The 70,877-nt window shown below is 44.6% G+C and overlaps 3 protein-coding genes across 9 annotated transcripts in view; 1 reads left to right on the top strand and 2 right to left on the bottom strand.

Moving 5' to 3' along the window:
• Nucleotides 1-19,034: 19,034 nt before the first annotated feature.
• Nucleotides 19,035-39,806, bottom strand: LOC133381299 (uncharacterized). Of its 4 annotated transcripts, XM_061620250.1 has the most exons (6): nt 39,145-39,272; nt 38,403-38,447; nt 25,332-26,298; nt 23,034-23,169; nt 19,569-20,327; nt 19,035-19,438 (listed from the first exon to the last, which is right to left on the bottom strand). In XM_061620250.1, exons 3-6 carry the CDS (start codon nt 26,097-26,099, stop codon nt 19,050-19,052), a joined length of 2,052 nt encoding a protein of 683 aa, XP_061476234.1. In that variant the 5' UTR covers nt 26,100-26,298; nt 38,403-38,447; nt 39,145-39,272; the 3' UTR covers nt 19,035-19,049. The 4 variants fall into 4 exon arrangements, with proteins under 4 accessions (XP_061476234.1, XP_061476236.1, XP_061476233.1 ...); XM_061620252.1 differs by lacking the exons at nt 38,403-38,447; nt 39,145-39,272 and adding an exon at nt 39,738-39,806; XM_061620249.1 differs by lacking the exon at nt 38,403-38,447.
• A 5,833-nt stretch (nt 39,807-45,639) lies between these two features.
• Nucleotides 45,640-60,067, bottom strand: LOC133381301 (zinc finger protein 397-like). Of its 4 annotated transcripts, XR_009761656.1 has the most exons (6): nt 59,753-60,067; nt 54,230-55,186; nt 50,532-50,664; nt 48,464-49,420; nt 47,177-47,729; nt 45,799-45,885 (listed from the first exon to the last, which is right to left on the bottom strand). XR_009761656.1 is itself a non-coding variant. In XM_061620256.1 (5 exons), exons 2-5 carry the CDS (start codon nt 54,950-54,952, stop codon nt 45,719-45,721), a joined length of 1,980 nt encoding a protein of 659 aa, XP_061476240.1. In that variant the 5' UTR covers nt 54,953-55,186; nt 59,753-60,067; the 3' UTR covers nt 45,640-45,718. The 4 variants fall into 4 exon arrangements, 3 of the variants coding, with proteins under 3 accessions (XP_061476240.1, XP_061476241.1, XP_061476239.1); XM_061620256.1 differs by lacking the exon at nt 47,177-47,729 and having other exon boundaries at nt 45,640-45,885; XM_061620257.1 differs by lacking the exon at nt 45,799-45,885 and having other exon boundaries at nt 45,892-47,729.
• A 4,205-nt stretch (nt 60,068-64,272) lies between these two features.
• The window catches only part of LOC133381303 (zinc finger protein 883-like), a 16,558-nt gene continuing 9,953 nt past the window's right edge, over nt 64,273-70,877 (top strand). The window contains exons 1-3 of the mRNA XM_061620261.1: nt 64,273-64,289; nt 65,890-66,013; nt 70,376-70,502. Coding sequence (XP_061476245.1) covers nt 65,903-66,013; nt 70,376-70,502 — 238 coding nt within the window. The 5' untranslated portion in view covers nt 64,273-64,289; nt 65,890-65,902. The remainder of the gene's footprint in view (nt 64,290-65,889; nt 66,014-70,375; nt 70,503-70,877) is intronic.

Genomic DNA, 70,877 nt, shown 5'->3' on the forward strand with positions numbered 1-70,877 from the left:
TACGGAATTCCAATGGTAATACAGTAAAACACAAAACAACACTGATGCTCCAAGCACACAGCTGGAAAACCACCACAGATACACTCTCAGGATGAGAAAAAGGTACAAAAGCCCAGCAAAATGATGTGGTGTGACCACCACTATTAGAAATCACTCAAGAGACAAACAGGATGAAATGACGCCATATAAAACAACAAGGAGGAAGCACCACATGGGAAGCAAAATATGAGACAAGATTTACAGGACTCCGGTAAGGTCCCGTTTTGCTGTAAGAGCTCCTTCAGAGAGAAACTATTTCGTAAGTACAATCGCATCAGCTGAAAAACAACATAACCCCCCCCCGTAAAGTTACACATGTAAGCAAGTAATACAATAGGAATGCTTTGAACAAATATAACTTCACAGTTCTGCCAAACTAACTGCCAACTTACACAGCAAGTGAAGATAAAATGCACAGATATTCCTTTTACAGTGTCTCTCAAGCCAAAAACATCTTAGAGTTTTCCAGAGGAGCCAGCTGAGAAACAGATAAAACTTTCAGTACCATTGTTAAGATATCATATCAAAGTGATCAAATCATTCAGTGGTCCACAATGACCCTCAGCATTTTTCCAGTGGTCTGTGGGGTAAAAAAATTTGGGAACCACTACACCTACAACATTGCACAAGGTGGTGACCTGAAAATGGGCATTTTGCTTCTCCACTGTGGAATTCCTTTCTTTCTGCCATACATCATGATGTTGGGAGAAAAGCACCAACACAAGTTGTAAGTGACCTGAACCAGTGGGGGGTGACAGACAGAAAGGCAATCTATTCTTGTGATGCGTCCTTCCCTGGCTCTCCCTGTCAGGTTCCTACCTGCTCGTGGTTACTGCCTGTCTCTAGGCACCACCAGGGACTCCACCAGTCCGGACCGCTCTCTCTTATGATTTCTCTCCCCGCTCTAGCACAGATCTCAACAGATCCCCCTGCTAGGCAACCACCAGTAACGTCCCAATACTAGTATTCCCAGAGACTCTGAATACTGGTATTGTTATTCTCTTCACCGCTGCCACCATTTGTTACAGTTCCCCTTCAGCCTTGGTCATTACCTTACCCTCCCTTCTGGTCTGTGAAACCCCAGCCAAGGATCAGGCCTTTGGTAAACCAAATTAAGTATTTATTACAGATAACAAAGCTAACAAGATTAACAAGATTTCTTCTTAAGGCACATAAGCATATGGTTTTACTCAATACTAATCCGAACTCCACCTCCCTCCTTCTTCACTCTCTCCTGACAAACAACTCTCTCAAACCCCACCAAGCAATCCACTCTTTCTCTTCTTCCCCCCAGATTCCACAATTCACCACCTCACATTCACCCAGATTTATCTGTCATCCTTTCATTTATACTGTCAGCCATTTTAAACATTCAGCCAATCATCAAGCATTCTATTGCCCATTCACTCCCCCTCCTCTTTCACTACTTACCATGTATACTCTAAACAACCAGCACTTACCATATATACATTAATATAGGAACATCACAATTCTTCCCTCTGCTGATTCCTCCTCTAAAGTGTTTATTGTTTTTGCAGGCTTTGCTCCTCCCCTTCCTTCCTTCCTTCCTTCCTTCCTTCCTTCCTTCCTTCCTTCCTTCCTTCCTTTCTTCCTTCCTTTGTTCTCAGTTAGTAATGGCTCCCTGAGTGGAGGCCACATGGCTGCTTCAGCATGTATGACTTTACCTCTTTGCAGTAATAAACCTTAAGTTTCTTTATTCTTTCAACTTCCAGTCTTAACAGACCAGTTATTTCTGCATCTGCTCCTAACAGAAGCATCATCCATCAGTTGCTTCAGACATCCTTACATTTCTTTTTGCCCAGACTTTCCTTGATCTATGAGATCAGACATTATTTCTGAATTTCTGTTTTTACTTGTTCCTGTTTTTATAATACTGTTTTTATTTTGTATACTGCTTAGGTTTTTTTTAATTAAGTGGGTTACAACTGCTTTTAAATAAATTTAAATAAATTAAGATAAATTAAAATTCTTCTCATGACACTAGACCTCAAGGTTATCCTAATGAAACTGATTCAGGACAGACACAAGAGATTATTTCTTCATGCAGTGTGTTGACCCTGACACAAGACAGTTCTCCACCCCGCCACAGGATAAACCTTGGCTACAGATCATGGTGAAACAGGAGAAATCTTAACCACCATCTTGCGTTTGGATGACATGCTAAGCCCAATTTTGGCTTAACTGTGAGTGATGCTCCGCTGAGCTAAAAATAGAGCTGAATGAGAAAGTGTTATTTTTTGCTGTTTGTTATTATAATTAGGACCAAAATATTTCCTGATTTCTACAGAAGGTTTGTGCTAAGGCTCCTAAAAAGATATTAAACAATAAAAGCAAAAGAGGACAGCCCTGCTGAGTGCCTCTTCAACATCTGAAATTATTTGATGTTCTGCTGTTTGCTAGTATCTTTTGGCTGCAATCCAATTTATATTTACCTGGAAGTAAGTCCCATTGAACCCAGTGGAACTTACATCTCAGTAGACATGTATTGGACTGCAGCCTAAGCCTCTGGGTTGGTATATCCCGTTTTATCCAGTTAATTGTAGATTGAAACCAAAACCTAGAAAAGATATAAACGGATGAATTTAATTAATTTTTTAAAAAGAGCATAGCTATTGTGGCCAGTAACCACGGATAGCCTTATTTTACCTATAATGAAATATATTTAAGAAGGGAAAAATAAAACTTTAACCATTTTTGTGTTCTGCTATTTGTTAGTTGGATTTGTTTATTTATTTATGAGAGTTTTTATAAGCCACGCTTTCATAAATGTACATAAAGGCAGCTGACAACATACAAAAATATTACAAAATTAAAAGCCAATAAAAACATCATTAAAAACAATAATAAAAGCATCAACAAATATTGCATTGGTTGAAAGGGGGGGGAAAGGCCTGTCTAAAAATTTCAGTTTTCAAGAGGGATGGTTCCTGCTGAACCTCTATTGGTAGGGAGTTTCACAGGGCAGGGCCTGCCACACTAAAGGCTCAGTCCCTGGTGGAGTCCAACCAAACTTCAGAGGCTTAAGGAACCACCAAAAGTGCCCAGAAGATCTCAGTGATCAAGACAGAACACAGGGCGTTAGGTGGCCCTTAAGGTACTTTGGCTCAAGCTGTTTAGGGCTTTGTGAATTAACCTAAGCACCTTATTTATTATTTATTAATTAATTACATTTATATCCCACCCTTCCTCCTAGAAGGAGCCCAGGGCAGCAAACAAAAGCATTAAAACCACTCTAAAACAAATTTCTTTGTGGAGGTCACTGGGGTGCCCATACATAAAAGGCCCATATCTGAAAGTTGGGGCAGCTTAAGATAGGGCTCAACAGATTATCTCAATATATGGCCAGGCTCTTACAGGAGAAGCTGAGCTTTCTAAGACTGCACTTGGGAAGCAAGAACGCATATTAACAGGTGTAACCCGTGCTAGGGTTGCCAGGTGTCTGGTTTTCAGCCAGATACTCCAGCTCTTGGGGGTCCTCTCTGGGTGAGTCACCTTAATCTCTGGACTCTCAGCTTTATTTAAAAAAAAAGTTTCTAAGTGGTCTGGTTCACAAGATATACACCAAAAGGTCAGCCACCCCTCCAACTGTTAAGTCTGTTGAACAGATCTGTTAAATTAGCTTCAGGGGCGTCACTACCGGGGTGCAGAGGGTGTGGCCCGCACCTGGGTGTCACCATGAGGGGGGTGACACCCAGAGCCGCCCCACCCCGCCCATTGTCTGGCATCGTAGCCTCAAGTAGCCTCGGTGGCACGGAATGCGTTCTACCAACTTCGGTTGGTGGCCCAGCTACGTCCCTATCTGGACAGAGAAGATCTCACCTCAGTTGTTCATGCTCTGGTAACCTCTCAATTGGACTACTGCAAGGCTGCCTTTGAAGACGGTTCGGAAGCTACAGCTGGTGCAAAATGCGGCGGCCAGACTAATAACAAGGACCAGGCGGTCTGAACACATAACACCTGTTCTGGCCCGCTTGCACTGGTTACCTATACGCTTCCGGGCCAGATTCAAAGTGTTGGTTTTAACCTATAAAGCCTTATACGGTGCGGGACCACAATACCTTTCGGCACGCCTCTGCCGATATGAACCTGCCCGTACACTACGCTCAACATCGAAGGCCCTCCTCTGAGTTCCGACTCATAGAGAGGCTCGGAGGATGGTAACAAGAACTAGGGCCTTCTCAGTGGTGGCCCCCGAACTGTGGAATAGTCTTCCCGAAGAAGTGCGCTTGGCGCCGACATTGCTATCCTTTCAGCGCCAAGTCAAAACCTTCCTATTTTATCAGGCATTTTAGCTTTTCTTAAACATGTTTTAATTGGTTTTAGATTGTGGATTTGCATTTATATTTTTTGTATTGTTCTGTGTATTTATTTATTTTATTTTATTTTATTTTATTTTATTTCTATACCGCCCAAAGCCAAAAGGCTCTCTGGGCGGTGTACATAAGAGTAAAACAGCATAAAATACAAAAACATAGAAATAAATAGCAAACTCAACAGAACAAGTAATTAAATAGCATTAAAATACAATAAAATACAATAGCAGCAGTCCAGCAGGAAGGGTGGTGGTGGTGACCGCCAGGGGAAGCAGTACAGCAGCAACAGATGACAAGGGGCTCTCCCTCCCCGGCAGCGCAATGTTCCTCTTCCTGCAGGCAGAAGGTCTCCCAGGCCTCTCAGCCAGCCAGCCTATATATCCCTCCAAGGAGGGACAGGTGGAAAAGGTTAGCCACAGCTGGATGAGTACCTGGGGCCTGGTCCTGCAGGGCGTGGCAGCTGTTAATAGCAGCAGTCCAGCAGGAAGGGTGGTGGTGGTGACAGCCAGGGGAAGCAGCACAGCAGCAGCAGATGACAAGGGACTCTCCCTCCCTGGCAGCGCAATGTTCCTCTTCCTGCAGGCAGAAGGTCTGCCTGTGTGATTCTATTGTATTTATTGTAATGGTTGTACACCGCCCAGAGAGCTATGCTAGTGGGGTGGTATAAAAATTCAATAAATAAATAAATAAATAAAATAAATAAGGCTGCTCCAACTCCTCGGAGGCGGGCAAGCGGGTGGGCAAGACCGGGAGCACCGTCGGTGGGGCAAGGGAGGCGCACTGGCGTTCCCAGGCCTTCTCCGGCTGGGTGCCCCTCCGGCGTGCGCCCTCCCAGGGGCATGGACAGGGTGGGTGGGCTCGAGTGCACGCACACAACTCCAGTCACCTCGTCTATGCCCCTGGGAGGGCGCGCGCCAGAGGTCCGCACCCCTCCGCACTCCTGCTAGTGACGCCGCTGATTAGCTTGTAGCTCTAACCCCACCTTTTCAGGCTTGTAGCCAATAAGTGAAGTCAGGATTGTGATTTGTTGACTTCCAGGCAGTGCCTAGACCTCATTGCAACCCCAGAAAATGGTTGTTTTTTCCTGTTTATCTTAAAATCTCATAAATTGAGTAAGTATATAGCTTTCAGGGTTTTTTCTCTTGTGTGCAAGAATCAAACCCTGGGCTATTGAAGAGGGCAGTGTTTTGAAAACCTTCCGAGTGTGAAGCTTTAATCCAATACTCACTTTTCTGGGAGTAAAGCTGTAATACTAATCCCACGTACCTGGAGTAAACCCCATTGAATTCCATAGGACTTTTGAGTAGACATAGTTAGGCTTGTGCTGTAAATTAATGGGACTTTTGAGTGAACATGGCAAATAATTGTGGTTTTTTTGTTGTAAATCTTTCTTTCCTCTCCAATCCTATTTTTTAAAGCAATTAGGCAGGGTTTACTTAGGTATCACAGTTTTTATTATATAGCAAACTAATACTGATTTTTTAAAAATGTTCTGCAATGACCAACTGGTTTGACAATAAACTATTATATAGCGTGTCTGTATTTTTACATCTGCAGTGTGTGTGTATGTATGTAGTCTTTCCAACAACCCTGTGATGTAGGGGTTGGTGATTGGAAACCACGGCAGCTCACAATAAGAAATAAATCCCTTTAATACCCAATAACCATAAAACAAGTATTAACAGTTGCAAAACAGCTTAAAGTGGCATGATTCTGAATTTTGGGTTGGGTGAGTGACGTTTATTTATTTATTATTTGATTTATATCCCACCCTTCCTCCCAGTAGGAGCTCAGGGCAGCAAACAAAAGCACTAAAAACACTTTAAAACATCATAAAAACATTTTTCAAAGCTTTAAAAAACATCTTAAAAAAAAGAAAATGTTTAAAAACCTATTAAAAAGCCATTCCAACACAGATTTAGACTGGAATAAAATCTCAATTTAAAAGGCTTGTTGAAAGAACAAGTTCGTTATCACTTCAGGTTGCAGTTCTCTGCACACTTCCCTGTTTGAGTAAGCCCCATTGAATGCATTGGGATTTGCTTCTGAGTAAACAAACATAGGCTTGCACTATAAATATCTTTACAGGTTGTGTAAATGATAAACATATTTGACAGTCATGCTTATATAAATATTTCTTCATACTGAGTCCCAATAAGTATTTTATTTCACACTATGGTTGTAGAATATTTTTTCCTTTACATTTTAAGTGTGTCATTATTCGTTGGGTGGTCATGGTTCCCCTCTCTTGTTTTCACCCTGAGGGGCAGATAGGCTGAGAGATTATGAGTAACCCATGGTCATCCAGTACACTTTATAGCTCATTTCCATTTTGAAAAAATAATTAAAACGATTTAGATGCAGGCAAAGTTTATTACGTAGATCCACACAATACATTTAAAGCACATCCAACTCACACTTAAAGTGCATTACTTCCCTTAAAGAATCCTGGGAAGTGTAGTTTCTTCCTCACAGTTACAGTTCCCACCACCCTTAACAAACTACAGTTCATATGATTCTGTGGTGGGATTCATGTGCTTCAAATGGGTGTTGGATGTGCCTTAAATGAATGGTGTGGATTCAAGAGTGAATTGAAAAGAACAGTTTTAAAATATATATTTTTAAACAGAGGAAGGGTTGTAGCTCATTGGTAGGGTATATGCTTTGCATGCAAAGGTCCAAAATTCAATTTCTGAAAAAGACTATTGCCTGGAATCCTGGAGAGCCAATGCTAGTCCATGTCATCAATAATGTGCTAGATGGTATGAAATGGCCCGAGTCAGTATAAGGCAGATTCCTTTGATCCTAAACATATAAAGAAACCCAAGGGCCACAGTAACTCCAAAATTTATTTATGTATTTTATTTACAACATTTATATACTGCTTTATTGTAAAAAATCTCAAAGCGGTTTACAGAAGGAATTAAAACAATAAAAATATTGGCAAAAACAGTTAAAGACAGATATTTAAAAACATTCAAACAATAAAACCAACAATGAGTTAAAAACAGATTTAAAAACTTAATAGCTTCTACATGCCTGAATAGGCTTGCCTAAACAAAAATGATTTTAGCAGGTGCTGACAAGAGGTGTCTGTCTAATGTCAGTACTAGGCAAAGAGTTCCAAAGCATAACTGCTGCCACATTACAGGACTGATTTCTTATAAGAGCAGAACAAGTACTATGTGGCACCCATAACATGGAAAGCACACCTTGGACTTGGCCTGGTAGCAAATCAGCAACCAATGCACATTTGACATCACTAGGGCCCGCTCCTGAAATCTCAAGGTTTGGGATGCTTCTGACCTGGCAACCCTACTCGTGGCCCTCTAAATGTTGGTGGGCTCCAAACTCTCTTCAGCCCCAACTAGTACGTCCAATGATCGAGGATGCAGGGCTGTGGAGTCGGTACACCAAACCTTTGACTCCGACTCCTCTATTTTTCTACTGTCTTACTCCGACTCCACCCAAAATTGCTTCCAACTCCACAGCCCTGGAAAGGGCTGTAAATGTCTTTTTAAATTGGAAGCTCTCGTAGGAGCATTTTTATCGCTGCCTGAATATGCACTGATCTTGGCATCACAGCATTTGTCTTCATCTGGGTCCTGGGTCATACACTGACACACAAAATGTTTTCCATCTTGAGTTATAGTGAAATGCTCAACTACAGCTGACTTCATGGGAAGCTTCTTTGACATTTTATTTATTTATTTTATTTATTTTATTTAATTTATATACCGCCCTAAGCCCGAAGGCTTTTTTTATATTTTAAAAAAATTGTCAATCAAAATTTATTTTGAAGCCGGAGTCGGTACATTTCTACCGACTCTGACTCCACCCAAAATTACACCTGACTCCAACTCCACGACTCCGACTCCACAGCCCTGCAAGGATGATGGGAGCTGTAGTCCAACAACAGCTGGAGAGTCATAAGTTCCCCACCCCTGTTGGGTAATTTTATGGACCAGTTGGCACACACGAAAGCGTGGTGTGGTAGTTAGACTCCACGGTGTCAGACTAGGATTGAGGAAACCCAGGTTCAGATCCCCCCTCTGCCATGAAGCTCATTGGCAACCAAAGGCCACTCACCGTGCCTCAGGTAGCCTACCTCACAGAGTTGTTACGAGAATAAAATGAACCAGGTATGCCACATACGCTACTTGAAGAAGAGGTGGAATATAAATAAATAAAATTTCAGGTCCAGCACATGATGAACATGTGCACGGAGAAAAGGCCATCACAGATATAATGCTAGAGACGATAATTGCATATTGCCTAACATCACCTCAGCTGCAATGGCTTTTTAATGAAGTCTGTCAGATGTCAGTTATAAAGTGTACAGAAGGGAATTAGATTATATATGTGGATATGGGAATGAGGCCTAACTGTGTGGAGTTCTTTACACTCATATGTACTTTCAGTTATTGGAAAATGTGTATGATGAAGTTAATATTTCAAATTATCTGTCTGGTCAAGCAACTAGCCTTAATGTAAAGTTTTACCAGCAATTTCAAGCACATGGGGAACAGCAGAAAGCCTTGGTTTGGGGGGGGGGGTTATTTGTTTATTTTATGAAAGTATTTATGTACCACCAATTCATACAAGATAACTCACACTGAGGTAATAGGCTTCACCGCTTCAAACTACATGTGGGAAGAAAGGTGACCCTCCTGCGATTACCCATAACAACAACCAAATCTGTTCTGAAGGTTAAGGATTCCAAACCTACTTCTTCCTGATGGGCTAGCTTTTTATGTGCAGGGAGTGGAGGAGGACAATTAGGTCAACAATGGTGAGCCTGTAGCCCACCAGATATTGCTGGACTCCCACCTCCCATCATCCCCAACCATTAGACATCCACACAAGCTTTAAGAAAACCGTGTGTTCATCTCAAAGCCCTACCTGCGACCACATGAAAATGTCTCCACCTCTCTAGGTGTTAGTAATAGGAATTCTGTGGCCCTCCAGATGTTCCCGGACACCAAATCCCATAATCCTTAACCACTTGCTGTGATGACTGGGGCTGACGGGAGTCAGGAGTCCCACAGCAGCTAAAGAATAGCAAATGGGCAAAATTGGATTGGTATCTAGCTAATGCGTTGCGGATTGAAACCATTCTCTAATTGCTGCCAGAATAATGATTTGTCACAACTGGAAGAAAAATGAGCACACCCTTTCTGGAAGAATGGATTTTTAAGATAAGGGATGTTGTTTGCATGGGTAACGAATATGGCGAAGGTAAACAATCTGATCATATTTTTGTGGAGAAATTTCACCAATTATTTATTGGCGTGACAAGGTACCAGATAATGGAGACCAATATTCATTACCAGGAACATTACGGGGTTTGCCCTGTCAGATTATGTAACAGATGTTCAGTGTTTACTTTTACACCTGGTTATGTACACATGTATATCAGATTCATTGTAATCAGCATATTTACTTACAATAAAAGAAATAATAAATAATGAATTTAACTATTTAAAAATGAACATAGCCATTGATAGCCTTATCGTCTTTATAATGAAATTTATTGAACAAGAAAAAAGGAAAAATAAAACAATCTTTACACATAGAACACTAGCATGTCAGGAAAAACACTAGGCTAGAACTGTCCTCCCTGACATGCTCGTTTTCCATCGGCAGGGAATTTCTATGATGACCATTTAATCACGCACACCCAATTTGCAGCCTGAAGTAGAAGCATCCCAGATACAGGCATAATTCCTTATCTGTGAGTGAGGGAAGATTTAGGCTGCAATCCAAAACATGGCTACTCAGAAATAAGATCCACTGGGTTCAATGGGATTTAATCCCAGGTAAGTGTATATTAGATTGCAGCCTTAAGCACCATTATCTTCAATGGGTTTTGCTTTTTGGCGGTTTCCGCTTTTTGGCGGCAGTCCGGAACGAAATCTGCCGTATAAGCGGGGGGCCTGCCTGTAGGAGTCTCCTCTCAGCCCCCTTCACAAACTACACTTTCCAGGACTCTTTGGGGGAAGCCATGACTGTCTCAAGCGAAATCAAAATCTGGTGTGGGTGCAGCCCCCTGATTAGGCAAGCCCAGCAGCTGTGAGTCTGACTTTTAGAACACTGACAGTTGGTTCTTACTGAGCATGCCCAACACTATCATTGAGTTCAAGCCAAAATTTCTTAAATTAATTAAAAATCAGCCAATCATTTTTTTAACTTTTAAACTGACGCAGATGAAGGTCAGAGTATAAGGCAAGGTCAGTAATAGGATTACAGGTACTCTGTGAACATGGCTGATTTTAATGAATTTCAACAGATTATGAGAACTCTGATAGAAAAAAGTCCGTAAGGGCTCTGGGGTTTTTCTCTCTTTTTAGGCTTTGAACTCTTGATTCTCTCTCACTGTTTTGTGTATCACCATGAAAATTTAGAGGGTTGTTAAGCAAGCGTTTCTGAGCTCAGGGCTGTAAGTTTTGTAAGGTTTTGTTTTGAAATGAGCTTATGGGAAGCATCAGAATGGCATGGGGCTATTTTCAATTTAACATTGCGGGATGTGCAAAATCCATGCTGGCTATAATATACAGCCACTCTCGTGGCTGTATAATACTTGTCTTTGTACAGTTTTGCACAACACTTGTGTAGTATAACAATAGTATTATGAGTTATGTTTTTATATTTTGTTTTTCAAGAGGTGCGCGTTCAGACAGTCCACATCTGCAGTCTTAAGAGGTAGAATCTCAACACAGAGTTATTTATTATTTATTTAGTTCATTACTATCCCACCCTTTCTCTGTGAAGCTCAAGGGTCCCTCTTTCCCTCTCCTCTCCTTGGGGTTTATCCTCACAATGACCCTATGAAGAAGATTAGGTTGATATTTATTGATTATAGCATTTTGATCCTGCTCTTCAACCAAAAAAAAAGGCCCCCAGAGAGACTTACAAAGCAATAAGACAGTTTGTGCCTGCAGGCTTACAGGCTAAAAGCCACAACACAAAAGGAAGATGGACTGTCAGGGAGGAGGGAAAGCACAAACTCCAGTCTGATTATATCTTAGTGACAGAATTCTTGTAATGACCAGCTGGATCAGAAAGATTTCGGGGAGAGAAGGGGCCAAAAGTGTAGCCGTTGGTCCAATATAACTCAAGGAGTTCTGTGGCTGAGCAAGAATTTGAACCCAGGGCTGATTGTACCCTGCAATGGAAGAATTTTTGCAACCCCTCAAAGCATGCTGGGGTGCATCTCTTAAGGCGCATGCAGCCTAATAGTTTCAACACTGCATCATTCATACACACACAGTGCAATCCCATGCATATCTACTCAGAAGCAAGCGCCATTGAATTCAGTGGGAGTTCGTAGGTAAGTGACTACAGGATTTCAGCCCCCTCACACACACACTCTCTCTCTCTCTCTCTCTCTCTCTCTCTCTCTCTCTCTCTCTCTCTCTCACTCACACACACACACACACACACACGTACGTACATGTGGGAATTGAAACAAAACCTTGTAGGTTGCTCCTGTTTGGGCTCACCCCTTCCCAGATTACTCCATTCCATTAACCCTCTCCACAATTTTCCACCTTCCCTCATAGACATTCAGCATTTTGTGCACTATTTTGTGGGTGAGGCCCCCACTTTTTTGTTGCTGCAAACCTGTATCAACCATCTTGGGGCCTATGATCAGCAGGGGAAGCCCTGATGATGGTGTCTCTCCTCGGTGGGGACCCTGTCGGTGCTGACTCCTGACTGGACCTTCTTGGTGGTGGTTCCCCGTTTGTGGAATGCCCTCCTTGGGGAGATGTGTTTGTTTCCCTCATTCCTCATCAGGAGGAACTGAAAATATTCCTGAAAGAGACTGTTTCTGGCAACCTTGAAACTATTAGCTGTAAGTATATGTGATTTCGTTTAAATGTTTTTAGATGTTCTAAATTGTTTTTAAATGTTTTAAATATTTTTTATTTTATTTTTAATTGTATTGTTTTAACGTGTTGGTGTTTGCTGCCCTAAGCTCTTTTGGGAGGAAGGGCAGGATGATGATTATTATGATAATAGTAATACTTGCTGCTGTTGTTGTTACTGCTACTACTGTAATAATAATTCACACTTAGCATGCTTAGCAAATTACAGTTCCCAAGATTCTTTGGGGGAAGATGCATGGCTGTTCAAGTGGTATAAGAGTACTTTAAATGTGTTGTGTGGATATGATAGATATCACTGTCCGTGTATAGGCCTTACAATATTGAAAGGAGTGCTCATAGAATAGTAGAGTTGGAAGGGGCCTATAAGGCCATCAAGTCCAACCCCCTGCTCAATGCAGGTATCCAAATTAAAGCATTCCCGACAGATGGCTGTCCAGCTGCCTCCTGAATGCCTCCAGTGTCGGAGAGCCCACTACCACTCTAGGTCATTGGTTCCATTGTCATACTGCTGTAACAGTTAGGAAGTTTTTCCTGATGTTCAGTCGAAATCTGGCTTCCTGCAACTTGAGCCCATTATTCCGTGTCCTGCACTCTGGGATGTTTGAGAAGAGATCCTGGCCCTCCTCTGTGTGACAACCTTTCAAGTAGTTGAAGAGTACTATCATATATCCCCTCAGTCTTCTCTTCCCAATGCTAAACATGCCCAGTTCTTTCAGTGTCTCCTTCACAGGGCTTTGTTTCCAGTTGATCTTAAGATGGTTGATCTTAAATGGGACATGAAGGCCATTGGGAGGAGATGGTCTCTTCAGTAGGTCAAATAACAATGCAACAGCTGACTTGCTGAAATAGACACAGGGCCTATCTACTCCACCATCCTTTTTGTTTCTTCCAGTGTCTGACATTCAGAGGTATACTGCCCCAACCATGGATGTTCCATTGTTATCATATGGTAATTGGCCACTGATATGATACATGCTGAAAATTTAACCAATCCTTTATAAAAACTACTTTTCTGGGTGAGACCAAAGGTCCAATTTAACACCACCTGTGTACATACCATACATTTAAAACACACGGCTCCCATCTCCCAAAGAATCCTGAGAACTGTAGTTTGTTAAGGATGTAAACTACAGTTCCTAGGATTCTTGGGGGGGGGGATGTGCCCACAAACAGCACATGAAGGCAAAAGTGCTTCTCCTGCTGTTGCATTCAGGCAGAAACTGGTCCAAAATGTTTATAGCCAGCCCAACAAGTGTCTTGCCCATGGAGGTGACTGTGGAGCAAACATAAAAAGATTTGAGGGCTACACTGGGAGAGCTGCATTCAAACTGCATTTTCCCATAGGTTTGTGTTGCCTTGGGCGGGATTGGTCTCTTTTAGCCTCAGTTTTACCATTCTGTGAAATGGGGAAAACCATAGTTCCTGCCTCTCAGAGTTCTGGGGTTTTTTTTTTTGAGGGAAATGCGATAAAGGCAGCAGAAGACTTCAAAATAAATTAATAAAGGACAAGTGGGGCCTGCTGAAATTCGTGTGCGGGAGGTGTCGTTTTGGTTGCTTTTCGGCACCTGCAGAAGATCTTCTGATAGCAGGAGCAATGATTGCTGCCAGCAATGGCAGCTGGCCCATCAGAGAGAGTGGGGCACTGTTCCACCAACACTGGCAGCTGCTTTATGCTGAGTTAGACATCTAGCAGTATTGTCTACACTGACTGGCAGTGGCTGAACAGGATTTCAGACTGGGAGGTGTCTCCCAGCCCTGCCTAGAGATGCCAGGGACTTAACCTGGGGCCTTCTGCATGCTCACTCTACCAGTGAGCTACGGCCCTTCCAACCTCAGTCTGCCCTCCTCTAGCTCACACATGCTTTACAGTCAGCGCAGGAGGCGGCCCTGGCTGTCAGCTTCCTCCTCAGTCTGTGTTGCCCCTTGTAGAACTCAGCCAGGCAGAGGATAGAGATAAACCTAGAACTAGTAGTCTCTGCCTGTCATTGGCTCTGGCTCCACCTACTACCTTCTGCCCACCAATCCCAAATGAGCACCAGCCACCACTGTTTACTAATATGTACAAAAGGGACCTGCAACAAAATGTTGCAGCATGGCAGGCTGCTGCTCAGGATTCCAGTCACTCTTCCATTACCATTTTCTATCCCCCTCTCTGAGAAGAGGGGTTGTTTAAATCACTCTAGGAATTGTAGCTCTGTGAGAATAGGGGTCTCTCCTAACAACTCTCAGCACCCTTAACAAACTACAATTCCCAGGATCCTTTGGAGGGAAGCCATGCCTGTTGAAAGTGTCATGCTACTGGTTTTATATGTATCATGCAGATGAGGCTGGTGTTTGTGGGGAGGAGATGAGAGAAACGCTGGCTTGATATGAAAGTCATAATGTCTGCGTTGATCAAAAATTCATTGTTATTGTATAGTTTTAGAAGGGGGCAACACTTGCTGTAACCTGCCCTGGGACCTTATGATGAAGGGCAGGTAAGAAATCATCATCATCAGTTGGGGATGTTCTACCTCTGGGTTTCCTGCATTGGGCAATCGTTTGGCCTGTCAATGGCCTACAGAATCCCTCCAAGTCATATGGTTCTACACTTCTGAACATCTCACCCAAATTCCTCTCTAGACTTTGGCGTTCCAAATTGCCTGCACTCGTTTCCGAAGGGGAGCCATTGCATAATTGCAAATCTTCAATTTTTCTGTTTCCAGATCTCATTTGAGCCTGCTTAGCAAGAGGTACTAGTACACAGAAGGTGTTAACACCCCCTTCCAAAATCTGGTACAGAGTACTGGAGAGGCCTTTGGGCCAGTCACTGACTCTCAACCTGAGGAAGGCAATGGTAAACCCCCTCTGAATGCCACTTACCATGGAAACCCTATTCAGAGTTGCCATAAGTCGGAATCGACTTGAAGGCAGTCCATTTTCATTTTTTAATCCCTTCAGATTCTCTGTGCGACAGATGCGCCCTGAAACCCATCAAAACGGCTTTTTCTGCAGTGACTTTTAAATATTTACAACTGTGTCAAGATCCTTGGAGTGGTAGCCAATGCTCCTCAGAGGAGAGTAGCCATGAAGAACTGTGGTCCATTAATTTCAGTGGCTCTACTCTGAGTAAAAAGTAGTTGAATACAATCCTGTGTGTGCCTGTGCGGCATTTCAATACTGCACAGGGCCCACATAAAACACTGTAAACATGGGAAGGTGCTTTATATTGAGTCAGACCTATGGATTCATCTAGCTCAGGGCTCTTCTTGGCTGCTGGGCCAAGTTCCAGGTGCTGGTTTCGATGTACAAAGCCCTGTACAGCTTGGGACCAGGATACCTGAAAGATCATCTTACCTCTTATATATCCAGTCGATCACTGCACACTGTAGGTGAGGGCCTCCTGCAGGTACCATCTTATCAGGAGGTCTGTTCCACACAACATGGGAAGCCAACCTTTAGTGTTGCAACACTGACACTTTGGAATTTTCTCCCCTTAAATATTAGATAGGCACTATCTCTGTTATCTTTTCAGCGCCTACGGAAGTCCTTCCTCTTTCAACAAGCCTTTTAAGTAGAGACCTTATCCCAGTCTGCATCTGTGCTGGGGTTGCTTTTTAAGATGATTTTCCAAGCTGTTTTTTTAAAAGAGGTTTCTAAAAATGTTTTGTTTTTGAAATGCTTCCAAGGGTTTTTTGAGATGTTTTAAGTCGTTTTGTCCTTTGTTTGGTGCCCTGGGCTCCTTCTGGGAGGAAGGGCGGGACAGAAGTTTAACAAAATAAATAAATAAATAGGACAGGGCTGATGGGAGTTGGGAGTCCAACATCCAGAGGGCCACAGGTTCCCAATCCGTTCTTAACACTCACTTCAATATTCCTTTTGCACAGGAAGGGGCTTAGCATCAGGTTGGCGAAGGCTGTGAAATTCCATGGCGGCTGCCCTTCACCCATCTCCCAGAATGTAAGCCATCGAGTGATTGGCCAGGGAGAGAGGGTTTTATATCCACAGGGACACTCCATCAAGGACGGTCCTCTCCAAACCCTTATTTTAATTCTATTGATGATTGCATTTACATCCCGCCTTTCCTACAAGGCAGCGTATGTAGTTCTCCCCCTCCCCATTTTATCCTCACAACAACCCTGTGAGGTAGGTTAGGCTGAGAGAGGCAGTGACTGACCCAAGCTCACCCAGCGAGCTTCATGGTCAAGCTGGGATTTGAATTGTGCTCTCCTAGGTCATAGTCCAACACTCGAACTGCTGAATCACACTGGAGACACAGGTGGAATGGATAATCTAGTGGCATCTGGTGCCCATTGGACTGGTGGGGTAGAAGGGAGGGAGCCCAGCATTTGCAATGGCAAGCAGAGCCAACTCATTTTACCTCACCCCACCCCACCCTCTCCTTTCCTGCAGAGTTCTACAAGGGGGAACACTGAGACTGAAGAGAGGAAATGGATAGCGAAGGCCACCCCCTGGACTGGTTTGAAGTAAGGCAGCAGGCAGGTGAGGTCTGGCTGAGGGCAGACTGAGGTTGGTGGGTCCAAATGGACCAGCCTCCAAGGCTGGGTACGACAGCAGTCCTGATGCTGTGGTGGAACCAAGGCCACAAAAGGGACCTCCAAGTGTGTGGAACCTTTGGCCCTCCACATGTTGATGAACTACAACTCCCTACATCCATGGCCCTTGGCTGTGCTTGCTGAGGCCAATGGGAGTCGTAGTTCAGCAACACTGGAACAGGTCCAGAGAAGGGCAACAAGGATGATCAAGGGAAACCCTGTGAGGAGAGACTGAAAGAACTAGGCCTGTTTAGCCTCGAAAAGACTGAGGGGAGCTAGTATGATAGCATTCTTCAAGTACTTGAAAGAATGCCACACAAAGGAGGGCCAGGATCTCTTCTCGATCATCCCAAAGATCGTCCCGATGACCTCGGGAGGTGGTAGGCTCTCCAACACTGGAGGTGTTCAAGAGACAGCTAGACAGCCACCTGTCAGGGATGCTTTAAACTGGATTCCTGCATTGAGCAGGGGGTTGGGCTCGATGGCCTTTTAGGCCCCTTCCAACTCTATTCTAAAATTCTACAAACATCTGGAGAGCCAAAGGTTCCCCACACCTGGAGATCTCTCTGCTATGCAGGTAATCCGGTGAACTAGGCCCCAGCACTGACTTTAGGATCCACAGCATTGGTTCTCCTCCAACAGGGAAGTGGTCCTCCCTTCCCTCCCAGCAAGCCTGGCCAGAGGACATGGATGTTGGGAGCTAGAGCCCAACAACATTTGGAGGGCCACTGCAGGTTCCCTATCCCTGCTTTATGCTGTTGCATATGTGCACTTATGCATATCAGCATCTTGGCATGGTTCTATCCAAAACGAGCAGTGGAGGAAGACGCGGAAAAGAAGCACAGATGCAATCCCATGACACCTTCTTGTGGTTGTGGAATTCTCCCTTAAACTTGGTTTTCAAAACACAACCTAAACTTTTAGGAACATGCCTGCCTTGTACTATGGAGTCTGTCTAGCACTCCAGATGTTGCTGAACTACTCCTATCATCGTTGGCCATTGGCCATGCTTCCTGGGGCTGATGGAAGTTGTGGTTCAGCAACATCTGGAGAGCCAAAGGTTCCCCACACCTGCTGTAGGCAGAAGCAGCTCACCCACCTCCCTGCAAACCTCATTCTGGCTTGCTCTCAAGCAGTTTGAATCATGGGCAGTGGAAGCTGAACAGGCCAAGAGGAAATGAAAAGTCTTTGGAAAACGAGATCTTTTACCATACTGACGGGATTTGAATTTGTTTTCATATGCGGACATCCACCTAGTGTTTTACTGTAAATAAGGGGGAGATATTGTTTATTACAGATTTCCCAACTTGATTTTAAAATGCAGAAAGTTAAAAGAGGGCCTTTAACAAAAAGTGGTAGGTTTAGTTTATTGCACGATAACATGCCCCCTTTACTTCAATGGGAAAGGCTGCCTATTAGGGATGTTGTAGTAGTTGCACAAAGCTCCGGTGAAAGGGAAGCCAATTCATAGTCCTGTTTTGAGGGACACAGAGGTTGAGAGATAATCCATTAGCACAAATCCAGTCTTAGCAGGGATTTTTTGGTTTGTTTAAAACTTTCAGTTTTATTGCTATAGTTAACTACTGGGAGCCAGAGAGCCCAGAACTTTTATTCAAAACATCTAATACTACACTCGTATTCAAGATTTGATGATTCTGTATAGTGGACTTCCTGCATTGCCAGGGGGTTGAACTAGATGACTTTTGAGGTCCCTTCCAATTCTATGATTCTGTGTTCAGAAATCCACCAGTAATGACATTCAGTAATGTCACATTATTATTATTAGAAAAGAGCTCTTCAGCAAGATGTCTGCAGAGCAAAGAGCTCTCTAGCTAACTCGTACAAGTGAGCCCAGCTACATCCTACAAAGCAAGGCATGGAATTCCCAAAGCCAGTGGTCACCAACATTTTGAAGCCAGTGGCCACATTTGGAATTTTGAGAAAGTGCTGTGGGCACCAGTCACAAAATGGCTGTAGTGGGGGCATGGCATAACGCAAAATGGCTGCCACAAATGAAGTCAGAGTTACTAACCAATCTGATCACACCATTGCACTGTGTGACCTGTCAGACTCTTCACCACCCCGAAAAGAAACTGTATGGAGGTGGAGAAATGAAACAATACTCCGGATCTAAGGATGGGAGAGGAGGCCTTTCGATGGCATAAGCATGCGCAGGGCATGCCCTTCCTCACATGTGCTCCTGGCACTGAAGGACACATAACCAGTCACAAGCCACCTACTGAAAGTTGAATTTATTGTGAGAAATAAGTGCTAATTATTTGCTCCCGAACATCCACCCCACGAGGATCTTGCTCTACAATGCCATCGGTTTCCAGGTAGGGAGACACGGGGACCTCGGTGTCCACCCCTTGTCCACCATTGATAATGGGCAACTGACGCCGCAGGGCCATGTTGTGCAGCATGGCGCAAACCACGAACACCTTGGCCACCTTCTCTGGGCGGAGCATAAGGCGGCCCCCAGTGGAGTGGAGGCACCGGAACCTCATCTTCAGCTGCCCAAAGGCTCTCTCCACCACCATCCGTGTTGTCTCATGTGTGGCGTTGTAACGGGCCACAGGTTCTGGGCCTTCATCAGGATGCGGCGTCATGAGAAAAGGACGCAAGGGGTAGCCACAGTCACCTGTGAAGAAGACAGTGCATTATGAGCATAAAAAGCACAGTGGCACAGATGTCTGATGGGAGGACCAACTGCCAACGTGGCCCCCACACCTCAGAACGGGCTCCCCTACACACTTCACTAAAACACTCACCCAAAAGCCATCCCTTCCCTTCAGGCCATGACTCCAGAAGCCTCTGCAGTTGGGACAGCTGGAATATCCGGGCATCGTGGACACTCCCAGGGAACTTTGCCAACACATGAGTAAAGCACCCTGACGCATCACAGGTGGCCTGCACATTCAGGCTGTGGAAGTTATGGCAATTGCGGTAGAGTGCTGGCATATCTGCCGGTGCTATGATGGGCACATGAGTGCAGTCCACAATCCCGATGACATTTGGGAAGCCTGCAATGTCGAAGAATGCTTCCCGGGTGCGCCGAAGTTCTGAGTCGGTGGTGGGGAAGGTGATGTGCTCGTGCACGTGGCGGAGCATGGCCTCCAGGAAGGCGTCCAGGCAGCGGCTGACGGAGGACTGGGACACCCGCAGGTTGTCGCCCGTCATCCGCTGGAAGGAACCAGTCCCAAGGACCTGCAGCGCTATCAGGACCTTCTGCAAGGTGGGGATGTGCCTGCGGCTCGCAGAGGCCCCGTCCAGGTATGGCGCCAGCAGAGTGCACAGATCCTGGATGGCCTGGCGGTCCAGTCGGAAGCGGGTCAGGCATTCCTCGTCGGACACCTGGAGCTCGTGGGTACGCATCCGGATGAGGCGGGTCCGTCGGGGTGGTCGCCTACTGTGGATCTCGAGGTTGGCGGCATACACAAGGTCCAAGAGGCCCTCATCATCAGAGCTGCCCTCTTCTGGGTAGAGGGGAAGGGGGCCACCTGCCCGTGGTTCCACCTGCCCAAGGGTCCCTGTAGGATCAAGGAGGGCGAGGGAGGGAGAGATCCTGATTACACTTGGAGCTGGGGACCTGATTAGCAGGGCTGTGGAGTTGGAGTCGGAAGCAATTTTGGGTGGAGTCGGAGTCGGTAGAAATGTACCAACTCTGACTCCGGCTTCAAAATAAAAACTTTCATAGGAATTTTGGAAAGTTTTCTTGTTCAGAAATTTTAATCAAATAAATATATTTTATGTTCTATCAATCTAGCCTGATGATTCACGTGGTGGTGATGAAATGCCTTGTGCTACCATTTTACTACAGTAAATTTGTTATTACTAGTTAATATACATTTGCCATTTATGAAGGAGTAGAAGTTGGACAGTAGAAAAACAGAGGAATCAGAGTCAGAGTTGAAGGTTTGGCGTACCGACTCCACAGCCCTGCTGATTAGGAACTCTTCTCTCTCTCAAAATAAATATAAAACCTTCATCTAGACAGTTGACTTGGTGTTTGCCATTTACACACTACACATTTAAAGCACATCCTCCTCTGCAAAGAATCCTAGGAATTGTAGTTTACCTCTCACAGAGGTACATTTCCAGCACCCTAACAAACTACTGTTCCCAGGATTCTTTGCGGGGAAAAGATGCATTAAATATGCTTTAAATGTATGGTGTTTACGCAGTCCAAAGCTGCCATAACATTCTTCCACAATTCCACCCTCTCTTGCTTCTGACCTAAATAATCTCGAAGGACAGATATCATTTCTACATCCCTAAACAGTTCATGCCCCAGTTGTTTTTGGGTCTCCAACACCCATCAAACCCAGCCAGCACAACCAATGGCCAGGGACAGTGGGAGTTCCACGCCAGCAACATCTGGAGGGCACCTCGTTGGCTACTGCTGGTCTACTCTGTCAGGAAGCAGTTCTCCAGAATCTCAGGCAGAGAAAAGCCTTTTCTCCATCTATCCTGATATCCCTTTTTAAGATGGAGATGGCCAGGAACAACTGCAAGATTTTGCAAAACTACATCACACAGCCTTTTAAGGTGGGTGTGGGGAACCTTTGGGCCTCTAGATTTTGCTGAACTACAACTCCCATTTGCCATGCCTGCTGGAGCTGATGGAAGATGTAGTTCAGCAACCTGGAAAGTAATGACCCTGAGGGTATGTAATTGCTTTTAAATATTTTTAGATGTTCTGAGTCAGGGGTTCCCAAACGTTTGTCCCGCATGGACCACCTAAAGATTGCTGAGGGTGGACCAGTTAATTATTTTTCTGCCTGTTGTAGCAAATGTAATGTGATGTGCTAGATCCTATATGGTTTTTAATTGTAGTTTTATTACTTATTTAGTTTCATATGTTGCATTTTATTGTATCACAATTTGAATTCTATGGAATAGAATAAAGAAATATAAGAAATAAACGCAATAAAAAAGACAATAAAAATCATTCTAAATATTTATGGCAGACGTGCCGTAGACCACTTGGATGAAGCTTGCAGAACCACTCCATGGAGCACAGTTTTGGGAACCCCTGTTCTAAACACTTTTAAGATGGTTTTAAAATGTGTATCCATTTTATTTTAAATTGTACTGTTCAAATATTTTGATGTTTGCCGCCCTGGGCTCCTATGGGAGAAAGGACGGGAGACAAATCTAACAAATAACAAACACTAACAACATCTGGAGGGCCAAGTTTCCTCATGCCTGTTGATTGGGAAGATAGAGCAGCTGGCCCTTTTCAACAGAACTCTGGCACGTTGAGAAAATTGTTAAGTGGCCTATGCCAGCCACCAAACTTACACCAAATCTCACTTTACACTAACCCATCGAGTCTGACGGGCAATGTTGCAGGCAGGAACAGATCGTTCCTAGCCGTATTGCCCGAGATTTATTCAGCAGGAAGATCCTACTTGATATATGCAATGCAAGCACTCAGGGAGGTATCTAACTAACTCATTCCGTCAGCACAAGCATTTAAGATTGCACAGCAGAACTTTCCCTCCTCTTCACCCCCACACACACCATAAATCTCTTCTGGGTTTTCCCCACAATGCTTCAGATCCTTGTGCTGACAAAATGAGTTAATTACTGCTATATTGGATACAACCCTCAGTCATTAACCTAAGGCCACTTTCTGGTCTAGGGTAACAGCTGCAAAATAACTATCTATCTTAAATACTTTGGAACACACACACACACACACACTCGGATGTTTAAAGATGAAACAATGGCCTGCACTGAATAAAATATTTCAGCCACCTTGAAGGCATGTTTCCAGAATGAGGATTTCACATAGGTAGGAAAAAGCATTTCCAGCAGGTGACCACCCAAGTGTCAAGGATGGAGAACAAAGGAGTTTTGCAATGGCTAGTACAGGAGGTGGGCCTGCCTAATCCCTTTATTAACGGCTCGAGTCATGGAACGGACAACATATGTGGATGACATATTCATGGATGATACAAAATTGGAAGGAGCTGCAAACACTTTGGAGGATAACATCTCAAGAAAAGCTGGAGAAACATTATGTTTTGGGAGAACTTTAAAACCCAACACCATCACTTGCTGATTGCAGTAGGCTATAAAACTCTCCGCTGGTTTATATGACGAGCAGAGAGGATACCCCTGAATCTCAGGCACCCAGAATTTCAGTTGGGAGGGGGGAAACAAGCCTAAGAACCAAAACAGGTTCAACAAATTAATAAGCAAACAGATAACTAAAAGAAAATTCTTACCCAAATTGCTGGCCTCTTCCTCATCAGCCTCTTGCTTGGTTTCCTTGAACAGAGGCTTCGGCCCAGAGTCCGACGGAGGCTGCTCAGCCTCAGTTTCTGGAGAATCTGCATTGTCCATCTCGAACAGACCGAGCACCTGAAAACAGCACCAAAGATCCTGTTCAAGCCCAAAATTTTAGGGCTCAGAAAGTCAGGGTAATACGTAAGGATGAAACTCCACTTAACCTTATACTCTGTAGGATTCAGACCCTTCAACCAAGAGCATCACCTCTTCACACTGGCCTTTGACACATGAGATGTAGGATCCAACCTATTTTGTGATTTTAGGTTGTTCTTAATTGTTTTTAATGCTGTAATTTAAAATTGTTGTAACTCACCCTGGGATCTTTGGGTGAAGGGGGAAAAATAATAATAGCAATAGTAATAATATCAGAATTCATGCACTGGTTACTTTTAAAAAAAATCCCACCCTTCCTCCATTGAGCTTAAAATGGCGTTACACATCCCTCCCATCAACAACACAACAAGCCTGTGATGTAGGTTAGGAGGAGAGATGGTGAATGGCCCAGGGTCAACCAGTGAGCTTCACGGCTGAATGGGGATTCAAAACCTGAGTCTCTCTTCTAGCAGTCCAGCATTCTCATGCTGTACCATGTTGGCTCAGATAGGATTGTTTATGGGGAAAGGGGGGAAATCTGCTACAGCTGGAGTGGGAAAACTGTGGCCCTCAGCCTTATTGCATATGGCAGAGAGAAAGTGAGAGGGAAATGGGAAGGGGCGTTACAGAAAAAGACAGAGGATGGGGTGTTAGAGCGAAAGAGATGGGATGGGGTGTCAGAGAGAGAGACAGAGAGAGAGAGAGAGAATGGGATGCCAGAGAAAAAAGAGAGATGACACTGGGTGTCATAGACAAAGGGATGGGGTCTCACAGAGAAAGAGAGTGCTATACAATCCTGCAATCTCTGCCCAGTTTTGCCCCTGGTTGTCCAGGCTGCATCAACCAAAGCTGATCCCACATATAACCAAACTAGATGGTGCTCTGGATACCTCCACAGGACTTGCATCAATACTGGAATCTCATGCAGAGTGAGCGTGCATGACCTTACCCTCAAAGTGCCTTGCAATCTCATCATAGCAGGCCTCTGAAGGAGTTTCCTGCATCCCTGTCATTCCACCCACCCACCCCAGCATTAGACACTTGCCAAAAACATTCTTATTTTAACCCCACCTTCTCATTCTTTTGCATTCTTAGTTTACTGGATTGCTGAACTGCATTTAATGTTCTGAATTTTTATATTATCTTATGCGATTTTTATTATTAAGGAAAATTCTTTTTAGGTGAGCGGTATACAAATTTAACAAAACCAATTGAGGGTGCAGAACGTTTTTGGCCCAGTGGGCCAGATCTTTATCTACCCCCACCCCTGTGGGCCAATCATGACAGGGCCTACCAGCAGCTACTGGCGCACAATGGCTAATATATTATCTCCAGGATCAGAAGCAAACGCTTCTGAATAACAAACGGCAAGTAAAGGTCATTGGAATTGCACACATGCTCTGTTTGTGGGCTTCCCAGAGGGAAAGGGCTGCATGTGCCTCAGTAGCGGCCATCAGCTTTGCACGCAGAAGGTCTCAGGTAAAATGTCAGGCATCTCTAGGTAGGGCTGGGATAAGACACACGGAGAGCAGCTGCCAGTCAGCATCGACCACACTGACCTAGATGGGCCATGGATCTGACTCTGTATAAGGCAGTTTCCTATGTTCCTAGTTCTTTGGGAAAGGGCCATAGTTCAGTGGGTAGAGCACCTGCTTCACATGCAGATGGTCACTGGTTCAATCCCTGCCATCTCCGGGTAGGGCTGGGAGATAATCCCTCATCTGAAACCCTGGAGGGCTCCTGCCAGCCAGTGTAGAGAATGCTGAGCTGGGTGGACCAAAGGACTGACTCAGTATTAACAGGACACTGGACTAGACTAACCTTTTGATCTAATCCAGCAGGGCTCTTCTTACGTTCTTCGAGTTTATTTTATGATTTTAGTTATTATCATTACATTTATACCCCACCTTTTCCTCCAAGGAGCTCAAGGTGGCATGCATGGTTCTTCCCCATCTCCGTTTTATCCTCACAACAACCTCTAAGGTAGGTTAGGCTGAGAGATGGTGACTGGCCCAAGGTCACCCAGGGAGTTTCAGGGCTGAGTGGGGATTTGAACCCTGGCCTCTCTCCAACACCAGCATTCCCTGCTCTCTCATTCTCGCTCTCCCCACCTCATCTATCCACATGAATCACTCCCTCACCTGCTGTTCCCTCCTCTCAGCCTCTCGCTGCATCTGCAGGAAATCCTCGGCCAAGGCAGCCGCTTGAGAGCAGGTCTCCGGTTCGTGTTCTCTCACCCAGCTCTGGATATCCGGCGGCAGGATGGCCAGGAACTGCTCCAGGATCAGAAGCTCCAGGATCTGCTCCTTGGTGTGTCTCTCGGGCTTCAGCCACCGATGGCAAAGATACCAGAGCTGGCTGCACACCTCCCGGGGCCCCTCGGCCTCCTGGTAGCGGAACTGGCGGAAGCGCTGGCGCTTCATCTCCATGCTGGCAGAGTCGTCGCCCAAGACCTCCTCCTTCACTTTCACCATCCCAGACTCGCCAATCTCCCCAGAGTCCAGACTGTTGTGGGCCTCTGGGCCTTCCCCGGAGAGGCTGGTCGGGCGGCGAGCGGCTCGTCCGCCCCTCGCCCACTGGCGGGCCACTGCCGGCCCCTCGACAGAGGATGAAAAGCCCTGTCTGTCTTCCCACTCAGCAGGGCGGGTTGCTGGTGGGTTCCTCCACCCTGAGCGAGGGGAACGAGTTGTGTTAAGGAGGGTCTTCTGTTGAGCTGCTCGGCCTCTGGGCAGCCTCTCGTCTTTGTCTCGAGGGCCGCGAGAGGCCTCACCTTTCCCCCTCCAGCCTTCCTCCGGGTCTGGGTTCTCGTGTTCCTCCTCATCCTCCTCCATTTTCTTCCGCCGCCGAGCCACCTGTTCCAACTCCCCCTGCAAATGAAGATTCGACGTCACTCCCCGCTTCGCAGCCATTTTGGGACAGCCTCACCACTGGCCTTCTCTCTGCTAATACAGGGTGTTTTTCTATGGAGGACAGGTGTCCGGTTTCTGCCTTCTGCTCTGTGCTGAAGTCTGTAGAAAAGGCTGCAAAGGGGTGGGACGTCTTTGCCTCAGAAGTGCACAGACAGCCTCCAAACACACAGGATCAATGCTTGTCGGCCGGGCCTTCTACCTGAAGGGGGAAGAAAAGAGAGCGGAAGACAAAAATTAACGGAGAAAAATCCTCCTCAGTTAAAAACAGACATGGGATCCTTCCATCTCAATGAATGGGCATCAGGAGAAGAAAACACAAATGCATACTCAGCATGGGACAGAAAAGTCAAAGCTGCGGTAAAGACGTTGCTGGGACTCCAAATCCCATCATCCCTGACTGCTGGGCCACACTGGCTGGGGCTGACGGGTCTTAGGAGTCGAAAATACATCTGGGCCATATTCACACCATACATTTATTCTACTCTTATTCCACTTTAAACAGTCATGGCTTCCCCCAAAGAATCCTGGGAAAGGTAGTTTGTGAGAGTTGCAAGGAGACCCCTGTTTCCCCCCATAGAGCTACAACTCCCATAGTGCTCTAGGAAGAAGAACTGACTGTTATACCACTTGGGGAATTGTAGCTCTGTGAGGGGAATAGCGGTCTCTCAGCACCTCTCAGCACCTTCCACAAATCACCCTTCCCAGGATTCTTTGGGGGAAGCGATGACTGTTTAAAGTGGAATAATAGTTGAATAAATGTATGGTGTGAATGTGGTCCTGGGGGCACACAGCAGGTTCATCCCTGCAGTATGCTATAGCCCATGAGTGGGAGTTGGAAGCCCAACATCTGGGGACCCAAGGATGAAGGACGTTGGACCAGAACTGTGGGGTCTGCAGTGTGTGTTTGAGCCCTAGGAGTGCCTTCTCTCCCTCCACCCCATGTGAATATTTTTCTTTTTCTATTTTTTTGGACAGGCATGCAACAGGTGAGGGGATGCTCCCCTCATATTTCCCAGCCCTCTGCCTTTTTCCAGCTAGAGATGTGGAGGAAAAAAACAGAATTTTTTTTTAAATGCTTTTTACCTGTTTCTTTCCCCCTAAATTTTTCTGTTTTTTTCCAGGCCTTCACATCTCTAATTGCAGTACACCACATCTCTGGCTGCTCTTATTCATTTTTTTTCTTTGATTCCTTTTATGAATTGCGCTTCTCCTAAAATATCTTGAAGAGGTTTCACAATATAAACATCAACATTAAAAATAAAGTGCCTGCCTAATAAGTAACGGGAGGGAGGTCCAAAGGGTAGGTGCCATCACACTAAAGACCCTGTTACTACACTGTGCAAAACAAACTTCCTGATCAGGTGGCGTCTACAAGTGGCCCCCTCTTGAAGAGGACAGAATATGGCCCTCTCTGCACTATACATTTTAAAGCAGAAACATACCACTTTAAACAGTCATTATTTCCCTGCAAAGAATCCTGGAAACTGTAGTTTCTGAAGGGTACTGAGAATTGTTAGGAGACCCCTCTTCCCCTCACCAATGCTACAATTCCTGCAATGGTTTAACAGTCAATCCCTCTTCCCAGGCAACTCTGGGAATGGTAGCGCTGTGAGGGGAAGAGGGGTCTCCTAACAGCTCTTTGCACCCTTGACAAACTACAGTTCCCAGGATTCTTTGGTTGGGGTGGGGGAAGCCATGGCTGTTTAAAGCAGCATGATTTAAATATATGGTGAAGATGGGGTCTATAAGGGGTGAGATGATCTATTAGGTAAAACGGCATAAGCAAAAAGAGACAGGTCCCTTGTCCTGAGAAACAGTCAGAAGGCTGCTTGCAGAGAAGACAATAAATGACAAGACAGACAAGGGCATGATACCAATGACACTAGATGCATAAGCTCTACAAAACCTCCTACATTGTGTGGAACGGACCTACTGATGAGATGGCACCTGCAGAGCACCCCACCTGGTTGGGCATGTAAGGGGCGAGATGATCTTTTAACACCTTCAGGACTTTTAGGTATTGTTGCAGATCCCAGGAGGGCATCCTGCTCAGAGAGCCATGTGCATGCTACATTTGTGTGACTTCCCTTTCCTTCCTATCTGTGTGCGTGTACAGCCCTCAAAAACGGGGGGCTGTGTTCAAGTTGATGTTTTACTCAGAGTAGACCCATTGAAGTTAATGGCTATGACTAATTCAGGTCCATTGGTTTCAATGGGTTTCCTCTGCATAAAATTTCATTCAATCCAACCCAGTGCTGGTGAGGAATTTTTATTATTTCATTTTAACAAAGTGTGCATTCCGCTTGAATATAAAGAAACTCTAAGCGGTTTGCAAAAAACATTAAAATTATGAATAAAGCAAGTTAAAAACAAATAATTAAAAACATATTTAAAACAATTAAAACAGCTACTGACTAAAAAGATTAAAACAGATCGACATCTTATGTGTCTGGAAAGGCTTGCCTAAACATAAAAGTTTTAAGCAGGTGCTGAGAATGTGAATATAAGTAACTCCACAGTCACTTGGAGCAGGGCCTTCAGTGCAGCTGCCCCCGTACTGTGGCACAGTGTCACTGTGCACTTTCTGGGAGCAAATGAAGACATGTTTGCTTTGGCATGCTTTTCCAGTTGGATGAAAAGGCCTCTGCCGTAGTTCTGTGTTGTTTTTGTACTGTGTTTAAAACTATTTTTTAGCTGGGTTTTTTGGGATGCCTTGCAAATCACTCTGAGACACACACAAAAAGGCCATACAACAATTAATAAATAATATCATTATAAGGGGACTTGAGCTCCTTCCCTGGAAGGAGTGTCTGCAACCTTTGCAGGTTGAGCAAATGGAGCAGACAGATTTTGTTTAGTGGGTGTGGTGATGCAGGGTGTGTGTCTCCCATCATGAGTTCATTGGCTGCTTCTGGGAAGGGCTTGTGGGCATCATCACCAATACAGCCCCTCACTGGTGAGGTGGGTGGCAGTTTGCTAAGGATACGTCTTGTCATTTTTTTTTACATTTTGTTGTACTTTCTATTTCCCCAGATTCTACCTTCTCCTCTCCTCTCGGGCTGAACACATATCATAATGAGATTATAGCATTGCTCTGTCAGGCCTGTATAAATTCTGCACTTCACCAACACAACATCCCAAGAATCTCAAGAATCTCCAAGGTCACCCTGAGCTAGGAGCCAAATCCTGAAAGAACCTATATCTTAGGAGACAGATCCTAGGAGAAGGAAGCCCAGAGAAAGCTAGTTTTCAACACCACCCTAGCAGGAAAGCTTCAGGGGACACTGTAAACAAGGCTAAATTCCAGCCGGAGAGAAGGGGGAAAAGGAAACTCCACCGATACATACAGGGAGAGAGTCAGCTCAGTCCTTGCTAAAAAGGGCAGCTTCAGCCTTCCTGAAACACAACCACAAGCTCTGTTTCCCTAGGTTAAAGAAAGGTCAGGCTGTTCTAGGTGGGAAAACAACAAACACAAAAGACTTGCCTGGAAGGCGCAGCCCCTTGCTGAGATTAAAAGCAGCCAAAAGCTTAAACAGCCCCGCCCCTCGCTCAGGAAGGAAGCCTGAGAGAATCCTAAAGAGTTAAGCCCCAGCTGATAGCCATCAGCCTCAAGTAACACATCATTGGCTGGCAGCAGTAGCTGGGAGGAACCAGCCACACATATAAAGTCAGAGCACCCTAGCGAGGGAGCCTGCTCCACGAGCTAGAGGGAGCTCCAGCTGACAAAGCGTCAAGGCGAGTTCGGCAGCAGGGCGAGTTCGGCAGCAGGGCGAGTTCGGCAGCAGGGCGAGGAGGCCAGGGCCCCCCACTCTGCCCGTCTGTTCCCTGACCTCAACTAAACCGCAGTCTCCAACCCATTGATGTAATAAACCTTAAACAAAACTATGCAGGTAAGAAGCCAGCAGGGGTGTGGGGGCTTTCCAGTGTTTTGCACCGCCTGCAGCATGTACGACTATCTGCCTGTTGGACAGAAGTCGTGGGTATGCTCTCGGTGCAATGAGCTCCTGGCTCTCCGGGAACGACTTCATTTCCTTGAGGCCAAGGTGGCGGACCTGGAAAAGCTGAGAGAGGCAGAGAGGTGTGTGGAGGAGGCCTTCAGGGACGTTATAGCTGTGTCCCACTCCAACGATGATAGCTCTTCTGCTATCATGGAGAACGATGGTCTCGGGGAAGGAGAGCATCCAGCTGAGGAAGAGGGAAACGATCCCTTAGAAGGGACCCATTCCTTGGGGGATGAACAGCTATCCTCTCGTGCCGAGGATATATCTCCAGGGGCTGGAGGGATCCTTGTAGTGGGTGATTCGATCATTAGGAACATAGACAGTGGGGTGTGTGATGGGCGTGTAGACCGCAAGGTGTTTTGCCTGCCTGGTGCGAAGGTTGCGGATATCGCCCGTCGTTTAGATAGTTTGGTAGACAGTGCTGGGAAGGAGTCAGTGGTCGTGGTGCACGTTGGCACCAACGACATGGGGAAATGCAGCCGTGAGGTCCTGGAAGCAAAATTTAGGTTGCTAGGTAGGATGCTGAAAGCCAGGACCTCCAAGGTGGCTTTCTCTGAAATGCTACCGGTTCCACGCGCAGGACCAGCCAGACAGGCCCAGCTTCGCAGTCTCAATGCGTGGATGAGACGATGGTGTCGGGTGGAAGGGTTTGGATTTGTTAGGCACTGGGGAACTTTTGGGGACAAGCCGGGCCTGTACAAAAGGGACGGGCTCCACTTGAACCAGAATGGAACCAGACTGCTGGCACTTAAAATTAAAAAGGTGGCAGAGCAGCTTTTAAACTGACTGAGGGGGGAAACCCGACAGGAGCTGAGAAAGGTCCGGTTCGGAATAAACCTCCCCCCTGGGATAAAAACCAAAGAAATGATGAAATTTTAAAAGGGGTAGGCCTAGAAGTAGGCATTGTGAGAGCAGGGGCACAGGATATAAATTCAGAAGAGCAAAATTACCACAGGCCTAACCACAAGACACTTGAAGAGAGACACTGCTTACAAGTGCCTGTACGCTAATGCTAGGAGCCTGCGAACCAAGATGGGAGAACTGGAGTGCTTGGTCTTAGAGGAGAGCATTGATATAGTGAGCATAACGGAGACCTGGTGGAATGGAGAAAACCAGTGGGATACGGTTATCCCTGGATATAAACTATATCGGAAGGACAGGGAAGGACGTATTGGTGGCAGAGTCGCTCTATATGTGAAAGAAGGCATTGAATCCAGCAAGCTCGAAACCCCAAAAGAGGCAGACTCCTCCACAGAATCATTGTGGGTGGTGATACCATGCCCCAGGAGGGACTTAATACTGGGAACGATCTATCGTCCCCCTGATCAAAATGCTCAGGGAGACCTTGAGGTGAGATATGAAATTGAGGAAGCATCCAAACTAGGAAATGTGGTAGTAATGGGTGACTTCAACTACCCGGACATAGACTGGCTGCATATGTGTTCCAGTCATGACAAAGAAGCAAAGTTTCTAGATATTCTAAATGACTATTCCCTAGATCAGTTGGTCATGGAACTGACCAGAGGGACGGCTACCCTGGACTTAATCCTCAGTGGGGACCGGGACCTGGTGCAAGATGTAAGTGTTGTTGAACCGATTGGGAGCAGTGACCACAGTGCTATTAAATTAAACATACATGTAACTGGCCAATTGCCAAGAAAATCCAACACGGTCACATTTGACTTCAAAAGAGGAAACTTCACAAAAATGAGGGGATTGGTAAAAAGAAAGCTGAAAAACAAAGTCCAGAGGGTCACATCACTCGAAAATGCTTGGAAGTTGTTTAAAAACACTATATTAGAAGCTCAACTGGAGTGCATACCGCAGATCAGAAAAGGTACCGCCAAGGCCAAGAAGATGCCAGCATGGTTAACGAGCAAAGTCAAGGAAGCTCTTAGAGGCAAAAAGTCTTCCTTCAAAAAATGGAAGTCTTGTCCAAATGAAGAAAATAAAAAAGAACACAAACTCTGGCAAAAGAAATGCAAGAAGACAATAAGGGATGCTAAAAAAGAATTTGAGGAGCACATTGCTAAGAACATAAAAACCAACAACAAAAAATTCTATAAATACATTCAAAGCAGGAGACCATCTAGGGAGACAATTGGACCCTTGGATGATAAGGGAGTCAAAGGTGTGCTAAAGAACGATAAGGAGATTGCAGAGAAGCTAAATGAATTCTTTGCATCTGTCTTCACAGTGGAAGATATAGGGCAGATCCCTGAACCTGAACTAACATTTGCAGGAAGGGATTCTGAGGAACTGAGACAAATAGTGGTAACGAGAGAGGAAGTTCTAAGCTTAATGGACAATATAAAAACTGACAAATCACCAGGCCCGGATGGCATCCACCCGAGAGTTCTCAAAGAACTCAAAGGTGAAATTGCTGATCTGCTAACTAAAATATGTAACTTGTCCCTTGGGTCCTCCTCCGTGCCTGAGGACTGGAAAGCGGCGAATGTAACGCCAATCTTCAAAAAGGGATCCAGAGGGGATCCCGGAAATTACAGGCCAGTTAGCTTAACTTCTGTCCCTGGAAAACTGGTAGAAAGTATTATTAAAGCTAGATTAACTAAGCACATAGAAGAACAAGCCTTGCTGAAGCAGAGCCAGCATGGCTTCTGCAAGGGAAAGTCCTGTCTCAGTAACCTATTAGAATTCTTTGAGAGTGTCAACAAGCATATAGATAGAGGTGATCCAGTGGACATAGTGTACTTAGACTTTCAAAAAGCGTTTGACAAGGTACCTCACCAAAGGCTTCTGAGGAAGCTTAGCAGTCATGGAATAAGAGGAGAGGTCCTCTTGTGGATAAGAAATTGGTTAAGAAGCAGAAAGCAGAGAGTAGGAATAAACGGACAGTTCTCCCAATGGAGGGCTGTAGAAAGTGGAGTCCCTCAAGGATCAGTATTGGGACCTGTACTTTTCAACTTGTTCATTAATGACCTAAAATTAGGAGTGAGCAGTGAAGTGGCCAAGTTTGCTGACGACACTAAATTGTTCAGGGTTGTTAAAACAAAAAGGGATTGCGAAGAGCTCCAAAAAGACCTCTCCAAACTGAGTGAATGGGCAGAAAAATGGCAAATGCAATTCAATATAAACAAGTGTAAAATTATGCATATTGGAGCCAAAAATCTTAATTTCACATATACGCTCATGGGGTCTGAACTGGCGGTGACCGACCAGGAGAGAGACCTCGGGGTTGTAGTGGACAGCACGATGAAAATGTTGACCCAGTGTGCGGCAGCTGTGAAAAAGGCAAATTCCATGCTAGCGATAATTAGGAAAGGTATTGAAAATAAAACAGCCGATATCATAATGCCATTGTATAAATCTATGGTGCGGCCGCATTTGGAATACTGTGTACAGTTCTGGTCGCCTCATCTCAAAAAGGATATTATAGAGTTGGAAAAGGTTCAGAAGAGGGCAACCAGAATGATCAAGGGGATGGAGCGACTCCCTTACGAGGAAAGGTTGCAGCATTTGGGGCTTTTTAGTTTAGAGAAAAGGCGGGTCAGAGGAGACATGATAGAAGTGTATAAAATTATGCATGGCATTGAGAAAGTGGATAGAGAAAAGTTCTTCTCCCTCTCTCATAATACTAGAACTCGTGGACATTCAAAGAAGCTGAATGTTGGAAGATTCAGGACAGACAAAAGGAAGTACTTCTTTACTGAGCGCATAGTTAAACTATGGAATTTGCTCCCACAAGATGCAGTAATGGCCACCAGCTTGGACGGCTTTAAAAGAAGATTAGACAAATTCATGGAGGACAGGGCTATCAATGGCTACTAGCCATGATGGCTGTGCTGTGCCACCCTAGTCAGAGGCAGCATGCTTCTGAAAACCAGTTGCTGGAAGGCTCAGGAGGGGAGAGTGTTCTTGCAGTCGGGTCCTGCTTGCGGGCTTCCCCCAGGCACCTGGTTGGCCACTGTGAGAACAGGATGCTGGACTAGATGGGCCACTGGCCTGATCCAGCAGGCTCTATTTATGTTCTTATGTTCCATTTTAAAACCTAAGTTTCTTGCCCATAAGTCTGCATATAGATAAGGCTTGAAACTGTGCGAGCAGTGTTGTGGCGGAATTTTGTCAACTAGAATAGTATAATTTCAAGCAGTACATAGGAAGCTGCCTTATTCTGAGGCAAATCATTGGTCCATCTAGCCCATGGTATCATCTACACCCACCGGCAGCAGCTCTTCAGGTTTCACATAGGGGTTGCCTCAAGCCGTAACTGAAGATGCTGGGGGGATTTATTTATTTATTTATTTTATTTTTAAAACTTATATACCGCCCGACTAGCAATAGCTCTCTGGGTGGTGAACATAGATACAATAAAATACAATATAATACAAAAACATCAGTCTAAAATCAAATTTCACAATCTAAAAACAGCAAAGGCTAAAATCAAATTACAAACATTACAATCATTAACAAAAAATTAAAATGCCTCGGAGTAGAGAAAGGTTTTAACCTGGCACCGAAAGGATGATAGTGTCGGCACCAGGCGAACCTCCTCGGGGAGACTATTCCATAGTTTGGGGGCCACCACTGAGAAGGATTGAACTTGGGATCTTTGGCATGGAAGGTAGGTGCTCTACCACTGAGCTGTGGCCCTTCCTTTAAAGATAAAGGAAGATTCCAGTCCTCATGGCCTCACATACCCAGTCAATCACTGCACTGTGCAGGTGAGAGCCTCCTGCAGGTACCATCTTATCAGGAGGTCCTTTCCACATAACACAGGAAGTGGACCTTTAGTGTAGTGGCACCTATCCCTTGGAATTCCCTCCTTTTAAATATTAGACAGGCGCCATCTCTGTTATCTTTTTGGCACGTATTGAAGACCTTTCAATAAGTCTGCGTCCATGCTGGAATTGCTTTTATTTATTTATTTAGCATGTGTTTTTAAATTGCTTTTTTAAAAAATGTGTTTTTAAATTTATATATTTGTTTTTAATTTTTTAGTTGTGGTAAACCGCCCAGAAAGCTTCGGCTATGGGGCGGTATACAAATGTAATAAATAAATACATAAATAAATATATCCTGTCCTTCCTCCCAGCAGGAGCCCAGGGTGGCAAACGAAAGCACTAAAAACACTTTAAAACATCATAAAAACAGACTTTAAAATATATTACTACAAAACATCCTTAAAAACATACTAAAACAAATATCTTTTTAAAGAAAAAGCTGTAAAAACATCTTTCTTTAAAATAGGTTTAAAAACATTAAAAAAGCAATTCCAACACAGCTTTTAAAGTTGTTTTTTAAATGCGTTTTTAAGATGTTTTGTTTTAATATGTTTTAAAGTCTTTTGTTTTTAAGATGTTTTAAAGTGCTTTTAGTATTTTTGTTTGTCACCTTGAGCTCCTTCTGGGAGTAACAGCACCACTCTTCCCTTCCAGTAGCTAACAGAGAACACAGGCAAGGATGGACAAGGCAAATCTGTCAAATGCACAGCAGAATCCAGTGTGTTTACTCTGAAGCAAGGCAAGCCGTGCTTTGTGGGGCTTACCTCCCAGCAAGTGTGTTTTAAGATTTGCAGCTATGTATGGGTTACCTTGCTGCAGATTTTTAAAGTTGCTTTCCGCATAGAATGTTACAGCATCATAAGAACAACAAAAGATGAGCCCTAATGGAAAAGGCCAATGGTCCATCTAGTCCAGCATCCTGTGCTCACAGTGGTCAAATAGATGCCCCAATGGGAAGCCGGCAAGCAAGACATGAGCACAACAGCTCTGCTCTCCTCACTTGTGATTCCCAGCAACGGGCATCCAGGGGCATATATACTGCCTCCAACACTAGAAGAAGAACATAGCCATTGTGGCTAGTAGCCTTTGATAGCCTTCTCCCTGAATTCATCTAATCCTCTTTTAAAGCCATCCAAGTGGGTGGCCATCACTACTTCTCATGGGTGAGAGCGCCATAGTATAACTATGCACTTTGTGAAGAAGTCCTTTCTTTTGTCTGTCCTGAATCTTTCAACGTTCAGCTTCACTGGATGTTCATGAGTTCTAGGATTAGCAGAGAGGGAGAAAAACTTCTCTCTGTCCGCTTTCTCCACGTGATGCATAATCTTATACACCTCTGTCATGTATAAGCAACTCTACCAGTTGCTGAGTATCCCTCCTGTTCTAAACTAAAAAGGTCCAAATGTTTTATTTATTTATTTTATTATTAAATTTACACCCCACCTTTCCTCCCAGTAGGAGCTCAGGGCGGCAAACAAAAAGACTTAAAAACACTCTAAAACATCATAAAAACAGACTTTATATTAAGACAAAACATCTTTAAAAACAAGCTTTAAAAACGTATTCGAAAGCAATTCCAACACAGACGCAGACAGGTATAAGGTCTCTACTTAAAAGGCTTGTTGAAAGTGGAAAAGATAACAGAGATGGCGCCTGTCTAATATTTAAAGGGAGGGAATTCCTTGTAATATTTCCTCGTAAGGGAGTTGCTCTACCATTCTGCCTGTGCCCGCTGTGGTCTCAAAGATCAGCAGATGGTCCTCTCTTTGTACTACGACCATTTGTGCATGAAGGCATTAGAAAGGACTGGGGGCCGCATGTGGCCCTCCAGTCCTCTCTACCTGGCCCTCAGAACTCTCCCCAAGCCCATTTTGCACCCTCCTCAGGTGTTTTTGCCTGGATAGAATGCATCTCTGATAATGCTTGCACTCTGGCAATGCTTCTCAATTGAATGGAAGACAGGGAGAGGTGTATGAGCACGTACAAAAGGAACCTCCTGTACAAATGTAATATTTATATTGGTCGCTCTGCCCACTTTTGCCTCTGGCCTGGCCCACCACTGGCATGTGGCCCCTGGAAGGTTTCCCAGAACATGGCCCTTGAGCTGAAAAGAAGCCCTGGATTATAGCCTGGCTCTTATGCATCCCTTCCAGAAACAAAAAACAGGTCCCGCATGAGAGCATCCCATCAGGGCATCTGGTTGACCACTCTGAGAAGAGGCTGCTGGACTAGATGGGCCACTGGCCTGATCTAGCTGCAAGACTCTTCTTATTTCTTTGTAGAGATGTGGCGGGGTGGGGGATCGGTGGGGAGGGGAAGTGAGCTCACCGCAACACACTAATATTAGGACTGCTACCAACAGATTAAAATAAATCTTGGCCAAATAATCACTCAAAGTTAATCAATCCATCTGTTAAATCACTGTTCTTGTGCATGTGAATTAAAATAGTTTTGACCAGCCAAAAAAAAAAAGTATACTTTGCTTTGAGATCTGGCATATATAGCTTCTGCCTGCTGTTCTAATCCTCTCCTTCCGTTTTGATGTAAATGTTTTAATAAGTAAATAAAAAAGCGATATTGAAATAGTTAACTTTTAAAAAACTTATCTAACAGACTGAAATTGACTGAACGTTGCAGCCCCTAGTTTTTTTTTTTTTTTTTAAACCCTGCGTTTTTGGTGCCTAGAAAAAAACAAGGAAGGCTTCCATCCTGTATATACACTTACCTGGGAGTCAAATCCCACTGAACTCAAATTTGTTTACTTTCAAGTAGATAAGGCCTGTATTACATGCGCTGGAGAGAAGTTTAGGTTTACTTCTGCCTAAAGGTGGCAGTCCTATACCCTCTTACCCAAGAGTAAGCCCATTCAATTCAGTAGGGCTTACATCTGTGTAGCCATAAATAGGACTGTAACGCCATCAGAGAGACAGAGGGAAGGGCTAACGGAGAATCTTGACCCTTGAAACATACTAGTAAGCTAATCATAACAACAGCTTTTCTTTTCTTTCTAGCAGCAAAGAGCATTTAAAAAAACACGCACACACAGAAGGGCTTTAAATTCGGGACGTGGTATAAATAAATAAATCAAGCCCTTTCACGGGCTGCCTAAGTGCAAAGGGAAATCAGAAGAGGTGGCTCTGGATCAGATCCATCCAAGAATTCAGGATCTTATCGTGCACGCACACAAAAGGTGCAGCGACTCCTTTCTTAGACCGCAGAGCCTTACGGCGTGGGGAGGACTCAGGATCTCTTCCCTGATTTTTTTTTGGGGGGGGAGAGAAGTGGGGGGGGTGATCTCTCTTTCTTTCTGACTTGTCCTCAGATCTGGGACCAGGGGCAGGTTTTGCCATTGTCCTAGCCGAGAGAGAGGCCATGCTTAGAAAGGGATCAACCACACAAAACCTCTCTCCGGTTCACACCGGCTGGGGGCGGGTCAGAATACCTCCCCCCCCGCCCCGCTTCTTCAATATCCCCCCTTCCTCTCTCCTGCTACTTTTATTTGATGAAGGGAGGGGCTGAACTTTCCTTCCGTTTGCAACCCTGCCTGACGCTTTACCCACCGTGTGTTTTCCTGAATGCATTTCTTTCCTGGGGATCTGCAGCTTCTGTTACCAAAAAAAAAAAAAGCAAAGCAAATAAAAACGTAACTCTAAAATCCAGTCTGTATGTGTGTGTGTGTGTGTCTCCTCCTTTCAGAAAAGGGCCTCGGGTATTAAGAGGCTCTTGCAAAGCTCAAGTTTCTTGTCCTCTCTGGGACACTCAGCCCTCTATCGGTTTAACCCATCCGGCACCTTTTCGTAAGGCGAGGCCAAAAAAAAAAAATTATGCTTTTTTCTTTTAAATAAAATGAAGTGTAATAGCCAGCCGGCAACAGAATGGGTACATTGACTTTTTGAGAGCTTTTCGTTTCTCTCTCCACACAGAGCAATCACCATCAAAGGGAAAAGGATCTGGGGAGGTGTGGATCCTCTGATGCATAATAATAATAATAATTTTCTCTCAGGCTTAAAAAAAAAAAGCCGGAAAGGGATTGCAAAGCAAAAGGATGGGGGATCAGAGAGGGTTAAATAGCAGTGGGTAGGGCGCAAATGTTTTTTAAAAATACGGTAGGCGGAAGGAGAGGGTTTTAAGGGAGGGATTTAAAAAGCTAGACAATGCCTTTCATTGGAAAACAAAGTACGAGCTTTCAAACAAATAAATAAATACCGCGCGCTCTCCCCTTCCAGGATAGTTGCTCCTAAGAAGCACACACGCTCAAGTTTAAAATCACGCACACGCATTTTGCAACCTAACCCTAGTTACCTGCTTCCAGGGTTTTCTGAGAACAAAAGAATGATGTGGCTGTTAAGGCGCCCGGCCATAGGAGGAAAAGGAACTGCGCTTCTTTAGGGGTCAGGTTTGCAAAGCCGGGGAAAGGAGGAGGAGGAGGGGGCCTTAAGAATAAAAGCTTCATTCAGAGTAGAAAGTCAGCTGGCAGGCCGCCATACTGCGGGAGAGGCTGCACCTTTTGCATTGCTGCCTGCTAAAATAACTTGTCTTCACTTGGCGGAGGGAGGAAGAAACCAGCAGTCAAATTAAGAAGACAGGTAGACAGGTTGTACAACAGGCGTCTCAGAGTCTATAGAAGTCATTAATAAGAAGTATGTAAGAAGAGCCCTGCAGGTGGATCAGGCCAATTTATTATTATTATTATTATTATTAGTCTCAGATTTCCTCTGAAAAGGATCCCAGGGCGCTAAATTACAAGACAATAAAAACAGTCCAAAGAATTTAAAATTTTCTTTTTCAATAATTCTCCTTGCAGCTAAATAACTTGCAAGGAACAGTCTCTTTTTGAACCATCCGCTGGCATGGGTTAACAGGAAAGTTTGAAAATTAATAATTAAATACCTCACCCCCATCCGCAGCATCTGCTGTCTGAGCCAACTGCCTCACTATGCCTAATAGTAGAGCTGGCCCTGTTTAGAGATTGTAGCTAAGTGTATGACGTTTCTTTTCAACGCAGTTTGCACTGACACAATGGAATCTGCAATGGATTTATTTTATATGTGTATGATAACTGATTGTGGTCTTTACTATGAGCTTTGCATTTGGGGTTATGGTTAATCAAGCTGATAATAACAAACATGCTTGCCAAGTTGCCACTTGGGACCAGAAGATTTAAATTCTGGTGACTACCAAGAAAGCCTCTAAGACTAAAGCCTCTCTCCAAGACAGCCAGTGTGGTGTAGTGGTTAGAGTGTTGGACTAGGACCTAGGATACCAGGATTCAAAGCTCCATGGCCATGAAGCTCACTGGGTGTTCTTGGGCCAGCCACTGTCTCTCAGCCAGACCCATCTCACAGGGTCGTTGTGAGGATAAAATTGGGAGGGGAAGAAGTTGGTTTCCCTTAAAGAATCCTGGTGACTGTAGTTTGTTAAGGGTGCTGGAAACTGGCACTCTGTGAGAAAACTACAATTCTCAGGATTCTTAGGGGAAGCCATGTGCTTTAAATGTGTGTTAGATATATATATATATCCAGCTTCAGAATTTTTTAAAAAGCTCCCTGCAAACAACAGGAATTGCAGTGGTACCTCTTTCAAAACTGCTTGCAGGTTTACCACATGCATCTGTTTGGCAACTTTGAGAACAGGATTCTGGACTAGATGGGCCGTTGGCCTGATCCAGCAGGCCTTTCTTATGTTCTTAAAATGACCCTAGCTGCTATTTTGCGCTTCAGTGAAGTGTCTGGTTCCCACATAATGCTAAGCCATGGTTTGTTTTAGCCTGACTAAAGTTTGTTTAAATGTCCAAACCCAGCACAAAACACTAATCATGCTTTGTTTTTAGCCAACAAATCACAATCTGGAGCCACTTCTGTGTGCCAGGGCCTACTGGGGCTGACATTGAAAAATTTGTCCCAACCAATTTGTTTCCGGGCCAAATTCAAAAAAGTGTCACCAATTATCTTTGAAGCCCTAAATGTAGCACTTTTTTGTGATGGAACGCCCCGGTACAGAGTACCAGTGTCTCATTTTTGCTGCCCGTGGCAACCATTTTGTGCTGGCTGGCACTCAGCACTTTTATCAAGGTATGAATGGCCACACCTCAGAAAAAAATGAAATGGATATGGACTGCCTTCCAGTCTATTCTGACTTATGGTGACCCTATGCATAGGGTTTTCATGGTAAGCAGTATTCAGAGGGGGTTTCCCATTGCCTCCGTCTGAGGCTGAGAGGCAGTGACTGGCCCAAGGCCACCCAATGAGCTTCATGGCTGTGTGGGGATTCGAACCCTGGTCTCCCAGGTCGTAGTCCAACTCACCTTAACCCAGCCTTTCCCAACCAGTGTGCCTCCAGATGTTGTTGGACCACAACTCCCATCAGCCTCAGCCAGCATTGCCAATGGTCAGGAAGATGGGAGTTGTGGTCCAACAACATCTGGAGGCACACTGGTTGGGAAATGCTGCCTTAACCACTACACCACACTGGCACCTCAGAAAAGCACTGCCTAAATGGCTTAGGGCAATCTTCGCCAGCCTGATATCTTCCACGTTTTGGATTACAGCTCCCAGCAGCCTCAACTGGGGGAGAGGGAGGGCAGCCCTGCTGACTGAGGATGATGGGAACTGCAGTCCAAAACATCTGAAGAACTCCTTCAGTCCCATCGCGCCTGCGGTGCTCATTGAGATCTAGTGGAGAGGCTCCTCTCCGTCTCGCACCCACACTGGAAGCAGGAATGGTCAGGACAAGGGACAGGGCTTTCTCAATGGCTGCCCCAATAGTGTGAGACTAGTTGTCTCCTTAAGCTTGGATGACCTCCTCTCTTATTGCCTTCCACTAGTTTGTGAAGGCTTAAGTTGGGATTGGTCCAGCAGCTGCAGCTGCAGCAGAATGCTACATGCCAGGTTGTTGTATGAAGCATCTGAATGTGTATATCTTACACCCCTGTTGAAGGAACTGCACTAGTTGCCAACCACTTACTGGGCCTTGTTCAAGATCTTGTTAACGTATAAAGTCCTGAAGAATTTGGGACCAATTTATCTGACAGACCGCCTGCCCCTGTACAGACATGTAAGATTTATTTTATTAATATATTTTGAAAAATATATTTCCTGCTTTTCACCATCTGGGTCTCAAAGTGGCTTACAACAATAAAAACTTAAAACAAATTAAACTGGGGAAAATTAAAATCTCATTAGTTTAAAACAAAGAACGTCAAAACAATTAAAAAAAAGAATTCATGGTGAAAAGGCTTCCTGACATAAAAAGGTTTTTTACTCAGGTGCCTGAAACTCGGCAGGAACAATGCCCATCTGACTTCTAGTGGGAAGGAGTTCCACAGAGCTGGGCCCACACCACTGAAAGCAGGACTTCTCACTGATATAAGTTATGCTTCACATCCATGGGGGACCACTTAGATCAGGGAAATAATAATAATAATAATTATTATTATTATTATTACTACAGTATTTGATTTAATCCTCTTTAAAGTCATCCAAGTTGGTGGCCGTCACTGCCTCTTATGGGAGCAAGTTCCATAGTTTAACTATGCACTGTGTGAAGCCGTACTTTCTTTTGCCTGCCCTGAATCTTCCATCATTCAGCTTCATCGGGTGTGCACGAGCTCTAGTGGTATACCATACTGTACACAATTATATACACTTCTATCATGTCCTTGCTGACTTGCCTCTTCTCGAAACCAGGGTTTTTTAAGCTATGGTCGGTGGCGCTTTATTCAGGTGGTCCACTACATGTCAGTGAAAATACAATTAAAAATCATACAGCATCTAGCACACAGTGCATTACAATTGCTACGACAAGCAGAACATTTTTCAAATAATCCATGGGGGGGAAAGTTTGGGAACTGCCGCTCTAAATTAAACACCCTCAAATGCTGCCAACTTTCCTCATAGGGGATTTGCACCATCTCGTTGATCCTCCTGTGAGCCTTAGGTGCTCAAAAGGAGTGGGCTTTCACATTTTCCTTCAAGTCTGTTGAATACAAAACTGCTTTAAACCGTATGGAAAAATACCAAGGCCTGCAATCCTGGTCATACCCACCTGGGAGTAAATCTTACTGAACTCAATGGAATTTACTTCCCGTAGACACCTCTGGGCAGGCACTGCAGATCCTTACCATTTCCTGCTCTGAATGCAGAAACCAGCCAGCTCTGTTCAAAAAGGTCATCAAACGCCCTTATCAACAGAAGCAAGAAACAACAAGAAGCCATTGTTCAACTACGGATGCAGAAAGCCTCAAAAACTTGTACAGATCTTACCAAGGCAACACGATCTCCCTGCAGGAGGAATGGTTAATCATAAAGCAAATCTGAGATATAAAGGACTTTCTTTCCTGGTTCAGGCCGCAAGAGGCTTTGTCTTTAAATCCATCCGGGGGTGTGTTATGCAGCTTAAGATGGGCTTCCTTTCCTGGGACGACATATTTTATGCCTGTTTCAGGGTTACGAAAGTTTCCCTTGGCCTGCCCTCACTTGTAGCATCTATTTTGCAGGCCACATTTCCCAGGTTCAGTCCCCAGGTAGGGCTGGGAATGTACCCCCTGCCTGAAACCCTAGAGAGCTGTTGTCAGTCAGTGTAGACAATACTGAACTAGATGGACCAGGGGTCCTACACAGAAACTTCCTACATCTAAAGTCTTTTTTTAAAACACACACACACAATTGTTTGTGTTTTACTATTTTATTTCTTCCTCTGCCAAAGAGAACCATTTGTATGCTTTCTGATGTTTTGTTACTGCGTTTCACCAACTGGAATCATTTTCATACTGCTTTTTTCATACTGTTCTGACACCACATTGTAAGACGGCAGTTTGTTCTTGGGATTTTCCGTGAGCGCATGTGTTAATGGGCGGTCCTGTGAATACAGTTCACTAAATAAAAATTAACTGCCAAACTGACCACAATACAAGATCACAGCTGATGAGAAAAGAGGGACTGACTAAGCAGGTCTAACAGTTATAAACCACAACACCCACTCGGTGATAAAAGACATTTGTCTCATTGAGGAAAATCATCAAGAGGGTCTCTAAAGACCAGCATGGAAACAATCAATAAGAGGACAGGGTTACACGTTCTCGAACCCCATGATAATTCACTAACAGACAAAAAACCTTGCAGTTTAAGAATGTACCTGAAGCAGATATTTCTATCAAATTTTAAAAAGCAGGGAAATTGGGCAGCTATAGTGAATGCACCAGGGGAGCAGGAGACCTGAACTCCTCTCTGAGATATTGTACTGCCCTACAAATTTGTCAAAATGCAAACACACTTTGGGTTGGTCTTTCACAGTCCAATCCACTTCCTGTGTAGCTTGGAAGAATTGGTAACATGTGCCTCTGAGCATATGGGGAGAGGTGGCAACACCTGCCACCTCCAAAGATGGAGAATTACATTTTTGTATGTTTGTTGCTGTTCTTAGAATCATAGAATAGTACAGTTGGAAGGGGCCTACAAGGCCATCGAGTCCAACCCCCTGCTCAATGCAGGAATCCAAATCAAAGCATTCCTGACAGATGGCTGTCCAGCTGCCTCTTGAATGCCTCCAGTGTCGGAGAGCCCATTACCTCTCTAGGTAATTGGTTCCATTGTCGTATGGCGCTAACAGTTAGGAAGTTTTTCCTGATGTCCAGTCGAAATATGGCTTCTTGCAACTTGAGCCCATTATTCCGTGTCCTGCACTCTGGGACGACCAAGAAGAGATCCCGGCCCTCCTCTATGTGACAACCTTTCATGTACTTGAAGAGTGCTATCATATCTCCCCTCAGTCCTCTCTTCTCCAGGCTAAACACACCCAGTTCTTTCAGTCTCTCCTCACAGGGCTTTGTTTCCAGTTCCCTGATCATCTTTGTTGCCCTCCTCTGAACCCGTTCCAGTTTGTCTGCATCCTTCTTGAAGTGCAGAGACCAGAACTGGATGCAGTATTCAAGATGAGGCCTAACCAGTGCTGAATAGAGGGGAACTAGTACTTTACGTGATTTGGAAACTATACTTCTGTTAATGCAGCCTAATATAGCATTTGCCTTTTTTGCAGCCACATCACACTGCTGGCTCATATTCAGCTTGTGATCAATGACAATTCCAAGATCCTTCTCACATGTCATATTGCTGAGCCAAGTATCCCCCATCTTATAACTGTGCATTTGGTTTCTTTTTCCTAAGTGTAGAACTTTGCATTTCTCCCTGTTGAATTTCATTCTGTTGTTTTCAGCCCAATGCTCCAGCCCATCAAGGTCCCTTTGAATTTTGTTTCTGTCTTCCACGGTATTAGCTATGCCCTCAAATTTTGTATCATCTGCAAATTTGATAAGCATGCTCTGTACCTCCTCATCCAAGTCGTTAATCAAAATGTTAAAGAGCACTGGGCCCAGGACCGAGCCCTGTGGTACCCCACTCGTTACTTCCACCCAGTTTGAGAATGAACCATCTATAAGCACTTTGAGTACAATTCTGGATCCACCTGTGGATCCACCTGATAGTTGTTCCTGCTTGTGGGCTTCCTGCTTGGCCACTGTGAGAATGGGTTGCTGGATGGGCCTCTGGCCTAATTCAGCAGCCAGGCTCTTCTTATGCTCTTACGTTATCCAAAAGCTGTGAAAGTAAAGTATTACAGTAGGTCAATAAAAGTGATAAAAAAATAATACAATATATAGTTTGTTTTTAAGTTATTAATGCTGCCATGGGCTCCTTTGGGAGGACAGGTGGGATATAAATTCAATCAATCAATAAAAAATAAATAAAAAGACAGTTATGTTGGGGTACATGGTCCACAGGCTGATGCATATAACAGTTGCAAATCCATTTTTTAAAATTCTTTATTTAACTATAAATGTCGCTATCTCTTTGTCCAGGGTTCCCAAAGTGTGGTCCATCGACCACTAGAGGTCTGCAAGCTTCATCCAAGGGGTCTGCAGCGTGTCTGCGGATTTGTCATTGAAGACGGCACATCCATCACAGTACTTGTTACATTTATTTTTAATGGTATTTTTCTTGCTTCTTGTATTTATTCCATGGAATTCAGATTGTAATACAAAAAATACACTATCTGTGAAATAAAAGCAACAAAAGTGCAATTGAAAACCATACAGCATCTAGCACAGCGCATTACAATTGCTTCAAGGGGCAGAAAAATCACCAAGACTCTCAGTAATTTTCAAGTGGTCTGGGGGGGGGGAGGGTTTGGGAACCACTGCTGTAGACCCAGTAACAGCAAATAAGAGGATCCAACTGACAACACAATGCCCTCATTACCTCTTCCCCCCACCAGGCAACCCATCAGAGGGTGCTGTAACAGTAGGTGGCATCTAAATGTGGAGTTTCCACGTCGACTCCATTGGTAGTTCTTATCCTCCATGACTTTCACCAAGCCCTCTTAAAGCAATCCAAGCTGGTGGCCATCACATCTCGTGGCATCAAAGGCCAGCCATTCAATGAGGACAAGGACACGTGCAGGTTACCAGAACAAAGCACACTCCCTCCTTGAATCAGAGCACTGAACTGAGCAGTAGAGACAACCTCTCATGCACTAAAACATTTTTTAACAAGTTTTTAAAATTTAGGACGATGATCATCAGAAGCATCTTAGAAACCCAATAATCTAGCACTGCATTGTCTCTGGGTTGTTTCAAACGTCTCTAAAACTGGCCTGACCATGATAAAGTTTTGTTACACTTGAAGTTGCAAAAGCTGTTTTAGCTGCCCAGCAATGTTTTTCACAGATGCTGGAAATGCCCCCCCCCCATTATGGAAAGAAAAAGCTGAAGTGATGAATTGACCATGATAGCCAGAGGCATCTGGCTGCATACACACCATACAGTCAAAGCACATGCCTTCCCCCAAAGAATGCTGGGAAATGTAGTTTAAGGGTGCTGGGGGTTATAGCTCTGAGTGGTAAACTACAGCTCCCAGGATTCTTTGGGTGGAAGTAATGTGCTTTAAATGTACAGTGTGTGAGCAGCCTCTGGCTGCTTTTGGATGTCATGAGAAAGTAGGGTTAGCCAATATGGCACCCTGGTCTGCAACTGGACTACAACTCCCATCAGCCCCAAGCCTGCATGGCCAATGATGGGAGTTGGTAGTCCAACACCATGCTGAAGTCCAACACTTGGGAACCCCTGGGCTAAACTATGGTTTATCATGGTGAGAATGGGCCCAATTAAGTCTCAGGCTTGCTGACCATTTCCCCAGTTCAGGATGGTTTCACACTGGAACTCGGAGCTCTAAGGGAACTGTCCCTTCAGCAGTGAAAAAGCTCAGATGACGTTTATGTAGGGGCTAGAAACTCCACTGCACTCTATTCTGTGCTGGTTCTTAGCAGGTGATTGCATGCACTTCACCTTCCTCTTGAGTAGCCTCATATGCATCTAGTTGGGGATTTTCGCCAGCAGCCCTTGAGCTTCTTCCTGGCTCACCATCTTCCATCCTTCTACCACTCAAAGGTTGACAAGCAGGGCCCCAAGAGACCAGCCAGGTGTGGAGACCTCTGGTCCTGGGGTGGGAATGTCTGGCTCCGACGACTCTTCAGGATCACTGGTGGTGTGGCGATCTGCTAACGGGTTCTGCTCTTCCTCTGAAGAATCTCTAGGTTCCAGTCTGGGCAGGGCTGAACCCTGACACTCTATGTTCCCTCTTTTCTCCGGGGCAGGTGCAAGGAGAAGTTTGGAAGCTTCTGCTTTCACTTTTGATTAACCATAGCTTCCTGTGTTGTCCAAACCCAATGAACTGTAGTTGGTCTTAACTATGGTTAGTTGAAACAAGGCACCTTCAAGCAACTGGTTGTAAAGATGACTTATAAAAACAAAGCAATCATAGTTAAGACTGACCACAGTTTAGGATTCCAACAACACAGTAAACAGCGGTTTATCAAGTCTTCTGGTCTCTTCCTCGTGGCTGCAGTGGAGGAGAAGGAAGGAGAGAGTGAGCAAACCCGAGGCTCACCAAGGCTAATTTCTGATATGATGGTTTATCATGACATCTGAATGCACCTTTTTAAGTCAGGGTTTAGTTAACCATCACTCTTCCTTTGCAAAACAGAAGGGAGCTTGTTCAAGCCAGGTATGCAATTGGCCAATGCAAACTCCAACACAAATTCCTACCCATTGACTAAGCAGGGTGCAAATCTAAACTTCTCCATCAAATAAGCTTTTCATGGCACAAACTAAACAGGCAATCAGTGGAAGAAGCATTGAAATGAAGTGCTGTTTTAACATAAATTACTGATCATCTTGTTGCCAGTACTCAGTCCTATGAATCTGCTAGTAGCAAAGTGCTTTTTCAAGGCTACTACGAACAATGTGCTTTGAAGCAACAAGGCACAGCCACTTCTGAGAAGGGAAAAGAACTCAACAAGCCATCATACTATGGTTATTTCAGTGCTTCTCTTCTTTTTCAGTGCTTCTCTTATACTCTGATGATTTAATAAAATAATCCCACCACCCATATGTACAGTTAATTTTCTGTGTGGGTTCTCTCATGTGCAAGAAGATCTGAACTTATAATGAAGCTTTTCCCACAGGCCAAGCATTTATATGGCTTTTGCCCTGTATGGGTACTCTGATGCCTACGAAAGTTGGACCTCAGACTGAACGTCTTCCCACACACCAAGCAGCTATATGGTTTTTCACCTGTGTGGATTCTCTGATGTCCTCTGAGGAGAGAGCTAGCAGTGAACGTTTTCCCACACTCAAGGCATTTGTATGGCTTCTCCCCTGTATGAACCCTCCTGTGTGAAATAAGTTGGGAATTGTGCCCAAAGCTTCTCCCACAATCCGAGCACGTATATGGTTTTTCCCCTGTATGGATTCGCTCATGTCTAATCAGGAAGGTGCTCACGCTGAAGGATTTTCTACAGAATGAACATTTGAAAGGCAACTCTCCTCGGTGGCTTTTCAGGTGGTTGGTGAAAGAGGAGTGTTGACAGAATCGTCGCCCACAGTCAGGGCATTTATATGGCTTCTCTCCCGTGTGGGTTCTATAATGTTTCGTAAGGTTCGAGCACATGGTGAAGCTCTTCCCGCAGCAGGAACATTCAAATGGTCTCTCTCCCGTGTGGACTCTCAGGTGACTGGTGAAAGAGGAGCTCTGCCGGAAGCATTTCCCACATTCTGAGCACTTATACGGTTTCTCTCCCGTGTGGGTTCTGTAGTGTCTAGTGAGGTCCGAGCTCACAGTGAAGCTTTTCCCACAGTGCGTGCAGGTATATGGTTTCTCGCCTGTGTGGGTTCTTGCATGGGCCACAAGGGTCGATTTCAAGCTGAAGCTTTTCCCACACTCCAAGCACTTATAGGGCTTCTCGCCCGTGTGGATTCGCTGATGCGCAGCAAGGCCTGTGGGCCGACTGAATCCGCACCCGCAGATAGCACACTTGTGCTGTTTATTGTCTGTGAGGACTCTCTGCTGAATGTTTTTCTCAAGGGCCCCCTTCCCTCTGGCATAAAGTACAGAATTTGCCATGCTCCCCTCCGGATGTCTTTCTCTTCTCCTCTCACACAGTTCTCCACCTCCTTGCCTTGGGTGCGCCAACCGATCGGGATTTTCCAGCGAAGGATTCTCCTCTTTGTCCTCACTCACCCATCCGTCACCTGCAGGAACAAAATATTCAGAACTTCCATCAGGTGCAGACACATTTGGGGTTCCACAAGCAGTTTAGTTTCCCCAACCTCAAAAAGGATATGTTTGTATCGCTGGGAAAGATGCAGAGCAGGCATGTGATCGTGGAGCTGACACATTTTTCCCTACAAGGAAAAAACTACAATATTTCAGGCTCTTAGGTTTAGAAAAAAGGAAACTGAGAAGGGATATCATGAAGTGCTGCCCTGGTCTGCTTCGAGAAAAAGAGCAGGATATAAATTAAATTAATAAATAAAATAAATACTCAGAGTACCACCCAGCCATGCCCACTTCCAAGGTACTCCATTCCTATCCCTTTCAATGGTCAGCTAGCGTTTTGCAGCCACGGAGCATAAGAACCCATGAGTACAGTTATGCATATGGAGGACAAATCTTGGTTACAGCTCCTGGTTAGCCATGAGAGAGCTACGCCACAACCCCATGTTTGGATGACATGCCAAACTAAACTATGGCTTAGCTCAGCATGGTTCAGCAGCATAATGACAGGCGATGAGTGAAGCAGCTACAGGCTCCTTTTCGCAAGCCCATTTTCTGGTGTGTGCTAAACCATGGTTTGGTTTAGAGCGACGTGCAGAACAGGCCTGCAAAAAGACTAGCTCAGCAAGTTGTCAGTGGCTAACAGTCACGACGACTGTGCACGACCTCGAGGATCAGAGGCAGTACGCTGGGAGCACAAGTTGGGAGAGCGCCGGCTGTTGTACTCAGGTCCTGCTTATGGGTTTCTCAGCGAGGCATCCGGGTGGCCGCTGTGAGAAGTGGATGCTGGACCATGACGGGCTTTTGGCTCGAATCCAGCAGTTGGGTTCATAGGAACATAGGAAGCCGCCTTCTACTGAGTCAGACCCTTGGCCCATCCACCTCGGCACTGTCAACACTGACCGGCAGCAGCTCTCCAGGGTTTCAGACAGGGGATATTCCCAGCCCTACCTGCTGGAGGTGCTGCAGATTGAACCTGGGACCTTCTGCGCGCAGAGCAGATCCTCCACCACCGAGCTATGGCCCCTTCCCATCTCCCTCTTCTTACAGTCTGATCCAAGCCCTTTTGGCACAAGGAATCCTCACCCGGCAGGCTGGCATCCCCATCCCCCTCCTCCTCCTTTTTAGCCTCCTTCCCCAGTGAAGTTTGTCTGGTCTCGGATGTTGTCCCCGTCGCCAGAGGGAAATTCAAAGCCATGTCCTGGGCCAGCATCAGCACCTGAAACGACAAGAGAGGAGGGCATTGTGGGGAAAGCGTTGATTCTGCACCTCCAGCTAGCTGATGGAAACAGAAAAAGAAGATAGGCATGGCTGGCAAAGCAGCGCTGGGGAGCCTCCGGCATTCCAGGAAGGGCTGAAGAAAGACACCCACGCTCCGGTCTGAAACCCAGGAGAGCCGCTGCCAGTCAGTGTAGACAATACTGAGCTGGATGGGCCAAGGGGCCTGGGTGAGGATAAGGCAGCTTTCTTTTCTTTTTTTGCAGAAGGGGGTGGGGAGAAGGGCCACAGCTCCATGGCACAGGCCTTGTTTTGCCGGCAGAATGTCCCCCAGTGGTATCTCCAGGCAGGACTGAAAAAAAGTCCGTCTGAAACCCGGGTGAGTGGCTGCCAGTCAGTGTGGACAATACGAGCCAGATGGACCAATGATCTGACTATGTATACAGCAACTTATGTCTTAAGGGGAAGGGCTGCAGCTCAGTGGTCAAGCACTTGCTTTGCATGAAGGATACCACAGGCTCAGTCGTCCCCTCTGCCTGAAACCCTGGAGAGTTGCTGCCAGTCAGTGAAAGCAATACTGAACTAGATGGACCAACAGTCTGACTCACTGGTAGAAAGTAGGTTCCCATGTGCCTAAATCGCAACATGGAACAAAATGGGAGTTTGCTTCTGCTGATGCAAAACACATTTACTTGCAAACAAGCGATGTTCTCTAGTGGAAAAGGATAATTTATGTATATTTTAAGGAAAAATAATAAACGGAGAATCTGTAACCATCTATACACTTGGCTGGCGGCCCAAATATATACATATTTTATTTATTTATTTATTAAATTTATATTCCGCCCTTCCTCCCGGTAGGAGCCCATATGTATACATGTACATATGATCAGAGCTTGGAAAAGTTACTTCTTTGAACTACAGCTCCCATCAGCCCAATCCAGTGGCCATGCTAGCTGGGACTGATGGGAGTTGTAGTTCAAAAAAGTAACTTTTCCAAGCTCTGCGTATGATGCTCAGGGAACCAGCGTCAGCTCCAGTGCATGCCCGTTAGTACTAATTGCTGCAGGTGAAAGAAACCAACCCTTAAAAGGATAACCCAAATATTTATCCCAAGGCAGTATAGCCAAATGCAATAAAACAAAGAATTAAGACATGTTCTTAACACCTGCAAGGCTTTTGAAATAAGATCAAAATATATATAGGGTGTGGACATTCATTAATATCGAAAAAAGAGAGGGGATGTCCCCAGAATGTCAAAGAGGGAAGTTCCAAACTGTATAGATTTATTTGTTTATTTTCTTTAAAAGAGAAAAAAAAATTCTTCTTAAAATACCCAACGCGTTTCAGCCTTATAACTAGGCTTTCATCAGGGGCTACAAATCAAATATAAAGAACATCATTTTGACAGACATATGTAGGTATAAATTTTCGTTAAAATATCTTGAAAAAACATTCTTCATTTGATACACTTATAATCTTTATATATGCACAAATAAAGTTTTGTTGTTATAAACAACTCCTTAAAAATATCATTTTGTTTACCTATAGACTTTATATATATCTAGGTGCACAAATCCATATAAGATACCTTATCTTTCTATACAGTATCTAAAAGATTTTATATTATCAGAAACACTTACATTTATGTTGTTGAAATGCTTTATTCAATAGAGTATTTCTTCTCACTTTCACTATGGATGGCTTCAATATCTTTATGACTATTTCAAATCAATGAAAACCCTTGTTTAAATCTTTTTTTCATTGAACTACCATATGACCAGAAGGATAATTTTCTTAACCTTTTAGAAGTATAATAGAAAACACCTGTAGGATACTTATGAGTAAAAAAAAATTTTGGACTTGAGAAAACCTTTACAACAAAGGGAGAAATGAACATTCTTCATTTAGACCATTAGGTGTCACTGTCTTGAGTCTTAAGATCCATCCTATTTCTTTTTTATATAAAAGAGAACTGGGAAATGATCCTTGTATTCGTTGTAGGACAAACATCAAGAAAAATTAAAATACGGATAGGAGAACATATGAATAATATAAAAAACAAAAAACCAGGAGCACCTTCGGTATCTCATTGCCTGCAATGTTCTGAATATATAAAAGTAGGTTTAAAATTTTGGGTTTTACAACGAATACAAGGATCATTTCCCAGTTCTCTTTTATATAAAAAAGAAATAGGATGGATCTTAAGACTCAAGACAGTGACACCTAATGGTCTAAATGAAGAATGTTCATTTCTCCCTTTGTTGTAAAGGTTTTCTCAAGTCCAAAAATTTTTTTTACTCATAAGTATCCTACAGGTGTTTTCTATTATACTTCTAAAAGGTTAAGAAAATTATCCTTCTGGTCATATGGTAGTTCAATGAAAAAAAGATTTAAACAAGGGTTTTCATTGATTTGAAATAGTCATAAAGATATTGAAGCCATCCATAGTGAAAGTGAGAAGAAATACTCTATTGAATAAAGCATTTCAACAACATAAATGTAAGTGTTTCTGATAATATAAAATCTTTTAGATACTGTATAGAAAGATAAGGTATCTTATATGGATTTGTGCACCTAGATATATATAAAGTCTATAGGTAAACAAAATGATATTTTTAAGGAGTTGTTTATAACAACAAAAATTTATTTGTGCATATATAAAGATTATAAGTGTATCAAATGAAGAATGTTTTTTCAAGATATTTTAACGAAAATTTATACCTACATATGTCTGTCAAAATGGTGTTCTTTACATTTGATTTGTAGCCCCTGATGAAAGCCTAGTTATAAGGCTGAAACGCGTTGGGTATTTTAAGAAGAATTTTTTTTCTCTCTTTTAAAGAAAATAAACAAATAAATCTATACAGTTTGGAACTTCCCTCTTTGACATTCTGGGGACATCCCCTCTCTTTTTTCGATTTTGAAATAAGATGTCTGGGACAGAGAAGAGCTTGAGGACGTTCAGACATTTTGGAAGGCTTAATAACCAAACAATTTTAATAAGTTTGTGAGTATGGCTTCTTTCATGTACTATAGCAAAGTTGTTTTTCTAACTTTATACTGTATTCGATGTTTAATTCATGTTTTAATTTTTTTATTATCCTAACGTCCAAATCAGCCAGTTTCAGAATGCCCACACAGCTGGATAGCATTTTCTACATATATCTGGGTGCAGCATTCACGAGTTTAACAGATATTATTTCGCACAGTTCCAATTGATGACTTCTATTTTACAGACGTTATATTTTACAGACCTTCCAAATTAGTACTATTATTATTTTAAAATACCTAACAGTAGTTTTTATCTTTTTTATTGTTGCAGGTGGTGTTATTTTTGAATTGCACAGTTGTTGGTATGTTTGCTGGATTGTATTCCTATTTAATCTATGTTGTTTGACCACTGAAGAAGACTCCCTGTCAAAACATGCTTGGTCACATTTTTCGAATCTGCTTCTATTGTCAAGGTTTTGTCAATTAAAAATTCTTTTCAAGGCTTTGCTGCCACATTAAGCCATAACTCCAGCGCCCACAGTCACTGGGATCTTCTGACGAAACACCCTCACCTGATGCCTTGGCCTCTCAACCTCTCGCTGCCTCATCAGGAAGTCCTCGGCCAAAGCCACTGCCCGGGCACAGGTCTCTGGGCAGCCATCTTTGACCCAGCCCTGCATCTCTGGCGGCAGGATGGCCACGAACTGCTCCAGGATAACCAGTTGCACCATCTGCTCCTTGGAGGACCTCTCCGGCTTCAGCCATTGATGGCAAAGATGCCAGAGGCGGCCGTAGGCCTCACGGGGGCCCTGCACTTCCTGGTAGGGGAATTCCCGAAAGAGCTTCCGCAGCACATCTGGGGTGGTGCAGTCACCTCTTAGGGACTCTTCTCCCCCCTTCCAACAGTCTTCCCCATTTCTGGCTTCCAACTTCCCATATTCTTGTGGTAACGCTCCATGACAGTTCAGGATGCCTCGGGGCCACTGGTTGGCATTCACCGCTCCATCCAAGGAGGCTGGAAAAGTCTTTGCTTTACGCCACAACTCCTGAGACCCTGAACATGGTTCATCACCTGGTTCTTCTTTATACTGCGCAGGCGCCTCCCAATTCAGGAAACCCTGGTTGCCCTTGGCCCCAGGATCATAAGAGGTTATTTCCTCTCCCTCAGATTCCACCCTCTGTTCAAGTCCTGCTGGGCCTTGTTCCTCCATTTTGACTCTGGTCTGCATACCCTGCTCTAATTCAGCCTGGAAGTGGAGGCCGAGGGCTGCTTCGGTCTCTGGACCAGCTGCCATTCTGCCTTTCAGGGCACCCACAACCTTATCTCAAAATGACTTTTAGGGAACCTGTCAGCTCCTGTATTTTCACAGGAGAATCATCCAGTTGCTGGCCACCCTTGAACAAAACAAGGTGATCCCATTAGGGATCTACAGAAACATGACTGCGGTTCTGCAGAGTACAGATGTTGTCTGGCCCCCGAAAACATAAGGAGTGTTTAAGTGGAGCTTGCAAGAAGGTAGCTGGTGGCCCTGAGGGACAAATGAGACAGACGGAAGAATTTAACAGCATATACAGAAACTTTCCTCCTAGCATTTAGTTTCAACGTCTCTCTTGATAAAAACAACCAATGTTGCCCCTGTTAGCAATACATACCTAGGAAGCTGCCTTACACCAAATCAGACCACTAGTCCATCTAACCTTGACGTTATTAGCTGAGAGGATATGGGATTGCTTTTAAATGTTTTTAAGGTTTTAAGTATCTTTTTATTGTATTTCTGCCCCGCTCCCCCGGGCTCCCTTGGGAGAAAGGGCAGGATAGTCCCACTGTGTTCTATGGGGCTCACTCCCAGGCAGTGGCAGCTGTCCAGCACTTTGAAAGTTTGGACTAAAACTCGGAGTGGATTCCACTGCCACCAGCCACCACTGCTCCCAAGCAAGTGTGTGTAGGATCGTAGCCTTATTGTACCATAAACTTTGCAGGGGAGGAGACAGCATGCTTCAGCCAACCCTTGAAAGGTTTACCTCGTACATAACACCCGTAATTCACAGGGAATGTTCACTCTTTTTTTATTTTACACATGCGTGAAGCACAGGCTTGTACTCCACGGCCGTTTGGCTCCGTTGATTATTTCCATTCCCCTATTTAAAATACTCACGCGCTGCCAGTTAGGGCAACCACCTTCACAAGGCAGCTTTGACACTGTATTAAAATATATTTTAAAAGCCGTCATATTACAAAATCATCTTGCTATACCAAAAAAATTAAAACCCTACCCATAAAACCAGTCATAATAATGAAAAGACCTCACCAAACCAGCATCCACAATGGTATTTAAAAACAGCCAAGGAAGAAGGGCAGGAACTTTATTCAGCCCAAGGACCAATCTTCCAGGGGTGGGGCCAGAGGCAAAAGTAGGAGGAGCAATGGATGCAAGTTTTACTACCTTTGTACAGGAGGCTACATTTCTACCCATGCTCACACCACCATCTTTATCCTCCATTCAGACAAGCAAAAAACATGATCAAGTAAACATTCCAGGCAGACCAAAAAAAACAAAAACTCAAGGAGGGTGCAAAGCAGGACCCGTGAGAATCCTGACAGCCAAACAGAGAGGCCTGGAGGCACATTCAGTTCCCCTGCCCACTTCCTGAACTGCCAAGACAAAAGCTGCCAAGACCACAAAACCCAGCCGAGCCAACTGAGAAAAAGAAGCAACACTGGAAGAGGGTAATTTGGCTGCGTTCTCAGGAACAGCAATCCTATAAACATATCTGTATTTATTTTTATTTATTTATTTATGGTATTTATATACCGCCCCATAGCCGAAGCTCTCTGGGCGGTTTACAGTATGCCTCTATTTCATTTAAAAGGGAAAAAACCCACCAATTTTTAAAAATGAAGTAAGAGGCATGCAGTTTACAACAAATAAAAACCGTACAATAAACATCATAAAAAGAATATAGTAAAAACAAAGGTCAACTGTTGCGGAAAAAAAGCATCTTCTTAATTGCCTTCATCAACCTGGTGGTACAAAAAGGTTTTTAAAACAGGTGTTTAACGGTTCAAACGGTTGAATCTCTGTTGGCAGAGCAGTCCAGAGCACTGGGCCGATGACACTGAAGGCTCGATTCTGTGTCAGTGTTCAATGAGCCTCACCAACTTGGGGGATGACCAAAGCCACTTCTGCCGATGATCTCAGTGGCCGAGCTGGGATAAAAGGGTTCAGGTGGTCCTTAAGGTACCCTAAGTTGTTCAGGGCTTTGTAAATTAACACAAGGACCTTGAACCTGGCTCGGTAGTAGATGGGGGGCCTTCCTTATGCACATTTTATTATTTATTTATTGTATTTGTAGCCCACTCTTTGGCCAAAAAGGTTCCCAGAGTGGCTTACCTACAATCAATTAATACAAGACATTCCCTGCCTGCAGCCTTACAATCTAAAAAAACACAACACACAAGAGGAACGGGGCAGGGAGGGAAGAGGAAAAAAAGCAAACTCTGGCACAGCTCTTATATAGTTGTTCTTATAATAGCCAACTGTCAACAGAAACAGTTCGGGGTAGGAGGCCCCTGATAGAAGGATGCGCTCCATGGCACAGTAAGACCTGGGCATCTTGCAGGACTTCAGGATGGGACAGGAAGTGTGATTAACTGGGAAGCCGCACTGAGACATCGGTTGTGCCAGGAGGAGGAGTACAAGGGTGATTGTCATGCTTCTCCTTCCCTATGGGGCCACAGCCAGGAATCTAGAGGCTGCAGTGGCCCTCAAAACCCCAACTTCTTGAATGCAAGAGGAATTCAGAACGGAATAGGCTTCCGGGAAGAGTGTGGGATCCCCCTTCCGTGACGTTCAAAAGATGGTCAGAGAAGTGCAGCAATATCTAGGTACCCGTGGAAGAACCGGTAACGGACTGTTAGACACAGACATGGAGGGACGTTAGGCAGTGCACCCTGCTCTGCCTTCTTGTCCTCGGGAATACTGGGATGTTTATTCTGGAGTACTTACTGAAAGCGGGACTGCCCTCCAAGTAAATGTGCAAAAGGATTTGTCTGTGAGTCACGAAAGCTTGAAATTGTAGGTCCATTTGGTGTAGTGGTTAAGGTGTTAGACTATGACCTGGGAGACCAGGGTTCAAATCTCCACACAGCCATGAAGCTCACTGGGTGACCTTGGGCCAGTCCCTGCCTCTCAGCCTCATGAAAACCCTATTCATAGGGTCGCCATTAGTTAGAATCGACTTGAAGGCAGTATATTTACATTTTACTCAGCAGTTGACAACATAGGTTAACACATCATAAATAAACAGAAAATACAAAATAAATGCCATAGAATTTCTCCATTCTGAGAGCCAGTGTGGCGTAGTGGTTAGAGTGTTGGACTACGACCTGGGAGACCAGGGTTCAAATCCCCACACAGCCATGAAGCTCCCTGGGTGACCTTGGGCCAGTCACTGCCTCTCAGCCTCAGAGGGAGGCAATGGTAAACCACCTCTGAATACCAATTACCATGAAAACCCTCTTCACAGGGTTGCCATAAGTCGGGATTGACTTGAAGGCAGTCCATTTTCCTTGGGGGGGGGGGAGTAAGGCTGCAATCCTCACCATATCTACACAAAAGTAAATCCAACTAAATTCACTATAAAAAAAATTACCAGGCCATCTGCCGGTCAAAAACTCCTGTAACTTTTGTTGGATTGAACATGCCAAACACAATAGCCAAAAATGGTTCTTTCATAGCTGCAGTCAAGGATACCAAGTATTAAGCACAACTACTTCTTCATCACCTTCCAAAAAAATCTCAGGGCCTCTCCAGACCAGTGGGGTTTTTTTTGCAGGCATATTCTGCATCGTTTCATTGACACCATAATAGTGTATTGGTGGTGGATTTCCACTGGAGCATCCCCACCCATCGTTCCGCTTTATTAGTTGTTCTGCAATGCTTTCCTGGTGTTACCACATCATTGCCATCTGAAGGGGCACTCTTGTGCTATAGGGGTACACACACACAAAATAAACTGGAACATTTGTGGTATGAAAAGCTACAGGAATCAGCAGGAAGTTACAGGACATGCACCGACTGGAAAGAAAGCAGTCTGTCTACCCCGCAGGCACAAACAGTATTGCAAGCAGGATCGCACACAACCACCCAGATGCGATCATGAGTGCAAATCATCACGAATGCATAATAACAAGGATGTCAGATGACTGTAAAGGCAACTGAGACAAATAATCGGATGTCAGGTTCTGAGTCCCTGATCTTATACTTCATATTTCACACGTACAGGAAAGTTAGGAAACTGGAGTCGTAGGATTACAGCCTAAGCTGCCCTGGATGCAGCAGGGCTTACTTCTGAGTAAGCATGCACAGGAAACAGTTGCAGGGTCTCCCAAAGGCTGCAAACCTCCGCCCACACAGCGACTTGGGAGTAAGCCCAATGGTACTCAAGGATACTCGATTCCTAGGATGAAGTCAAGGAGACCTCCAAGCCCTCGTGTGTCTTGGTTTGAGGCTTTGGGGAGACCTTGCAGCCGTTTGTAAATCACCTTGAGACTTATGTAAATAAAAGGCGATTCATCAATTAAAAACAAACAATAACAGGATGGGGACTGATTTTCATCATTTTTCATCCCCAGACTCCCATCAGTCCACACTTTGCCCCATTTTTCTTCCCCTAATGGTTTTCTTTCCCTTCAGCCATAGCTCAGTGGTAGAGCACCCGTTTTGCTTGCAGAAGCTCCCCGATTCAATCTCCAGAAGGGCTGGGAATGTCCCTCTGCCTGAAACCCTGGAGAGCCACTGCCAGTCAGTGTAGGCAATACTGAGCCAGACCAGGATAAGACAGCTTCCTATGCTCCTAGTCCTCAGGGGATGGGCTGTAGCTCGGTAGCAGGGCATCTGTTTTGCATCCCAGATTCAATCCCTGGCAGCATCTCCAAGAAGGGCTGGGAATGTCCCCCTGCCTGAAACCCTGGACAGCCGCTGCCAGTCAGTGTAGGCAATATTGAGCTAGATGGACCAATGGTTTGATTCGTTATAAGGCAGCTACGTTCCTTCTTTTACGCTCAGCGACCCCGCCAGTTTCCAAGTACATACCGCCACCAGCTCTCTCCCACGTCTGAGGACTGATTCACCGAAGCACCCGCTACAGCGGTCTGCGACATCAAAACGCACCGCTGGGGACGCGCAAAGGCGCTGAGCACCTCACCAGCCTTGACCCCGTTGCATGACATAAAGCAACCCCTTGTCTCTATCTGCAGCATTCAGATGGGCAACTGAAGAGAGACGCAATCCAGGAAAGCCAACCCACACAGAGACGGTTCAGGAAAGAGTCCCCGCCTGCCCTCTCTTTTCCACCCGCGAGGCAGGAAAAGCTTTGCGCGCCCGCACGCACACACATCCAACTTCCTCTCTGAGGTTCAGTCCACGTCCTCTCTAGGAAAAGCATCGGTGCTCATTTACCTCTAAGATCATGTCTCCTCCCTCTCCTCCAAACAATCTGTAACTATTGTATGAGGCTTGGGAACAATCCATATATGTATATAACAACAATTTGTTGATGTTAGATGCCTTCAAGTCGAATTCGACTTATGGCGCGACCCTATGAATCAGTGACCTCCAATAGCATCTGTCATGAACCACCCTGTTCAGATCTTGTAAGTTCAGGTCTGTGGCTTCCTTTATGGAATCAATCCATCTCTTGTTTGGCCTTCCTTTTTTTCTACTGTTTTTCCCAGCATTATTGTCTTTTTTAGTGAATCAGGTCTTCTCATGATGTGTCCGGAGTACGATAACCTCAGTTTCATCATTTTAGCTTCTAGTGACAGTTCGAGTTTAATTTGTTCTAACACCCAATTATTCGTCTTTTTTGCAGTCCATGGTATGCACAAAGCTCTCCTCCAACACCACATTTCAAATTAATTGATATTTCTCTTATCTGCTTTTTTTTTACTGTCCAACTTTCACATCCATACATAGAGATCAGGAATACCATGAATGATCCTGACTTTAGTGTTCAGTGATACATCTTTGCATTTGAGGACCTTTTCTAGTTCTCTCATAGCTGCCTTCCCCAGTCCTAGCCTTCTTCTGATTTCTTGACGATTGTCTCCATCGTGGTTAATTACTGTGCCCAGGTATTGATAATCCTTGACAAGTTCAATGTCCTTGTTGTCAACTTTAAAGTTATATAAATCTTCTGTTGTCATTACTTTAGTCTTTTTGACGTTCAGCTGTAGTCCTGCTTTTGTGCTTTCCTCTTTAACTTTCAACAGCAGTCGTTTCAGATCATTACTGATTTCTGCTAGTAGTATAGTATCATCTGCATATCTTAAACTACTGATACTTCTGCCTCCAATTTTCACACCTCCTTCATCTTGGTCCAGTCCCGCTTTCTGTATTATATGTTCTGTGTATAGATTAAACAAATAGGGTGATAAAATACACCTGGGGAAAAGAGCCTGGCTGGGAGCCCAGAGTCTGTGAGTTCAAATCCCCACTTGTGTCTCCTGGGTTTCAAGGGCCAGCTAAAGATCACCCCCACAGTGAGTGGCTCAGGGGTTACATGCCCTGCCACCTGTGCAGCTGTGGGCAAGCTGCATAGTCCCAAGGAGCCCAGTTGCCCCCCAGCTGGCAGTTGCAGACAAGGAAAGGGGCTGGCTTGTGCAGCTGTGGCAAACTGAGCAGGCCCTAGCCAGCTGGGGAGAACTAGCTTCGGAGGGAGGCAACGGTAAACCCTCCCTGAATACCACTTACCATGAAATCTCTATTCATAAGGTTGCCATAAGTCGGGATCGACTTGAAGGCAGTCCATTTCCATTTTATCTCACACCCTTTCCGATTGGGAAGTGGTATGTAAATGTATCTTGCTTAGCCCTGTTGATGGTGTTTGGCTTCAAAGGAAAGTATATGCTGCTCTCTTTTTATATATACCTTTATTTTATTTTAAATAAACTACCTTTTCTTATTTGGTGTGTGTTACTTGGGGCTTTGGTTCTAAATTCAGTCCTTAACCATGACGCTACCGACTACTGTTGGTCATTTAAGTGAACAGTCCAGAGTACTGTAAGGAGTTTAACAATAGCTCTGCTCTAGGATTTCAGGTAGTACTCTGAGTTCCCCTTACTCAGAGTGGAAAGCTAAGTAAAGGGATGGTGGCAGTCTACCTATTTTCCAGGGTTGGTGTTGGGTGTAACCTAGCCCTGGGAAGGTGAGTGTTTTGCCCAGAAAGCAGTGGTCCAGGGAGTTGGGACTGTTCTCAAAAGCAAAGACACCCCTTGGGGTTCTGAGGTCAAAGGGCCCCAGGGGGTAATCTTTGACACACACAATATAGGTAAGCCAGCAGAGTAACTTCATGGTTCTACATCTCCCCAGAGATGTGTAGCCTTGATAGTAGATGGAAGCTGGAACTGCAACATCAGGTAACACCAAGGAATACTGGGGAACAAAGACCCAGAATCTTAGTTCTGTTTTTATGGTGAAAAGCCCAGCAACAGCCAGGAATTAATTAGCCATTCAGGGGCTTGCTCAGGGCCGGTTCCAAAGGGCGGCCAGGTTGGACACTGGTTCGAGGGCGCTGCAGCTACAGGAGCCCCTGGGGGGCCCCTGAGGGGCCCTCCGCTCCCCTTCCACGATCCGTGGCATGAGCCGCACTGCGGATAGCAAGACAAGAACATCCGAGCCACCCGCCGCCACCCGCCACCATCCCCCCCGCTTCACCTACCTTTCTCTGCTGTTCTTTGTGGCTGCGCGCACTGCGCATGCAGGGTTGCCATCAATCAAGATGGCATTCGAGGTTTCCGTAAGGGACTGAAGCCTCTGCCACCATCTTGGTTGATGGCAGCAATGTGCGCGCTGCGTGCCATCAACCAAGATGGCAGCAGAGGCTTAAGTCCCTTACGGAAACCTCGGCCGCCATCTTGATTGATGGCAACCCTGTGCGCGCAGTGTGCGCAGCCACAAAAAACAGCAGAGAAAGGTAGGTGAAGTGGGGGGGATGGTGGCGGGGGGATGGTGGCGGGCAGCGACAGCAGCAGGTGGCTCAGAAGCTCTTGTCTTGCGATCCGCAGCGCAGCTCATGCCACGGATCGCGGAAGGGGAGCAGAGGGGCCCAGGGCAGGATGATGCCCAAGGGTCCCGGCATTCATGGAGCCGGCCCTGGGCTTGCTGCTGATTCAATCTTATCAAGCTTTTGCACCTAATGGTCATGAGCTTCTCCAACCTCCCCAAGCCTGTGGCCTTGAGGTACCAGTCTCAGACTGATAAGCAGATGTTTTTGCTCACTGCTTAATTAACTGAATTCAGCTGTGAGAACTGACAGAGTAAGAAACGTGGTTTTTCGTGGTTTTCCTTAAGGGAAAAAAAACCCCTATGGGACCCCAAAATGGTCCCCTGTGGAAGACCCACGACAGAGACAATTGTGAATCAAAATTTAGAGCTTTATTTCGTACTTGCAAGGACGGGTGTCCTACCAGAAGGCAGACACACCCAAATGACATTGGTACAAATCTTTTATCCCCTAGCCCGACGCTTCATGCCCTCCCCTGTTTTCCCCATTGGTCAGGTACTTCCAGGGTTCACAGCCTATCAGATCCGCCTGTCCCTGTCACATGAAACTCCTCCCCTGTTTACATCTCCCACTCCTCAGTTTTAGGCTACCTTATACCCTTATTTATTATTTCCCATATATGGTATATTGCTCCCCTCCCCTCCTCATTAACTAAGCATAAAAACTCCCTTTACATCAAGCAAAGCAATGAAGGGCTAAAAACATCAGCTGAATTAGTCAAGTGTAAATCCCCTTTCTATTTTGAAGTGGAACTTGACCACAAACTGTCTGTTCTGGCTGCTTTGTTTGAACTTCAGACAGATGTCCTATTCTAAGAAAAAGCCCCTTTTCTCTATCTACGTTAACTCCAGCTTCTATAGAATTATCTACTGCAAACAGTCTATTAACCTATTAACCATTTATTCTTAACAATAAAATCACATATTTTATTTATCCTTAGAATATTCTGAAAAAGCAACATTTTATATACATTTCTCTCAACAGTATCATGGCCTCCGAGAGGCCATAATTCAGGCAAGATGTTCCCCCCACAATTCCTTGCCACAGAACCATTTTAGTTAACCTTACAAACCAGGCGTTCTTGACAATAATAATAGTAGACGAACCCAGCCTGGATACATTTCTTCAAGCTCTGCCCACTGGTGTTGATGGCACATGGTGGAATAGGATTGTGGTGACTAAACACCCAGGTGTATGTGGATACTTGTGAGTAAATCTCATGTGTGCAAATACCAGATCTGAACAACCTGTTTGTGAGATGACACTTCCTTGTGGGCGTAACCATAGTTGGAATCAGAAACATTAGTAGTCAGGTTCATTTTTGTCCTTACTGTGGAATAAAGGTCAGCAGCCAGAACATAACACAATCCGTACTAAATTTATTTCATTTTATTTATTTATTTTTGGACCAGGGCTCTGGATGCCACACTTTAAGAAGAATGCAGACAAACTGGAACGGGTTCACAGGAGGCTACAAGCATGATCGGGGACTGGAAACAAAGCCCTATAAGGAAAGACTGAAAGAAGTGGGCATGTTTAGCCATGAGAAGAGAAGGCGGAGGAGAGGTATGATAGCACTCTTCAAGTACTTGAAAGGTTGCCACACAGAGGAGGGCTGGGATTTCTTCTCCATCATCCCAGAATGCAGGACACAGAGTAATGGGCTCAAGTTAAAGGAAGCCAGATTTCAACTGAAGATCAGGAAAAACTTCCTAACTGTTAGAGCAGTACAACAATGGCACCAATGACCTAGGGAGCTGATGGGCAGCTGATGGGCAGCTGAACAGCCACCTGTCGGGTTTGCTTTAATTTGCATTAGCAGGGGGTTGGACACGATGGCCTTGTAGGTCCCTTTCAACGCAACTGTTCTGATTCTATGAAGTTTGTTTTTCTCTAATGAACAACTGAGCATCTCTATGGTGTCAACACATGTGTCAAAGTTGAGATTGAATTTTCACACACAGCTGTAGATGCACTAAAGGCAAGTCCTGCAGCATACAAAGTGTATTCTGTTCTGTGATGGTGTTTTTTATATACTATTTAAATTGTGCTTTTAGCCTTGGGACCTTCTGGTGAAATGCCAGTAAAAAATGCTCATAAGAATTCGGCTTTTAGGCTGCCGTCTTAAAGAACATGTATGAAGGAGTAGAGTTAAGACTCTCTGGTCTTTATTGACCATCTGTTCGGATTGTTATGGGCTGGTAATATGACAACAAGCAGTCATCCAGATTTGCTTGCAGGGGGTTCACAGGTCTTAGGAGTACAGTGTGGGCGACCAGTACAGTAACCTTATTCAGAGAAAAAGTGGATTAGGTGGGAAATCTGTTTCTGGACTGCATCACTTCAGACTGCAGGGGGGTTGTAGCAAAGTAGAATGTTCCTCCCTACGAGTCAACAGAAAAAAATCCACACACAGAGAAATCTAGCAGGTAAGAAAAATGAGATTCAGCCTAACCAAAACTTTTCCCTGACAGCATTTTTTAAAATGTGCATGGGATTTTTATTTTTTATATGGAGGAGTGACACTTCTTTAACATGTAGGGGATTTTAAAACTATTTTACCCATTTATATCTATAAATGTCTAAATAGCTATATTATTATTACATTTATATCCCACCTTTCCTCCAAGGAGCTCAAGGTAGAGTACACACTACTCCACCTCTCCATTTTAGTTTTGCAACAATCCTGTGAGGTAGGTTAGCCTGAGAGGGAGTGACTGGCCCAAGGACACTCCATGGGCTTCATGGCTGAGTTGACATTTGAGTTGTCTGTTCCCCCCGAGGTGTGACCTAGTCATGTATATATTTAGTATGCAAATGTAGAAATGGTTGCGTTGTTGTTGTAATTAAATTTATATCCTGTCATTCCTCCTAGTTGGAGCCGAGGGCGGCAAAAAAAACACTAAAAACACTATTTTTAGATCTTGTAGGAATAGGTTTTTTAAACTTGTTTTTAAAAATCTCATTTTTATCTTGTACATTGGTTCAACACCTTCAGAGCGGTTTACAAGTCTTGAGGATGATGATGATAAGATAATAATAATAATACATCTATATTATTTATTTTCGTTAGATTTATATCCCTCCATGTCTCCCACGGGAGCCCAGAGCGGCAAAACTACAGGAGTGACACAGTACAGTACTGACCACCTCCCTTTGTTCTCAGCGTGAACCTTTTAATGGTTAACAAAAACAATAGAGCTGCCGTTCCTAGAGCAGAGGGACGATTGCAAAAGAGGGACTTCCCTTTCCTGTCCGGTCTCTCCGGAAGAAAGGCGGCGAACGAGCACGTGAGTCTCTCTGTGCTTGAAGAGATGGGGGGAGGGAGCATGGAGGGATCCCCAAGATCAAGGGGCACAATTGGGTGTGGTGGGGAGGGAGGAGGGGGATGTTGAAGGAAAGCGGGGACACCCCCCCATCCGACTCCCAGTGTTTGGAAACACAAGCCACCCCGGTGGCTCCTGGCTCTGCCCTACTCCTGGGTCCCATCTGCCTCTTTCCCGAAGGCTACCGTGTTTGAGGTCAGGTTTGAGTCTCCCTTGCCAACATCTCCTATGTTTGGTGATGAATAAAATGGCGCATGCAAATAGCCAGCGCCGCGTTTTTCTTCTTCAGCTTGGAATGGGATGTTAAATATGGCTTAGCTTTGGATATCCCAGTGGAGAACATTGAGCTAAAAGACGTGATTCATTATAAGGCAGCTTGTTGACGTTCGTGTTTGGCTCTTTGGTGCAGCCTTAATATTTTAATTTTAAAAAAAATGAAAATGGAGTGCCTTCAAGTCGATTCCGACCCTATGAATAGAGTTTTCATGGTAAGCGGGGGGGGGGGTTACCATCGCCTTCCTCTGAGGCTGAGAGGCAGTGACTGGCCCAAGGTGAGCTTCATGGCTGTGTGGGATTCGCACCTGGTCTCCCAGGTCATAGTCCAACACTAATCACTACACACTGGCTCTCCTATTTTAATAAAGAGATTGTTATTTAAATACCCTCCTGCTAGCGCTCCTCAGCTCCTTCTCCCCCATAATTTAGGTTGCCACTTGATTTAACAAAGCAAACAGGTGGCCCTGCCCTCATGCTTTTTAAAGCAGCCTGGCAGACAAAAGGTTTAGCAAATGACAGCACTGAAGTTGGTTACTAGTTCCCAGTTCCTTGTTTGCTTGAAAGTTCAGAATCCTAAAAAAGAAGAAAAGTTAACAGCTACAGAAACTCCAGAGCAAAGTTAACATGTCTTTGAATCCCAACATATATGTTGGGGTACCCCATATCATATATCTCTGTCATCTGGGGACTCTTCCCATCAAGAACAACAATACATTTTTTACATCAAAATTATCAAGCTTCTGAAATGGCCATACAATCATAAAAAATCAGTAACTGAGGATGCCCACCCCAAATCTGGGCCAGGACAAGTAATACACCCCAGGAAAGGGGAGGGTGTCCTCTATGAAATGCCAGTGCTTCCCGCCTGGCCCAGAGCATCTGCTGGGTTTCAAGCAAAATAAACTTTCAAGCAAATAAGTAACTGGGAACTAGTAACCAGCTTCAGCGTCTTTAGCATTCGTGTTTGGCTCTTTGCTGCAGCCTTGATGTTTTTGATAAAGAGATTACTTAAATACCCTTCTTGGTTTCCTTTCCCCCCAGAACTTAGGTTGCCATTTGATTTAACAAAGCAAACAGGTGGTCCTTCCTTAATGCTTTTTAAAGTATCCTGGCAGACATAAGGTTTAGCAAATGAAGCTTTTCCTGAAACTGATGCAAGTTAGTGGGCAGGATTTCCCACTCTCTCTTCCTACAGGCCAGGTGTAAGAGCCCTGTTGAATCAGACCCAGTTTAATGTACATTCAAGCACATGGCTTCCCCCAAACAATTCTGGGAGCTGTAGTTTATTAAGGGTGCTGGGCACTGTTGCTCTGTGAACTACAAATCCCAAGATTCTTTAGAGGAAGCCATGTGCTTAAATGTATGGTGTGGTTGTTGATGCATCCTAATTCAAAATGAATCTATGAAACTCAAGTTCTATTGAAAGACAGTGAGATTTGGGAATTCAGATTTTTTCAGTATGGTAGGAGATACTGTTGAATTAATCATAATATGTCAAGAAGATATAATTTGCTTCTTATCTTGAGTTATGGAAAAGGATGACTGAACTCAAAAGACTGGAAGTTTATTACAAATCTACTGGCAGCAGTTATAATAATGTGGGCTCAGAAATGGAAGGCAGCTAATTTAGCCCAGCGCCGCTGCATGGAGACAGAGGAAGCTGCCTTATACTGGGTCAGGCCTTTCGTCCATCTAGCTGAGTATATTCTATGCTTCTGTTCTTCAACTTTGGGTCACCAGATGTTGATGGACTACAACTCCCATAATCTCTGACCATTGACCATGCTGTCTGTGGATGATGGGAGTTGTAGTCCAGCAACACCTGGGGACGCAAGGTTGAAGAGCAGTGGTCTGCGCTGACTGGCAGCAGCTGTCCAGGATTTCAGACAGGGAGTCTCTCCCAGCTCTGCCTGGAGATGCCGGGGATTGAACCTGGGACCTTCTGCATGCAGGGCAGCTGCTCTTCCACTGGGCTACAACCTTTCCCTTAGAACTGGTTCACAAACCGTAGAATATAAACAGTGTCAACAGACAAGTGAACATCTTTGACATGATCACCTATCAACGTAACACAAAACTAAAGCCTCAGGCATCTAAGGTGTTTTTCAGTAACATTGTTGACTACGACAACTCAGCCACAATGGCCAATGGGGTGTGTGGGGATAAAGCTTAAAACCTGGCCAAAACACCATGATGAAAATTGGTGCTGATCCTTCCACTGAGTGAGGCTTTCTGTGAGCAAAATGTCAAATTTTAAAATTAACTTCCTTTTGAGACATGAGGATTCAGGTTACTGACAATTTTACAAAATGGGCAACTTTAGGATCCCCCCCCCCATAGAGGAAGATACTTCAATTAAACTCTGTGGGGTTTAGCGTTCTCTCTTTTGGGTAGAGAAATGGTAAAAAAAATGGCACTGAATAATATTGAAATTAAGGGCCCTTTGGCAGGGTCTAAGTTAGCAAAAACCACAATTCTTTACTTGCTTACTGCTCACCCTGTACTTGCTGTAAAGTAGTTTAACAACTATATAAAAGTTATTAATTATTAAATTTATATCCTGCCCTTCCTCCCAGTAGGCTATGACATCCAGGCTATGGTGAATAAAACCTCTTTTGGTTGAAGTTGATATCATTTATAGAAGCAGAGAAATTAAAGATAATGCAAACCCTTGCAGTGCCAGTTTTCAGACAACCCCTTTGCAACCCCTCCTGTAAATCAGGGTGCAACATTAAATTTTTCTGTGTTTTTGGTGTCTCAGTGTGGGTAGGAATTTTTTTAACTGTTTTAAAAATGGTGCAGCAACCACTTATATTCAAATCCATTGAAATCTACCAGAATGGCTCCTAAGTTTGAGTGGTGTTCATTAGACTGAAGTGGTGTATAATGATTGCCTGAAACAGAGGGTTTAGCCATGTGGAGTGTCTTTCTTCTTACTCGCCCTTTCTCTAAAATAAAAGCCCGATGTTGTGAGCTTTCCATATTGGGCAGTCGCTTCATCCCCTGATCATTTTGGTTGCCCTTTTCTGAATCTCTTCTGCCTCCTCAATATTATTTTTGAGGTCAAGCAACCAGAACTATGGACAGTATTCTAAATATGGTCACCCCTTCAATGTGTATAACTGCATTATGAGATTGGCAGTTTTCATCTCAGTCCCTTTCTTCATGATCCCAAATATGGAATTGATTTCAGAGCTGTCGCACACTGCATCAGTATCTTCACTGCGGCATGCACTATGACCCCAAGGTCTCTTTTCTGGTCAGTCACCACCGGTTCAGATCTCATTAGTAGACAGGTGAAGTTAGGATTTTTTGCTTGAAAGTGCACCACTTGACGCTTGCTTACAGTTACTCACATTTGCAGTTTTAATGCCCAACTCTGTTTGGAAATAACCATTTAGAGCTCCTCACAATCCCTATTTGTTTTAACCACCCAGAAGAATTTGGTATCTTCAGTAAACCTGGTTACCTCATTGCTCACCTGTAATTCCAGGTCATTTCAGAACAAGCTAAAAAGCACAGGTCCTAATACTGATTTGGGGGGGAGAGCTTCTTACATCCCTCCATTGGAGGAACTGTCTTCATTCCTACTCTCTCCTTTCTGATGTTTAAGCAGTTACTGATGCATAAGAGTATATTTCCTCTTATCCAATGATTGCTATATTCTTCTATATGTATGCTAACTCTGTCTTTAATAATAATTTCTACTAGTTTCCCTGAAGCAGATAGTAAGCTAATTGACCTTCAATTTCCAGGATACGTTCTGGGTCCTTTTTAAAAAATAAATTGTAATACGTTGGCCCAATCCTCAGAGATGGAAGCTGATCTTTGGGAGAATTTACATATTTTTATTAGAAGATCAGCAATGTGACATTTGAGTTCTTGAAGACCTCTCGGGTAGGTGCCATCTGGACTTCAGATGATTTGTGGAACAGTGAAGGGAAAATCCCCACTTGCCACATCTCTCTTCAAACTGTGAGTTGAGGGCAGGTGATGTCCACACCTTGCCTGGGAGAATTCATGAGGAAGGCAATTGTTTTCTTGTTCCAGGGACCAGTGGCCTTTGGAGAGGTGTCCTTTCATTTCACTGAGGAGGAGCGAGTCCTGCTGGATCCAGGCCAGAGAGTTCTGTACAAGGAGGTCGTATGGGAGATTCATGAGATGGCAACCTCTCTGGGTAAGAGCCCTTTTGCCTTTAGTAGCTATGGAAGGTAAGAATTCTTGTTGGTGGTGTTGCCAATGAGCATTAGAAAGGTGGTAATGGACTTAGCCAGGGCATAAGAATATATGAAGAAACCTGGTGGATCAAACCAAAGGCCTGTGTAGTCCAGGATTCTGTTTTCACACTGGCCAGCCAGATGCCCCTGGGAAGCGACACTCTCCTCGCTCATGATCCCTGTACTGCCTCAGATAATGGTGGCAAATGGATGCATCTGCTATGAGTTGTTTCTCTTGATTCTCTTTCTCCTGTCAAAGCCGCTCTCTTGTTGGCACAGGGGTGGGGGAGTTTCCCATTCTTCCAGAGTACACAGCACGAAGGCAGATAGATCCA

Source organism: Rhineura floridana, chromosome 3 (assembly GCF_030035675.1).
Source record: "Rhineura floridana isolate rRhiFlo1 chromosome 3, rRhiFlo1.hap2, whole genome shotgun sequence".
NCBI lineage: Eukaryota > Metazoa > Chordata > Lepidosauria > Squamata > Rhineuridae > Rhineura > Rhineura floridana.

What these genes read in the sequence shown, in the direction of transcription:
- LOC133381299 (XM_061620252.1), bottom strand. Translation starts at nt 26,099, where the DNA reads ATGGCTGCGAAGCGGGGAGTGACGTCGAATCTTCATTTGCAGGGGGAG. An exon ending in GGAAGAGGCCAGCAATTTGG is followed by an intron (nt 20,328 to 23,033) that starts GTAAGAATTTTC and finishes TTGATCCTACAG; the next exon opens with GGACCCTTGGGCAGGTGGAA. An exon ending in AGGGAAGGGATGGCTTTTGG is followed by an intron (nt 19,439 to 19,568) that starts GTGAGTGTTTTA and finishes TCTTCTTCACAG; the next exon opens with GTGACTGTGGCTACCCCTTG.
- LOC133381301 (XM_061620255.1), bottom strand. Translation starts at nt 54,952, where the DNA reads ATGGCAGCTGGTCCAGAGACCGAAGCAGCCCTCGGCCTCCACTTCCAG. An exon ending in TTGAGAGGCCAAGGCATCAG is followed by an intron (nt 50,665 to 54,229) that starts GTGAGGGTGTTT and finishes TTGTCGTTTCAG; the next exon opens with GTGCTGATGCTGGCCCAGGA. An exon ending in TGGGGATGCCAGCCTGCCGG is followed by an intron (nt 49,421 to 50,531) that starts GTGAGGATTCCT and finishes TTGTTCCTGCAG; the next exon opens with GTGACGGATGGGTGAGTGAG.